Raw genomic sequence first — 72,089 nt, 5'->3', positions numbered from 1 at the left:
AGATACAGGAGGAGTGAGGGCCCTGATCACCAGATACAGGAGGAATGAGGGCCCTGCTCACCAGATACAGGAGGAGTGAGGGCCCCGACCACCAGATACAGGAGGAGTGAGGGCCCCGATCACCAGATACAGGAGGAATGAGGGCCCCGATCACCAGATACAGGAGGAGCGAGGGCCCCGATCACCAGATACAGGAGGAGTGAGGGCCCCGATCACCAGATACAGGAGGAATGAGGGCCCCGATCACCAGATACAGGAGGAGTGAGGGCCCCGATCACCAGATACAGGAGGAGCGAGGGCCCCGATCACTAGATACAGGAGGAGTGAGGGCCCCGATCACCAGATACAGGAGGAGCGAGGGCCCCGATCACCAGATACAGGAGGAGTGAGGGCCCCGATCACCAGATACAGGAGGAATGAGGGCCCCGATCACCAGATACAGGAGGAGTGAGGGCCCCGATCACCAGATACAGGAGGAGCGAGGGCCCCGATCACTAGATACAGGAGGAGTGAGGACCCCGATCACCAGATACAGGAGGAATGAGGGCCCCGATCACCAGATACAGGAGGAGTGAGGGTCCCGATCACCAGATACAGGAGGAGTGAGGGCCCCGATCACCAGATACAGGAGGAATGAGGGCCCCGATCACCAGATACAGGAGGAGTGAGGGCCCCGATCACCAGATACAGGAGGAGCGAGGGCCCCGATCACCAGATACAGGAGGAGTGAGGGCCCCGATCACCAGATACAGGAGGAGTGAGGGCCCCGATCACCAGATACAGGAGGAATGAGGGCCCCGATCACCAGATACAGGAGGAATGAGGGCCCCGATCACCAGATACAGGAGGAGTGAGGGCCCCGATCACCAGATACAGGAGGAGCGAGGGCCCCGATCACCAGATACAGGAGGAGTGAGGGCCCCGATCACCAGATACAGGAGGAGTGAGGGCCCCGATCACCAGATACAGGAGGAATGAGGGCCCCGATCACCAGATACAGGAGGAATGAGGGCCCCGATCACCAGATACAGGAGGAATGAGGGCCCCGATCACCAGATACAGGAGGAGTGAGGGCCCCGATCACCAGATACAGGAGGAGCGAGGGCCCCGATCACCAGATACAGGAGGAGTGAGGGCCCCGATCACCAGATACAGGAGGAGTGAGGGCCCCGATCACCAGATACAGGAGGAATGAGGGCCCCGATCACCAGATACAGGAGGAATGAGGGCCCCGATCACCAGATACAGGAGGAGTGAGGGCCCCGATCACCAGATACAGGAGGAGCGAGGGCCCCGATCACCAGATACAGGAGGAGTGAGGGCCCCGATCACCAGATACAGGAGGAGTGAGGGCCCCGATCACCAGATACAGGAGGAATGAGGGCCCCGATCACCAGATACAGGAGGAATGAGGGCCCCGATCACCAGATACAGGAGGAGCGAGGGCCCCGATCACCAGATACAGGAGGAGTGAGGGCCCCGATCACCAGATACAGGAGGAATGAGGGCCCCGATCACCAGATACAGGAGGAGTGAGGGCCCCGATCACCAGATACAGGAGGAGCGAGGGCCCCGATCACTAGATACAGGAGGAGTGAGGGCCCCGATCACCAGATACAGGAGGAGTGAGGACCCCGATCACCAGATACAGGAGGAATGAGGGCCCCGATCACCAGATACAGGAGGAGTGAGGGTCCCGATCACCAGATACAGGAGGAGTGAGGGCCCCGATCACCAGATACAGGAGGAATGAGGGCCCCGATCACCAGATACAGGAGGAGTGAGGGCCCCGATCACCAGATACAAGAGGAGTGAGGACCCCGATCACCAGATACAGGAGGAGTGAGGACCCCGATCACCAGATACAGGAGGAGTGAGGGCCCCGATCACCAGATACAGGAGGAGCGAGGGCCCCGATCACCAGATACAGGAGGAGTGAGGGCCCCGATCACCAGATACAGGAGGAGTGAGGGCCCCGATCACCAGATACAGGAGGAGTGAGGGCCCCGATCACCAGATACAGGAGGAGTGAGGGCCCCGATCACCAGATACAGGAGGAGTGAGGGCCCTGCTCACCAGATACAGGAGGAGTGAGGGCCCCGATCACCAGATACAGGAGGAGTGAGGGCCCCGATCACCAGATACAGGAGGAGTGAGGGCCCCGATCACCAGATACAGGAGGAGTGAGGGCCCTGCTCACCAGATACAGGAGGAGTGAGGGCCCCGATCACCAGATACAGGAGGAGTGAGGACCCCGATCACCAGATACAGGAGGAGTGAGGGCCCCGATCACCAGATACAGGAGGAATGAGGGCCCTGCTCACCAGATACAGGAGGAGTGAGGGCCCCGATCACCAGATACAGGAGGAGTGAGGACCCCGATCACCAGATACAAGAGGAGTGAGGGCCCCGACCACCAGATACAGGAGGAGTGAGGACCCCGATCACCAGATACAGGAGGAGTGAGGGCCCCGATCACCAGATACAGGAGGAATGAGGGCCCCGATCACCAGATACAGGAGGACTGAGGGCCCCGATCACCAGATACAGGAGGAGTGAGGGCCCCGATCACCAGATACAGGAGGAGTGAGGGCCCCGCTCACCAGATACAGGAGGAGTGAGGGCCCTGATCACCAGATACAGGAGGAGTGAGGACCCCGATCACCAGATACAAGAGGAGTGAGGGCCCCGACCACCAGATACAGGAGGAGTGAGGACCCCGATCACCAGATACAAGAGGAGTGAGGGCCCCGACCACCAGATACAGGAGGAGTGAGGACCCCGATCACCAGATACAGGAGGAGTGAGGGCCCCGATCACCAGATACAGGAGGAATGAGGGCCCCGATCACCAGATACAGGAGGACTGAGGGCCCCGATCACCAGATACAGGAGGAGTGAGGGCCCTGCTCACCAGATACAGGAGGAGTGAGGGCCCCGACCACCAGATACAGGAGGAGTGAGGGCCCCGATCACCAGATACAGGAGGAATGAGGGCCCCGATCACCAGATACAGGAGGAGCGAGGGCCCCGACCACCAGATACAGGAGGAGTGAGGGCCCCGATCACCAGATACAGGAGGAATGAGGGCCCCGATCACCAGATACAGGAGGAGTGAGGACCCCGATCACCAGATACAGGAGGAGCGAGGGCCCCGACCACCAGATACAGGAGGAGTGAGGGCCCTGATCACCAGATACAGGAGGAATGAGGGCCCTGCTCACCAGATACAGGAGGAGTGAGGACCCCGATCACCAGATACAGGAGGAGTGAGGGCCCCGATCACCAGATACAGGAGGAATGAGGGCCCCGATCACCAGATACAGGAGGAGTGAGGGCCCCGATCACCAGATACAGGAGGAGTGAGGGCCCCGATCACCAGATACAGGAGGAGTGAGGGCCCCGACCACCAGATACAGGAGGAGTGAGGACCCCGATCACCAGATACAGGAGGAGCGAGGGCCCCGATCACCAGATACAGGAGGAATGAGGGCCCCGATCACCAGATACAGGAGCAGTGAGGACCCCGATCACCAGATACAGGAGGAATGAGGGCCCCGATCACCAGATACAGGAGCAGTGAGGGCCCTGATCACCAGATACAGGAGGAGCGAGGACCCCGATCACCAGATACAGGAGGAGCGAGGACCCCGATCACCAGATACAGGAGGAATGAGGGCCCTGCTCACCAGATACAGGAGGAGTGAGGGCCTCGATCACCAGATACAGGAGGAGTGAGGGCCTCGATCACCAGATACAGGAGGAGTGAGGGCCTCGATCACCAGATACAGGAGGAGTGAGGGCCCCGATCACCAGATACAGGAGGAGTGAGGGCCCTGATCACCAGATACAGGAGGAATGAGGGCCCCGATCACCAGATACAGGAGGAGTGAGGACCCCGATCACCAGATACAGGAGGAATGAGGGCCCCGATCACCAGATACAGGAGGAATGAGGGCCCCGCTCACCAGATACAGGAGGAGTGAGGGCCCCGATCACCAGATACAGGAGGAGTGAGGGCCCCGATCACCAGATACAGGAGGAATGAGGGCCCCGCTCACCAGATACAGGAGGAGTGAGGGCCCCGACCACCAGATACAAGAGGAGTGAGGGCCCCGATCACCAGATACAGGAGGAGTGAGGGCCCCGATCACCAGATACAGGAGGAATGAGGGCCCCGATCACCAGATACAGGAGGAGCGAGAGCCCCGATCACCAGATACAGGAGGAGCGAGAGCCCCGATCACCAGATACAGGAGGAGTGAGGGCCCCGACCACCAGATACAAGAGGAGTGAGGGCCCCGATCACCAGATACAGGAGGAATGAGGGCCCCGATCACCAGATACAGGAGGAGTGAGGGCCCCGATCACCAGATACAGGAGGAATGAGGGCCCCGATCACCAGATACAGGAGGAGTGAGGGCCCCGATCACCAGATACAGGAGGAGTGAGGGCCCCGATCACCAGATACCAGGAGGAGTGAGGGCCCCGATCACCAGATACCAAGAGGAATGAGGGCCCCGATCACCAGATACAGGAGGAGTGAGGGCCCCGATCACCAGATACAAGAGGAGTGAGGGCCCCGATCACCAGATACAAGAGGAGTGAGGGCCCCGATCACCAGATACAGGAGGAGTGAGGGCCCCGATCACCAGATACAGGAGGAGTGAGGGCCCCGATCACCAGATACAGGAGGAGTGAGGACCCCGATCACCAGAAACAAGAGGAGTGAGGGCCCCGACCACCAGATACAGGAGGAGTGAGGACCCCGATCACCAGATACAGGAGGAGTGAGGGCCCCGATCACCAGATACAGGAGGAATGAGGGCCCCGATCACCAGATACAAGAGGAATGAGGGCCCCGATCACCAGATACAGGAGGAGTGAGGGCCCCGATCACCAGATACAGGAGGAGTGAGGGCCCCGATCACCAGATACAGGAGGAGTGAGGGCCCCGATCACCAGATACAGGAGGAGCGAGGGCCCCGATCACCAGATACAGGAGGAGTGAGGGCCCCGATCACCAGATACAGGAGGAGTGAGGGCCCCGATCACCAGATACAGGAGGAGCGAGGGCCCCGATCACCAGATACAGGAGGAGTGAGGGCCCCGATCACCAGATACAGGAGGAGCGAAGGCCCCGATCACCAGATACAGGAGGAGTGAGGGCCCTGCTCACCAGATACAGGAGGAGCGAGGGCCCCGATCACCAGATACAAGAGGAATGAGGGCCCCGATCACCAGATACAGGAGGAGTGAGGACCCCGATCACCAGATACAGGAGGAGTGAGGGCCCCGATCACCAGATACCAAGAGGAATGAGGGCTCCGATCACCAGATACAGGCGGAATGAGGGTCCCGATCACCAGATACAGGAGGAGTGAGGGCCCCGATCACCAGATACAGGAGGAGTGAGGACCCCGATCACCAGATACAGGAGGAATGAGGGCCCCGATCACCAGATACAGGAGGAATGAGGGCCCCGCTCACCAGATACAGGAGGAATGAGGGCCCCGCTCACCAGATACAGGAGGAATGAGGGCCCTGCTCACCAGATACAAGAGGAGTGAGGGCCCTGATCACCAGATACCAGGAGGAGTGAGGGCCCCGATCACCAGATACCAAGAGGAATGAGGGCCCCGATCACCAGATACAGGAGGAGTGAGGGCCCCGATCACCAGATACAGGAGGAGTGAGGACCCCGATCACCAGAAACAAGAGGAGTGAGGGCCCCGACCACCAGATACAGGAGGAGTGAGGACCCCGATCACCAGATACAGGAGGAGTGAGGGCCCCGATCACCAGATACAGGAGGAATGAGGGCCCCGATCACCAGATACAAGAGGAATGAGGGCCCCGATCACCAGATACAGGAGGAGTGAGGGCCCCGATCACCAGATACAGGAGGAGTGAGGGCCCCGATCACCAGATACAGGAGGAGTGAGGGCCCCGATCACCAGATACAGGAGGAGCGAGGGCCCCGATCACCAGATACAGGAGGAGTGAGGGCCCCGATCACCAGATACAGGAGGAGTGAGGGCCCCGATCACCAGATACAGGAGGAGCGAGGGCCCCGATCACCAGATACAGGAGGAGTGAGGGCCCCGATCACCAGATACAGGAGGAGCGAAGGCCCCGATCACCAGATACAGGAGGAGTGAGGGCCCTGCTCACCAGATACAGGAGGAGCGAGGGCCCCGATCACCAGATACAGGAGGAATGAGGGCCCCGATCACCAGATACAGGAGGAGTGAGGGCCCCGATCACCAGATACAGGAGGAGTGAGGACCCCGATCACCAGATACAGGAGGAGCGAGGGCCCCGATCACCAGATACAGGAGGAATGAGGGCCCCGATCACCAGATACAAGAGGAATGAGGGCCCCGATCACCAGATACAGGAGGAGTGAGGACCCCGATCACCAGATACAGGAGGAGCGAGGGCCCCGATCACCAGATACAGGAGGAGTGAGGGCCCCGATCACCAGATACAAGAGGAATGAGGGCCCCGATCACCAGATACAGGAGGAGTGAGGACCCCGATCACCAGATACAGGAGGAGTGAGGGCCCCGATCACCAGATACAGGAGGAGTGAGGGCCCTGATCACCAGATACAGGAGGAGTGAGGGCCCCGATCACCAGATACAGGAGGAATGAGGGCCCCGATCACCAGATACAAGAGGAGTGAGGGCCCCGATCACCAGATACAGGAGGAGTGAGGGCCCTGATCACCAGATACAGGAGGAGTGAGGGCCCCGATCACCAGATACAGGAGGAGTGAGGGCCCCGATCACCAGATACAGGAGGACTGAGGGCCCCGATCACCAGATACAGGAGGAGTGAGGGCCCCGATCACCAGATACAGGAGGAGTGAGGGCCCCGATCACCAGATACAGGAGGAGTGAGGGCCCCGATCACCAGATACAGGAGGAGTGAGGGCCCCGATCATCAGATACAGGAGGAGTGAGGGCCCTGATCACCAGATACAGGAGGAATGAGGGCCCCGATCACCAGATACAGGAGGAATGAGGGCCCCGATCACCAGATACAGGAGGAATGAGGGCCCCGATCACCAGATACAAGAGGAGTGAGGGCCCCGATCACCAGATACAGGAGGAGTGAGGGCCCCGATCACCAGATACAGGAGGAGTGAGGGCCCCGATCACCAGATACAGGAGGAGTGAGGGCCCCGATCACCAGATACAGGAGGAGTGAGGGCCCCGATCACCAGATACAGGAGGAATGAGGGCCCCGATCACCAGATACAGGAGGAATGAGGACCCCGATCACCAGATACAGGAGGAGTGAGGGCCCCGATCACCAGATACAGGAGGAATGAGGACCCCGATCACCAGATACAGGAGGAGTGAGGGCCCCGATCACCAGATACAGGAGGAGTGAGGACCCCGATCACCAGATACAGGAGGAGCGAGGGCCCCGATCACCAGATACAGGAGGAGTGAGGGCCCCAATCACCAGATACAGGAGGAATGAGGACCCCGATCACCAGATACAGGAGGAGTGAGGGCCCCGATCACCAGATACAGGAGGAGTGAGGGCCCCGACCACCAGATACAAGAGGAATGAGGGCCCCGATCACCAGATACAGGAGGAGTGAGGGCCCCGATCACCAGATACAGGAGGAGTGAGGGCCCCGATCACCAGATACAGGAGGAGTGAGGACCCCGATCACCAGATACAGGAGGAGTGAGGGCCCCGATCACCAGATACAGGAGGAGTGGGGGCCCCGATCACCAGATACAGGAGGAGTGGGGGCCCCGATCACCAGATACAGGAGGAGCGAGGGCCCCGATCACCAGATACAGGAGGAATGAGGGCCCCGATCACCAGATACCAAGAGGAGTGAGGGCCCCGATCACCAGATACAGGAGGAATGAGGGCCCCGATCACCAGATACAGGAGGAGTGAGGGCTCCGACCACCAGATACAGGAGGAATGAGGACCCCGATCACCAGATACAGGAGGAGTGAGGGCCCCGATCACCAGATACAGGAGGAATGAGGACCCCGATCACCAGATACAGGAGGAGTGAGGGCTCCGACCACCAGATACAGGAGGAATGAGGACCCCGATCACCAGATACAGGAGGAGTGAGGGCCCCGATCACCAGATACAGGAGGAGTGAGGGCCCCGATCACCAGATACAGGAGGAGTGAGGGCTCCGACCACCAGATACAGGAGGAGTGAGGGCTCCGACCACCAGATACAGGAGGAATGAGGACCCCGATCACCAGATACAGGAGGAATGAGGACCCCGATCACCAGATACAGGAGGAGTGAGGGCCCCGATCACCAGATACAGGAGGAATGAGGACCCCGATCACCAGATACAGGAGGAGTGAGGGCCCCGATCACCAGATACAGGAGGAGTGAGGGCCCCGATCACCAGATACAGGAGGAATGAGGGCCCTGCTCACCAGATACAGGAGGAATGAGGGCCCCGATCACCAGATACAGGAGGAGTGAGGGCCCCGATCACCAGATACAGGAGGAGTGAGGGCCCCGATCACCAGATACAGGAGGAGTGAGGGCCCCGCTCACCAGGTACAGGAGGAGTGAGGGCCCCGATCACCAGATACAGGAGGAGTGAGGGCCCCGATCACCAGATACAGGAGGAGTGAGGACCCCGATCACCAGATACAGGAGGAGTGAGGGCCCCGATCACCAGATACAGGAGGAGTGAGGACCCCGATCACCAGATACAGGAGGAGTGAGGGCCCCGATCACCAGATACAGGAGGAGTGAGGGCCCCGATCACCAGATACAAGAGGAGCGAGGGCCCCGATCACCAGATAAAGGAGGAATGAGGGCCCCGATCACCAGATACAGGAGGAATGAGGGCCCCGATCACCAGATACAGGAGGAATGAGGGCCCCGATCACCAGATACAGGAGGAGTGAGGGCCCCGGTCACCAGATACCAAGAGGAATGAGGGCTCCGATCACCAGATACAGGCGGAATGAGGGTCCCGATCACCAGATACAGGAGGAGTGAGGGCCCCGATCACCAGATACAGGAGGAGTGAGGACCCCGATCACCAGATACAGGAGGAATGAGGGCCCCGATCACCAGATACAGGAGGAATGAGGGCCCCGCTCACCAGATACAGGAGGAATGAGGGCCCCGCTCACCATATACAAGAGGAGTGAGGGCCCCGATCACCAGATACAGGAGGAGTGAGGGCCCCGATCACCAGATACAGGAGGAGTGAGGGCCCCGATCACCAGATACAGGAGGAGTGAGGGCCCCGATCACCAGATACAGGAGGAGTGAGGACCCCGATCACCAGATACAGGAGGAGTGAGGGCCCCGATCACCAGATACAAGAGGAATGAGGGCCCCGATCACCAGATACAGGAGGAGTGAGGGCCCCGATCACCAGATACAGGAGGAGTGAGGGCCCCGATCACCAGATACAGGAGGAGTGAGGGCCCCGATCACCAGATACAGGAGGAGTGAGAGCCCTGCTCACCAGATACAGGAGGAGTGAGGACCCGATCACCAGATACAGGAGGAGTGATGGCCCCGATCACCAGATACAGGAGGAGTGAGGGCCCCGATCACCAGATACAGGAGGAGTGAGGGCCCCGATCACCAGATACAGGAGGAGTGAGGGCCCCGATCACCAGATACAGGAGGAGTGAGGGCCCCGATCACCAGATACAGGAGGAGTGAGGGCCCCGATCACCAGATACAGGAGGAGTGAGGGCCCCGATCACCAGATACAGGAGGAGTGAGGGCCCCGATCACCAGATACAGGAGGAGTGAGGGCCCCGATCACCAGATACAGGAGGAGTGAGGGCCCCGATCACCAGATACAGGAGGAGTGAGGGCCCCGATCACAAGATACAGGAGGAGTGAGGGCCCCGATCACCAGATACAGGAGGAGTGAGGGCCCCGATCACCAGATACAGGAGGAGTGAGGGCCCCGATCACCAGATACAGGAGGAGTGAGGGCCCCGATCACCAGATACAGGAGGAGTGAGGGCCCCGATCACCAGATACAGGAGGAGTGAGGGCCCCGATCACCAGATACAGGAGGAGTGAGGGCCCCGATCACAAGATACAGGAGGAGTGAGGGCCCCGATCACCAGATACAGGAGGAGTGAGGGCCCCGATCACCAGATACAGGAGGAGTGAGGGCCCCGATCACAAGATACAGGAGGAGTGAGGGCCCCGATCACCAGATACAGGAGGAGTGAGGGCCCCGATCACCAGATACAGGAGGAGTGAGGACCCCGATCACCAGATACAGGAGGAGTGAGGGCCCCGATCACCAGATACAGGAGGAGTGAGGGCCCCGATCACCAGATACAGGAGGAGTGAGGGCCCCGATCACCAGATACAGGAGGAGTGAGGGCCCCGATCACCAGATACAGGAGGAGTGAGGGCCCCGATCACAAGATACAGGAGGAGTGAGGGCCCCGATCACCAGATACAGGAGGAGTGAGGGCCCCGATCACCAGATACAGGAGGAGTGAGGACCCCGATCACCAGATACCAAGAGGAATGAGGGCTCCGATCACCAGATACAGGCGGAATGAGGGTCCCGATCACCAGATACAGGAGGAGTGAGGGCCCCGATCACCAGATACAGGAGGAGTGAGGACCCCGATCACCAGATACAGGAGGAATGAGGGCCCCGATCACCAGATACAGGAGGAATGAGGGCCCCGCTCACCAGATACAGGAGGAATGAGGGCCCCGCTCACCAGATACAGGAGGAATGAGGGCCCTGCTCACCAGATACAAGAGGAGTGAGGGCCCCGATCACCAGATACAGGAGGAGTGAGGACCCCGATCACCAGATACAGGAGGAGTGAGGGCCCCGATCACCAGATACAGGAGGAGTGAGGGCCCCGATCACAAGATACAGGAGGAGTGAGGGCCCCGATCACCAGATACAGGAGGAGCGAGGGCCCCGATCACCAGATACAGGAGGAGTGAGGGCCCCGATCACCAGATACAGGAGGAGTGAGGGCCCCGATCACCAGATACAGGAGGAGTGAGGGCCCCGATCACCAGATACAGGAGGAGTGAGGACCCCGATCACCAGATACAGGAGGAGTGAGGGCCCCGATCACCAGATACAAGAGGAATGAGGGCCCCGATCACCAGATACAGGAGGAGTGAGGGCCCTGCTGCTCGAAAGCTTACAAACTATGAGGAAAAGGGGAGACACGAGAGGCGGATGGTAACAATTGCTTTAGTTATTCGGACCAGCTATAGTGTAAGGCTCGGGTGTTCATGTAAGGCTGCATGAACCAGTATGTAGCAGTACAGACACAGAGGGCTATTAGCTGCATAAAGTGAATGAGAACATTCTTTTTTTTTTTTTTTATATAAATAGGCCACACAGGGATCGTTAGGTTAATGCATTGAGGCGGTAGCCAGTCTGAACAAATGAGTTTTTAGGGTACGCTTAAAACTGTGGGGATTGGGGATTAACCGTATTAACCTGGGTAGTGCATTCCAAAGAATCGGCGCAGCACGTGTAAAGTCTTGGAGACGGGAGTGGGAGGTTCTGATTATTGAGGATGCTAACCTGAGGTCATTAGCGGAGCGGAGGGCACGGGTAGGGTGGTAGACTGATACCAGGGAGGAGATGTAGGGTGGTGCTGAGCCATGGAGTGCTTTGTGGATGAGGGTAGTAGTTTTGTACTGGATTCTGGAGTGGATGGGTAACCAGTGTAATGACTGGCACAGGGTAGAGGCATCGGTGTAACGGTTGGTGAGGAATATGATCCTGGCTGCAGCATTTAGGACAGATTGGAGCGGGGAAAGTTTGGTAAGAGGGAGGCCGATTAGTAGAGAGTTTCAATAGTCCAGACGAGAATGAATAAGTGAAACAGTAAAGAGTTTTTGCAGAGTCGAAAGTAAGAAAAGGGCGAATTCTAGAAATGTTTTTGAGATGCAGGTAAGAAGAGCGAGCCAGTGATCGGATGTGGGGGGTGAATGAAAGGTCAGAATCAAGGATGACCCCAAGGCAGCGGGCATGTTGCTTTGGAGTAATGGTGGAGCCGCACACGGAGATGGCAATGTCAGGCAAAGGTAGGTTAGTAGAGGGAGAGAACACGAGGAGTTCAGTTTTTGACAGGTTTAGTTTCAGATAGAGGGAGGACATGATGTTAGAGACAGCGGTAAGACAATCACTGGTGTTTTCTAAAAAGGTCGGCGTGATATCAGGAGAAGAAGTGTATAATTGGGTGTCATCAGCATAGAGATGGTACTGGAACCCAAATCTACTGATTGTTTGTCCAATAGGGGCAGTATACAGGGAGAAGAGGAGGGGGCCTAGGACTGATCCTTGAGGAACCCCAACAGTAAGGGGAAGGTGAGAGGAGGAGGAACCAGCAAAAGACACAGTGAAGGATCGGTCAGAGAGATAGGAGGAGAACCAGGAGAGAACGGTGTCCTTGAGGCCGATGGAGCGGAGCATAGTGAGGAGGAGCTGATGATCCACAGTGTCGAATGCTGCAGAGAGATCCAAGAGAATTAGCATGGAGTAGTGACCATTAGATTTAGATTAGATAAACACTACAGATGGATGAATCTGCCATTCGGGATAAAGGTACCTTCACACTAAACAACTTCACAACGATATTGCTAGCGATCCGTGACGTTGCAGCGTGCTGGATAGCAATATCATTGTGTTTCACACGCAGCAGCGATCTGGATCCTGCTGGGAGATCGCTGGTCGGAGCTAGAAGGCCAGAACTTTATTTCGTCGCTGGATCTCCCGCAGACATTGTTGAATCGGCGTGTGTGACGCCAATTCAGCGATGTCTTCACTGGTAACCAGGGTAAACATAAGGTTACTAAGCGCAGGGCCGCGCTTAGTAACCCGATGTTTACCCTGGTTACCAGCGTAAACATAAAAAAAACCCAAACACTACATACTTACATTCCGTGTCTGTCCCCCGGCGCTGTGCTTCTCTGCACTGTCAGCGCCGGCCAGCCGGAAAGCAGAGTGGTGACGTCACCGCTTTGCTTTACGGCTAGCCGGCGCTCACACAGTGCAGGAAAGCACAGCGCCGGGGGACAGACACGGAATGTAAGTATGTAGTGTTTTTTTTTTTTTAATGTTTACGCTGGTAACCAGGATAAACATCGGGTTACTAAGCCCATTAGGTCTTAAACCAGCTTTATACAACATGTCCGGAGTTCTATAAGCCCTATGAATGACTAACAGCTGTGACAGCCTCCCAGGCTCACTCATCGAGATCCTGGGCACGTATTCCAATATTGAGTCCCACTGATCGCCGTCAATCACCCCCAGGTCTGCCTCCCACTTTGCTCTAGCTCTGATAGGGTGCCCCTCTAAAAAGGAAAATAGAAGAAATTCATATATTCCTGAGATCACCCCCTTCGTGCCTTCCCCTATGAGGATAAAATCTAGCATTAGATCCACCTGGATCTCCATAGGCCCCTTCTTACATTGTGCCCGATATGCATGAGAGATGCGGTTGTATTGGTACAATTCAGAGCTTGGCAGCTGAAATTCCTCCTGTAGTGTTTCAAAATTCTTAATTCTACCCTGGTGCAAAACTTGGCTTATCCGAGAAATTCCCGCTCCCTTCCAAACATGGAATCCCTCCATCTGTCTAAACTCCTGCAAGAGACAATTATTCCATATGGGCGAAAACCTAGTAAGTGCCCTCACACCCCTAATTCCTTTAACTTTGTCCCAAACCTTATGGATGAGCCTAACAGTGCAAAATTTAGTCCCCTTCTCTCGGAAATGCCCACCCTCCAAACCCTCAACTAGTACCCTTGACCCAATCAGTTTCCTCAGACTACAGGGTGTCCGCTCCCAACCCGATTCCACACCCCATCCCCTAAAATGCTGACATTGTGAAGCCAAAAAATATAACCATGGGTTGGGCAGTGCCACTCCCCCCTCCGTCTTTGGTCTTTGTAGGATTTCCTGTTTAAATCTAGGACTTTTCCCTCCCCAAATCAGCTCGCCAAATAGAGATCTAATCCTCCGAAATCTATTCTGCGATATCCATATAGGGGAGTTGTGCAGCACGTAGAGAAGTTGCGGCATCACAATCATCTTTATTAGATTTATTCTACCAATGACCGATAAGTGTAACTTTTTCCACGCCTGAACCTTAATACGTATCTTCCGCAATAGTGGCGCCAAATTTAGTTCCTCAAAACTCGTCAGAGGCAACGCAATCTGAATCCCCAAATATTTAAATTTATCCACCAACCTCAACTTTGCATGAGATTCCCTCATAGCACTATTCTCATAATCCCCATCCACTAACATCATATTGGACTTTTCCCAATTGATTCTCAGGCCAGAGTAGCTCCCAAATTCTTCAATAATGGCCTCCGCCCCTGTCAGGGACTCCCCTGAATCCTCCAAGAAGAGCAAAATATCATCTGCGTATAGCGCTACCTTCTCTTCCGAATCTCCGTACATAAATCCCCTCACCTCCTGGGAACCTCTAATTTTTGCAGCAAGGGGTTCCACCGCCAAGGCAAAAAGCAGTGGGGACAAAGGACAGCCCTGTCTAGTCCCCCTAGACAAAGAGAAAGTCTCAGAGAGGACGCCATTCACCCTTACCTTTGCCACCGGGGAAGAATACAGCAGCCGCACCCATGAGATGAACCTAGGTCCAAACCCCAAACGTTCCAACACTGTCATTGACATGTACTGTTCATATTTACATATTGCCAAGGATTCGCTCATGTGATTTTATTCTAATTTCTGTCTGTTAAAGGCCACAATGTGAATGTGCACCTACACATTTCACTTATACCAGCAGATGTGATTGCCCATTTATTCAGTATTGATAAGTGTAGATGCTGGAGAGTATAAAGAGTGGAAACCAGACGGTAAAGGGTCAAGAAGAGAGTTAACTGAGAGATGGCGGATTAGATGGGAGTGACCGCCCTGGTGCTGGGATGTTTTTTTCTGCAATAAATGTATGACAATAGCGGGTGAAGTTTCCTGCTGAAAGTGATCCTCTTCATTGATGATCAGCATCTGGAGTACCGGTTGAGGAAACATGTTTAAAGCTTGTCCATGAGTAGCCGTTGTTTGTGCCTGGTCTCATTATGATGTTTCCAAGCTGAGTTGGGAGTCATGAGAGGGAGGAGATTAAGGTCATTGATGACTGCAAATTCTTCATAAGCTGCTGGCCATTGATGAAGAAAGATGGGGGTGTCCTGAAAGAGGTGGGAAATTTGGACAAAGAAGGAAAGAAGGTTGAGATCAGAGAGTGGGAGAGGGGCGTTGGAAAGTCATGCACTAAGCAGAGCTGGGTGAAGATCAGGTCCAGCGTATTCACGTCTTCATGTACAGGAGAGTTAGTAGCTGTGAAAGCCCAAGATAGGAGGTTAGAGAAGGAAGATAATTGGCAGATGGGGAGAGCAGATCTTCCATGGTGATGTAAAAGCCCCCAATGATGAGTGTTGGAATATCATAGGATAGAAAATGAGGACGTCAGCAGGTGGCAAAGTGATCCAAGACACGGTGGGTGTTAGGTCTCGAGTTCCCGCCGCTGCACAGGGGGAATATCGAACCTCCTCCTATTCTTCTCCAGCCACAATGGAGCCTGCTCAGTGGAGACGTCGGTCCCAGCACCTGGCTCAGGCAGATACTGTGCGCTTGGTTACTGCTGCCCTTCCAGGCTCAGCCAATGTAGCCAGTACTGGTCAGCGGCGAGCAGATGCTTCTTTGACTAAGTCCTGCTTTTCTCCTTCTGAGCATGCCCAAGGGAAGACCTCTCATTGGAGGTCGGGGGTTACATTCTCAGGTCCTGTAGCAGCTCCTATTGGTCCACTGGGAAGGTACTGAAGAAGCTACAGCTATAAAAGGTTTGCATGGCCGCACGGCCATGCTCTAGTTTCAATTGTGTTTGGCTGTTGCCAGTGGATACTCTACCACTCAGTCATATGTGGAGACTCTGTTTAGCTCTGGGGCTGTACACTCAGGCAGGCAGCTAGTGTCAGTGGGGGCAATTAGCCTTGGCTTAGCATCTGGTTCCTTCATGTGTGCGGTTAGCACAGAAGAGCTCCAGAGCAAGCAACGGAGGTCGCTTACATTTCACATGGGGTGAAGCTTAACCCACGTGTGAGCTCAGAGGTTATCCGCCGTTACTTTGCAGCAGGGATCTCTGCACAGTGGCTCCCGGCTGCAAATGCACCTCCTATCTATCTCTCATTACTCGGTGTGTTCCGCTAGCCCTAACAGTATACTAGCGCCAGGGTCTGGCTAGTAATAGCGGACGAACAGCAACCCTTGCAGTACATCCAGCAGCTGGAGGGCAGGTTGGCGGCTCTCGAGCGCACAACCTCAGCTGTGGATGTTACCGCAGTAGCTGTTCAGGCTACTAGCGTGGCTGCAGCAACTTTGTCCACTGCCACCCCTGTTCCGACCTTATCTCGCCTCCCGCTGCCAGAAAAATTTTCTGGTGATAGTAAATCTTGTAGGGGATTCGTGAGTCAGTGCTCTATTCACCTCGAGCTCCTGGCTGCACGTTTTCCCACAGAGCGGGCTAAGGTGGGATTTATTGTGTCTCTCTTGTCGGACAGGGCGTTGGAGTGGGCTTCGCCGCTGTAGGAGCGTGGCGATCATGTGGTGCAGAGTGCTCCGCTGTTTCTGAGCGCTCTGAAACAGGTCTTTTTAGGACCTCGAGTCACCCATGATACGGCGCTCCAACTGTTGGCATTGACTCAGGGCTCATCCTTGGTCAGCCATTTTTCCGTTCACTTCCGCACCTTAGCATCTGAGCTGGAGTGGTCGGATAAAGCCCTCATCCCTGTATTTTGGAGGGGGCTGGCTGACCATGTGAATGACGCTTTGGCCACTAGGGAGATTCCCGCCACACTGGAGGAGCTAATAGCAGTATCAACTCACATAGACCTGTCCTATTGACCTCTTGCCTGGTGCTGAGCCTCCTCGGGGTCGAGTCTATCCGTTATCTCTCCAGGAGATAAAGGCAATGTCTCAGTACATCTAGGAGAATCTGGCAAGATGATTCATTAGGAAGTCAGTGTCACCTGCAGGGGCTGGGTTTTTTTTTTCGTGCAGAAGAAGAACGGAGAATTACGTCCATGCATAGATTACAGGGGTCTTAACGCCATCACCGTTAAGAACAAGTACCCACTACCCCTGATTTCTGAGCTCTTTGATAGGCTACAGGGAGCAAGGGTATTTACTAAACAGGATCTTTGGGGTGCTTACAACCTGATTCGCATCCGTGAGGGGGACGAATGGAAGGCGGCATTTAACACCAGGGATGGGCACCATGAATACCTGGTGATGCCCTTCGGACTCTGTAATGCGCCTGTCTTTTTCCTAGACTTTGTGAATGATATCTTCCCGGATATGCTCTCCACCTCGGTATATACACAGACTGCCCAGCACCTAAATTCTCGCCAGGCCAGATAGTCCCTGTTCTACTCCCGGTTCCATTTCACCCTCCATTTTCTCTCCGGGAAGAAGAACATTTATGCTGATGCTCTCTCCCGCTCCGTAGTGTCATCAGTGGAGGAGGAACCTCGGCTTATTGTCCTTTCTGAGACCCTGAGGACTGTGGCTCCGGTTTCGCCAGAATCTGTGCCCCCAGGCAAGACTTTTGCGCCATCAAATTTGTGACTGGAGGTTCTCTCTCGGGTTCACTCGTCCAGGTTAGGTGGACACTTTGGGACCAAAAGGACATCTGAGCTTCTGGCTAGGATGTAGTGGTGGCCGCATATGGCCCGTGATGTCGGAGACCATATTTGATTGTGTGTCTCCTGCGCCAAGAATAAGTCTTCTCGACAACTGCCAGCTGGGATATTTTATCCCCTGCCGGTGGCAGACAGGCCCTGGGAAATGGTCGGGATGTACTTTGTGGTGGGCTTACCCAAGTCCCATGGCTGCTCCATCATTTGGGTAATCACTGACCATTTTTCTAAAATGGTGCACTTGGTGCCACTTCCTCGGCTACCTTCTGCACGGGCAATGGCAGCGTTGTTTATAAAGCACATTTTCTGCCTACATGGTATGCCGGACAAAATTGTCAGTGCCCGGGGTCCCCAGTGTTAGGGCTAACGGAACGCACCAAATTATAAGAGAGATGGTATAAGGTGCGTTCGCAGCCTGGGGTCCACCGTGCAGAGATGGAACCTGCTGCTGAGTAATGACGGACTATATGGCGGTACAATGTGGATACACACATGGGTTAACTTCACCCTGTGTGAAGAAAGCAAACCCTGTTGCGTCACAGGGTCGCGGTACCGCACCAAGAGCGCAAGCAAGGAGTCTCAGGACTCTATCCCAAGACACAGGGTTAGAGTACGTTCAGACCACTTGCGCTCGACACCGCAACTGGGGTGTCAAAGTAACAAAAAATATAACTTAAAGCACAAGAGTGCATGCTGTACCGCATAGTTGGACGCCACTAACCACCCAGACTTGGGATAGGAAAGCGCTCTATAAGCGCACTGGCGGTTACAGCAATAGACGCTGTATCGTGTGTCTTTATGTTGACAACTTAGTCGGGTCCCAGACAGCAAGCATCCACCTTTTGCGAACAGTCATACACAAGGGAGGGGATTTTAAATTACGACTTGCACTCATCAACACACACACACTATTCCAAAAGTACACTAGGGCATGGCCGTGCGGCCATGTGAACCTTTTATAGCTACAGCAAGAACAGGACCTTCCCAGAAGGACCAATGGGAGTCAGCCACAGAAGAAGAACACCTTCAGGACCTTCCTAAAGGACCAATGGGATTTGCTGCAGTATCTAAGCATGTGACCCTTGATCTCCAATGAGAGATCTTGCCCTGGGCATGCTCAGAAAGAGAAGAGCAGGACTTAGTCCCAAACACGTCTGCTCGCCGCTGCCCAGTACTGGCTACAATGGCAGAAGCTGCAAAGGCAGCAGTAGTGAGTCATCCAGTATCTGCCTGAGCTAGATGCTGGGACCGATGTCTCCGCTGAGCAGACTCCACTGCGGCTGGAGAAGAATGGGAGACCGCAGCGGAGATGGTTCCCATGTGCAGAGGCGGGATCTCGACACCTAACACCCAGTTTGCATTGCGGTTCTGGAGAGAGCTTTGCATCTATTCGGCATCGAGTTGAATCTCTCTTCAGCATACCATCCCGAGACGAATGGCTTGGTAGAGAGGGCCAACCAGACCTTGGTCACATATCTGCGACATTTTGTTTCAGCAAGGAAGGATGAATGGTCATCCTTGCTACCGTGGGTGGAGTTTGCCCTGAACAGTGCCATAGCCGACTCCACAGGGCAGACCCCCTTCCTCCTTAACTATGTTCAGCATCCCCGGGTTCCTGTGCCTATGCCCGTGTCTTCTGCTGTCTCCAGGGTGGCAGACAGGGCTGTGGAGGCACGGGACATTTGGGACCGCACTCAGGATGCCATCCGGGCCTCCAAGGAGAGAATGAGGTCCTCCGCTGATGCACATTGGTGCCCCGCTCCGACCTTTGCTCCTGGCGATTTAGTGTGGCTCTCCGCCCGTAACATCAGGCTGCGAGTTGAGTCCACTAAGTTTGTACGTCGCTACTTGGGTCCCTTCAAGGTCCTCGAACAGGTTAACCCTGTGGCCTACCGTCTGGCCCTTCCTCCACGCCTGGGTATCACAGACACCTTTCATGTGTCCCTCTTGAAGCCTGTACACATGTCCTGTTTTCTGAGTCATCTGCCGGGACATCGGTTTCGTCTACAGACGATTACTAGGTAAATGCTATCTTGGTGTGTAAGATGGTATGTGGCAAAAAATTTTGTTTGGTGGATTGAAAGGGTTATGGCCCAGAGGAAATGTCCTGGGAGCCTGCTGAGCACATTCGAGCTCCGCAGCTCATTGCTGCCTTCGAGCGTAGCGAGGTCCAAGGGGGGGCCCTAGGAGGGGGGTAATGTTAGGTCTCGATTTCTCACTGCTGCACAGGAGGAATCTCGAACCACCTCCGCTGCGGTCTCCCATTCTTCTCCAGCCGCAGTGAAGCCTGCTCAGCGGAAACGTTGGTGCCAGCGTCTGGCTCAGGCAGATACTGTGCGCCTGGTGACTGCTGCCCTTCCAGGCTCAGCCATTGTAGCCAGTACTGGTCAGCGGCGAGCAGACGCTTCTGGGACTAAGTCCTGCTTTTCTCCTTCTGAGCATGCCCAAGGGAAGACCTCTTATTGGAGGTCGGGGGTCACATACTCAGGTCCTGTAGTAGCTCCTATTGGTCCACTAGGAAGGTCCAAAGAGGCTACAACTATAAAAAGTTTGCATGGCCGCACGGCCATGCGCTAGTATCAATTGTGTTTGGCTGTTGCCAGTGGATACTCTACCACTCAGTCATATGTGGAGAGTCTGTTTAGCTCTGGGACTGTACACTCAGGCAGGCAGCTAGCATCAGTGGGGGCAATTAGCCTTGGCTTAGCATCTGGTTCCTTCATGTGTGCGGTTAGCACAGAAGAGTTCCAGAGCAAGCGCCACCCTAGTTAGGGTCTTAGTTTTCTGTGTACGGCGCGACTCTGTGAAGCAACAGAGGTTGCTTACATTTCACACGGGGTGAAGCTTAACCCACGGGTGAGCTCAGTGTCCATCCACCATTACTTAGCAGCAGGTATCTCTGCACGGTGGACCCCGGGCTGCGAACGCACCTCGTATCTATCTCCCATTGCTCGGTGCATTCCGCTAGCCCTAACAGTGGGATTGTCCTGGAGGGCAGCCTCATGTTGTCAACCAAAGACTGGAGTTCATTGAGATTATGTCATAAATATCTTACATAGGAAATCAACATCTGCTTCTTTGCGCCGTTATTTGCCATAACGGAGCCTTGATCTTTGCAATTAAAGACTTTACGAGCTTATCTTTTCTTAGAATACCTGTCACCAGGTCAAAAGTTGAGTGTTTTTCCACTTATTTTATTCCTGCTGCTACCCTAAGAATTGCATTTTTTAGTTCTATACATGGTTCCAGAGAGATGGGCCTTTATATTTATTGCTAATTTTTATGGTCTTCACCAATGTAATTATGTAGTATATTAACATTATTCTATAGGCCAATACCGTAAAGACAAAAAACACATTTCTATAAATTCAGGTCTTATATTTTATTATTTATGCACAAACACTTGTCAAAAAATCCTTACTATTTCATAGAAAAGCAGAGTGAGAGTTGTAGTTTTGAACATACATTCAGTAGGGAACATTTCGGATTTTAAAATAATTTTTCCAGCTGGTGTTATAAAGTATTCTAATTTACTGAGATAATAACTTTTGGGTTTTCATTGGCTGTAAGCCATAATCATCAACATTAACAGAAATAAACACTCTGTGTAATGACTCTATATACGATATGAAAGACTTTATTGATCCTGAGGGAAATTATGATATTACAGCAGCGTTTCAAACATTACAACATTACATTACATAAACTAATTACCAGACACAGATCTTGCACATGACTAACACATTACATAACAAACAAATGTGGGTGAATGCAGGTACTTAAATCTCCGATCATTGCCATTAGTGCACCGGCCATAGGTCATTGTCGTTTTTCACCTTTAGGAAATGATTATACGTCCCCATAGCAGTAGGTACAAGCGATTTCCTGAATTTCTCCTTGCACCTTACTAGTATCATGCGGCTGCTGAATGTGCTCTTCTGCTCCTATAGTGGTTGTGTATTATTGATCATTATAGTCCTACACTTCTTCTGAATCCTATCCTCCAATATCTCCTCAGAAGAGGCCAGATGGAGCCAACAGCCGCGCTGCCTTCTTGATAAGTCTGTTGAGCTTATTAGCGTCAGCTACTCGCACACTACTGCCCCAGCATATGATAGCAAAAAAGATGACGCTTGCCACAACGGACTGGTAGAACATTTCCAGCATTGAACGACCTGAGCTTCTGAAGAAAGTACCGTCTGCTCATTCCCTTCTTGTAAACCTTCTCCGTATGACACCTCCAACCGAGTTTACGGTCAAGGTGAACCCCCAAATATTTGTAGCTCTCAACCATCTCCACCTCTTGGCCAGCAATAGTGATCGGTAAATAATCCTCCTTTTTATTTCTATAACTCACCACCAACTCCTTGGTTTTCTTTACATTTCGTTCTAGACAGTTTGTCCGGCACCAATCCACAAAGTCAGAACGCACCCTTCTATATTCCTCTTCCCCCCGGCCCCCCACAATGCCCCCTACAATCACGGAGTCATCTGAGAATGTTTGGAGGCGACAGATCTGATTTATTCTGAAAGTCAGCTGTGTACAATGTGAAGAGGAAGGGCGACAGCTCTGTACCCTGAGGGGCTCCAACACTGCTCCGTACGCTGCCAGACACCACCTCCCCCATCCTTACACACTGCGGCCTGTCCGTCAGGAAGTCGTTTATCCAGGTCACCATCCCTCATCTACCGCCATATCAGTCAGCTTATTATATAGTAAGGGCGGCTGTAAGGTATTGGAAGCACTTGAGAAGTCAAAAAACATGGCGCGGACTACAGATCCATCATTGTCCAAGAATGAATGTACTGTATGTCGCCAAGACACCACCGCATCATCCACCCCCAATCTCTGCTTGTATGCCAACTGTAGGGGGTCAGTAAAAGCCCTCACCCTCGGACACAAGTAGGCGAGTATTATCCTCACCAAGGACTTCATAGCAGCTGATGTTAAGGCCACTGGACGATAGTCGTGTAGGGAAGTCGGAAAAGTGATCTTGGGACCCATCACCAGGCAGGTGGTCTTCCACAGCATTGGTACTCTCTGTAATTGTAGGCTCATGTTAAACAGGAGCTGGAAGACAGTTGGTTTGCGCACGCTCTGAGGACACGTGGGCTGAGGCCATCGAGCCCAGCTGCTTTGCCAATGACTAATGTACTAAACTGTTTCCTCACATCGCTTGTCGAGACAGTGAAAGGAAGCAGCTTATCCCCCAATGTCAATGCTGCCGATCGTTCCCCTGCTCCACCCATGATGACGCTGCGCATGTGTTGGTGAATCTGTTGAAAAACTCGTTCCATTCATTAGCCAAGGGCAGATCCACTTCCCCACGCTCCGGCTTTGCCTTCAACCCAGTTATCTGCTTCATGCCCGACCTCACCTCCATGGAATTGTTGTGTGACAATTTATTTTCTATAAGATGTGAGATTCACTTTTTGTATTGAGGAACTGAACTAAATTCACTTTTTGATGATATTCTAATTTTGTGAGAAGCTCCTGAGCGTTAAATGTGATATTCTTGTTTCTCTTGCTCTAATGTGAGTTAAAATTGAAAATCCCATATTTGATGATTGAGTTATACAAAATATGTGAAGTTTGTGCTTGTTTTTATTCAACTTTTTAAAAGAGAAATAACAGAAGCTAAGTCACGTAGCAGAGTGTAATGTGCGGCACATATTGTACTAAATCAATGTTTAATAATGTGTTGAATAGTGTTGAGCGATACCTTCCGATATTTGAAAGTATCGGTATCAGATTGTTTCGGCCGATATCCAAAAAATATCGGATATCGCCGATACCGATACCCGATACCAATGCAAGTCAATGGGACACAAATATCGGAATGTATCCTGGATGGAAACTCTCCTTCAGGCCCTGGGATCCATATTCATGTAAAAAATAAAGAATAAAAATAAAAAATATGGATATACTCACCCTCGGACGAACCCTGGCTGTCACCGCTGCAAGCGTCCGCCTCCGTTCCTGAGAATGCAGAGAGTGAAGGACCTTCGATGACGTCGCGGTCAGGTGACCACTCACGTGACCGCGACGTCATCGAAGGTCCTTCACTCTCTGCATTCTTAGGAACGGAGGCAGACGCTCGCAGCGGTGACAGCCAGGGTTCGTCCGAGGGTGAGTATATCCATATTTTTTATTTTTATTCTTTATTTTTTACATGAATATGGATCCCAGGGCCTGAAAGAGAGTCTCCGCTCCTCCAGACCCTGGGAACCATACGCACCGCACACGACGAAGATGACTGGGAACTTATTGGAGCTTCCGATTCCGATTTCCGATATCGCAAAAATATCAGAACTCGGTATCGGAATTCCGATACAGCAAATATCGGTCGATACCCGATACTTGCAGTATCGGAATGCTCAACACTAGTGTTGAAATATTCCAGTTTTACACTAATCACTAGAGCAGACCCTAGACTGACTCTTCCTTGTATTGAATTTCTTACATCTACACCTTTCTGTAAAACCACAGGATCTTTGCCATGATTTGCCTCTTTAGCTTCGGGTTAGCAAAAATAATAACAAGAGACTCTGCTGTTGGAAAAGACATAAATATCAACCAGTTGACATTGGTAAAAGGGTTCTTAGGGTTGGGATTTAGTGACAAAAACAAAATTTCACTTATGCAGAATATGATGGAAATTGTAAGGAACAACCACATGGTTCTTATGGCATTAACGTGAGCCTGGTATTTGGTTTGGGATAATCCAGATTCCTTTTGCCTCATTTTTCGTAGGTGTCTTATGAGAGAAGAATTGATCACCATGATAGAGACCAAGATCAGTAGAAATGGCACACAGCACCCTATAGTTAAAGTGGTTTGTGCATAAATGGGCTGAAGATGGAAAGTCCAATTAATAAATATGGGGTCAATGGTGCTATTCTCAGGGTATTGTAGAGTGATGTGCAGATTTGTAGCCCAGATGGAGGGAAGACTAATGAAGAAACAGATCACAGCTGACAGAAGAAGAAGACGTGGTAGATACATTGAGATGTTCCTCTTGGACCAGAGAAAGAATGGATGACTGAAGGTAGAGATGGTGACACAGTAATACATGCAGAGCCAGGCAGTGAGCCAGAAGGTGAAGTATACGAGAGTCAGCGTGCCCACCATGATCGGGATAATGATCTCCCTAACAAACACTAAAGATATGAAGAACATGCATAATAGACCCTGGATGCTGAACAGAGACGGGAGAGCGATGTTCACCATTCCGATGACAAGGTGGAGAAGATCAGGAGGATTCAGCTTCTGTCCAGTCTTCAGGCTCTTGACACCAGACACCATGATGCACACGTTCAGAATATATCCCACCCCACTCTGCAAGATGCCGAAAATTATCACAGGGATCCATCCCGTAAACTGCATCTTTAGCCTCCTGTGGATGTCTGTGTTCCAACAAGTAATGATTTTGGTTGGACTTTAAAAAATACCTTATGTTTGATGTACAAGTTATGCAAAGTGTCTTCTTGAGTTTGATTTTTTTTTCAGATTTGCAAATCAGATGTTTATACTTCGGTTACAACCAAATGATGTTGCAGAGTGTAACAAGGAGGCGCAGTGTGAGGGTTCCGTCTCGTCCAGATATCATTAGACCAGATATTGTTTCTCTTGACAATTCTGTGTTCTCGAGGTTTTTCTTTTTCTACGTTCTGGAGTATATAAATGTACGTCATCCTGGTAGTACACCGCAGTCACGCAGAACAGGTTTTGATTTTTCAAGGATAAAGCGGGGGGGCTGCAATGTGCACAGCTAAATGAAAGCCCCCCCATGACTGTGGTGCCAAGGGGAGTGGGAACATTTAAAGGCAGTGCAGTGGGATTGGTTCAAAGGGGACAAAGGAGGGGGCGGGTGATTAGGCTGAGGAGGATGTGGGTATAAAGAAAAATGTGTGGTTAGGGACAGTACATGTGGCGTTAGCAGGGAAAGAAGAAAGAAAGCACACGTGCTTACCATGGCCTCTGTAGATTCCATGCTGTTGCTGCTGCGGGACATGGCCCGGTCGAGAAGGGGTGGCTGACTGGAGGACCAGCTGGCGACGCTTCTTGGAGCACAAGGAACCCAGGGCACCAGGACAAGGAGGACCCGGCCACCGGAACGTCTATCGCCTGAGGCGTGTACGCGCAGTAGACGCCGGCCTCAGAGCCCTTCAATCTAGAAAAGGGGAAGAAGGATGATAGCAGAAAAGAGGAGGAGGAAAAGCATAGGTGGCGTTTGATTCCACAGACATTCGTTAATTGGCAGCAGGCGTTTGCTATTTTGGCGAGTGTTATTGGTGAAAAGTTTCCGGAAAATTGTTTGGGTCTTTTTTGTTACTTGGATGCTATTGGTGAAGCATTTAGGGCGTAGGGTGGCCTGGCGTGGCTGCGGTATGATGAGCAATTTAGGCAAAGGAAGGCAGTTAGGCCTGAGATAAAATGGGACCAGAAAGATATAGGGTTGTGGTTGAAAGTTATGGCACCAACACGGTTTGGGCAGTCCTTTCACGGGGGTGGAGGGAGTGTTGGGCAGCATCCGGGACAGGGAGGTGGGGGTCAAGGGACTCAGGGCATGAAAGACAAAACAGGGATGTGTTGGCAGTTTAATGACGGCCAATGCAAGTACGGTAGCACTTGTAAATTCAAGCATGTAGGTTCCCACTGCAATGGGGCCTCACATGGAGCGGCCAAATGTTTTAGAAACGCGAGGGGTAGACCTGCAGTGGGTTTTGGTCAAGGGGGTGACACCAGTGAATGTACAAAAGATGGCCCCTTATCTAAATAGGTATCCAGATCGGTTAAAGGCAAAGTTACTTTTCGAAGGTTTTTCTGAGGGTTTTCGGATTCCTCATCCCACTCATGAAGTCCCTTTTTCAAAAAAGAATCTGAGGTTGGCTGATTTACATGCAGACGTAGTTACGGCAAAATTGGCGAAGGAGGTGGATTTGGGGCGAATGGCAGGGCCGTTTAGTTGTTTACCTTGGGAGGGAGTGATTGTTTCGCCCTTGGGAGTTGTTCCAAAGAAGGAACCTAACAATTTTCGTTTGATTCAACATTTGTCATACCCTAAAGGGCTATCTGTTAATGATGGCATTGCTGAGGAGCTATGCTCCGTGGTATACACATCTTTTGATGCAGCCGTGCAATGGGTACGTAGGTATGGCGCTGGTGCGTTGATGGCTAAGACAGATGTTGAATCGGCTTTCTGATTGCTTCCGGTTCACCCCGATAGCATTCCTCTTTGGGGTGGCTTTTGGAATGGGGTTTTTTATTTGGATAGGTGTTTACCCATGGGCTGTTCGATTTCTTGCTCACTATTTGAGTCTTTTAGTACTTTTTTAGAGTGGGTTGTGCGCGATGTTTCACAGGTTCCTTCAGTCATCCACTACCTGGATGATTTTTTGTTTGTTGGACCGCCAGATTCATTAGTGTGTAGGAATTTGTTGGCTGCCATGCAATGGGTGTCGGGACACTTTGGTGTTCCATTAGCACAGGAAAAGACAGAGGGCCCTTGCACTGTGTTGAGATTTTTGGGAATTCTTATCGATTCTGAGAGAATGGAGTGCAGGTTGCCCGAAGATAAGTTGTTATCTCTCCAGCAGGAGGTGCTAAGAGTTGAAAAATTGCGCAAGGTTACATTGAAGGAGTTACAGTCGCTGTTAGGTTGTTTGAATTTTGCATGTCGTATTATGCCTATGGGTAGATTTTTTTCCAGGAGTTTATCCAGAGCGACTTCTGGAGTGCGGTCGGCGCATCATTTCATTCGGTTGAATAAAGAGCATAGAGAGGATTTAATTGTGTGGAGGTGTTTTTTAGAAAAATATTATGGAAGGTCTATAATTCTACAGGAGGAACTTAATGATTTTGATTGTGAGATTTTTACGGATGCGGCGGGCAGTGTTGGTTACGGCGCCTTTTGTGTAGGTAAATGGAGCGTTGGCGTTTGGCCTGATTGGTGGTGTAAAAATGGATTTACAAAAAATTTGGTGTTGCTGGAATTGTTTCCAATCATTGTATCTGTGTTTATCTAGGGCAACATGTTTAAAGATAAGCGGGTGCGTTTCCATTGCGATAATGCGAGTGTGGTGGCGGTGATTAATAGCCTTTCTTCTTCCTCTTCCCCGGTGATTAGATTGGTGCAGGAGTTGGTGTTGCGGTGCCTGAAGTTGAATACATGGATTTCAGCTGTTCATGTACCCGGCGTTCAAAATTCTATTGCGGATGCTTTGTCTCATTTGCAGTGGGAGCGTTTCCGGGAGTTGGCACCATACGCAGAGGAGGCAGGAACAGGATGCCCTTCACATTTGTGGCAGATTGTTGCGGAAGAGGCGGTCGTTTGATATAGGCTTCGGTGTCGGGACGGACTTGGTCAGGTTACGAATCGTCGTGGCATACATGGGAGCAGTGGTTAGATCAGTTGGGTACGGTTGTGTCTGACAGTGATAAGATAATGGCGCTTTTGTTATTGATAGGGTCAGCGGAGAAATGGGGTTGGTCAGTGTAAAAGTTGAACAAATTTATAGCTGGTGTGGCTTTTGGTCTCACGCTTCAGGGTTCTATGGATGTTACGAAAAACTTTTTGATACGACAGGCATTAAGAGTTTTTCGTAAAGGATCCTCGATTTGCGTAGGCCCATAACTTTTGGGATGTTGGAACGTTTGGGGGGCTTTGGGGGAGATTTGTAGTTCTCATTTTGAGGCCGTTCTGTTTCACTTGGCTTTATCTTTGGCCTTTTTTGGGGCATTGAGACTTGGGGAGCTGGTGTCCCCTACAAAGGATTTGGCCGGGGGCTTGTTAGCCGAGGATGTAGATTTTTGGGCAGGGGGTATTACCTTTTGGATTAAACGTTCAAAGACTGATCAGCTGGGGAAGGGAAAACGGGTGGTGTTAGAGAAGGTGGTGGGTGGTTTGATGTGTGCACATCGTTGTTTGGAGGATTATTGGGGATTGTGGTATGGTAGGTCCGGTCCACTGTTGAGGCACCGTCAAGGGGAGTTTTTGTCGCGGTTTCAATTTACGGCGGTGTTAAAAAAAAAGTCTTAGTGTTGTTAGGTCTTGATCCCTTTTTCTTCAGCTCACACTCATTTAGAATTGGGGCAGCGTCGGAGGCGGATGGCTTGGGTTTGGGTGCGGATGTAATAAGGCGTATAGGAAGATGGACATCTAATCGATATTTGTCTTACGTTCGGCGTTGAAGGGAGTATCTTGATCGAGGATGGACATTTGTTATTTTGGTATTAATTGTTGTTATATCTTGCAGGTCGGACTCATCTGTTGGCTTGGATACTTGGACATTCCTTCGTTCATTGGGGAACGATTCGGGCTGATGTTAGGCAAAATGGGAGGCAACTGGGTTTTTGCAGAGATACAGTGGTTGTTTGTTGGTTGGGATTTCGGGGCATGTTGTGGTGCAGATTGTTGTCTGAATTTTCCCGCGCTGCTCGGTTGGATCGCTCGCCGGATATAGTGGTGGTACATTTGGGAGGGAACGACTTGGGGTCTAAGCCGGTGAGGGAGTTGATTCGGGATATCCGCTTTGACTTTCTGAGATTGTGGGTATCTTTTCCTGGGATGGTGACGGTTTGGTCTGATATCGTGCCGAGGAAGACTTGGAGGGCGGCATGTTCTCATAAGGGTATTAATAGGGCCCGGGTCAAGCTGAACAGGGCTGTAGGAAGTTTTGTTTCCCGGAATGGGGGTGTGGCAGTTCGGCATTTGGAATTGGAAGATGGGGTGGAGAACTTTTGGAGGAATGATGGTGTTCATTTAAACATTCATTTAAATATAGGTTTGGACTTGTGGGCGCTAGCCATACAGGAAGGAGTTGAGAGAGCAGTGGCGGTGGTGGGGCACTCGTGAGCCTGAGGTTGTCAGGGCTGCTCGTGGTTGGCGGGAGGTTTGGTTCTTGGAGTTGATGTTTTATGGGGTTGAACTGGCTTCGGTTTACGGGCTCTGGATGGGGCATTTACCTCAGGAGCTTTTGGAGTTGGTTTGCCCGGAAACGGGTTACATGGTGCCCTCGAGCTGGTGGTTACGGCTGAGGGTAAAGAAGGCTAGGTTACAAAAGTTTGTGGGGGGGCTTTTACCCATGGTGTGCCATGTTTGTTATCTCCAAGAACCCTCCCCTCAAGTTTTTTACACAATTGTATAAATAGTGTTATTATGTTTGTTTTGTTAATAAACGGCCGCTGTGGCCAATTTATCCCCCCCAAAAATGGTCATGTGTTAATTTGTTCAGTAATAAGTTTTGGTTTTATGGAGAATTTGGTATGGTGGGATTATGATGTCATGAGAGAGAAGGACCAATCTTGGCGATACGCAGTCATGCAGACAACTTCAAATTCATCAAATGCAAATCTTGTATTTTAGTGAGTGATCACAATACGAGCAGCACGGGTTCCATTGGGTTTTGGAAATCTCGGTGTCTAGAGGTGAGCGGATTTGGCAAGTTTCAAATTTGGCAAATCATGCTAATTTTTCAGTGAATTTAAATTTGCATCAAATTAATCTGAGGATCATTGAATGTTCCTTATTTTATTGTGAGCTCTCTCAAAACTCCATAGTGTAATAAACATAGGATTTAAAAAGAATAATAATGATACTGTCCTCATTGCTCATCTATAATCTGGACACATCTTTTTTCATCTGCTTCACTTTGGACTGTGGCTACCAGCATACAAGGCCTGATGACCCTGGGCAACATGACGTTCCGGCACACGTCGCGACTTCACACCATTATGAGAAGCATCACCTTAGGGCTGTCAGAGCCTTGGTGACTCATTGTGATGTCACAATATAGGTCTTGATAGCACAGAAGGATTTTAGTGGCCTATAGGTCAGAGTCCATGACCGACCAATGGGAAGCAAGAGGAAGATGTGCATAATGGAGAAAGAGGGGTGGCAGACAGTTGGCTGTGGGGATGGCATGTTAGTATTGTTTTCAACCTTTCGCCAGCCCTTTGAAGTTCAGCAAACATGTGGCCGGCTGGACGCTATTTTGATGGATTCATGAAGGGTCAAATGAAAAAAAAAAAAATTCCAAACAACACAAGTTATGAGAATTCAGTTTCACGTAAAGAAATTTGTTCATTTCTAATGTTGACTCCGGTGACAGAGAGGTTCCCTGCTCCTTACCTTACTCATAGGATGGCAACAAGCTTTATAATTACAGGATGTTTCATAGGGAAATGTGTTTGGTGGCTACAGAAACTCACCTGAGGAAAAACCATGATATCAACATGGAGGAGAAGAAAGCTATAGAGAAGGGTTAGATAGAGCCTTGGATGTAAGATATTACTCTGTATATTGAATGTAGCAGGAACGTTCCTTGGACATCCGAGGATTGATGGATGCCATTCCTGGAAGGTTCAGAGCTCCAAAGCCAAATTATCAGAAGATGTATGACCAGTGAGAAATATCTGATAAAAGAAAGATGTAGAACAGGTTAGATGGGACGGTCCTCTTCAGCCAATTTAAGTCGTGAAGAACCTGGCTGGTCATAATGGCGCAGCAGTAGACACAGAACAAGGCCATCAGCCAAGAACTATACATGACTATCAACAAGTTACTACATATAAAAAAAGAGAAAACCTTTATTTCTAAAAACTAAAAAGGGTCAACAATATATTACGTTTTTAAAACTCATCAGATCTTAGAAATAACTAGGAGAGGCCATTTTTCAGGTTTCTCATATAAACAAGCATGACGCTCATGTTTAAGGTTCTTCCGACCGTAGGTTCATGGCCCGAAGCTTTGAGACTGACATAAATATAGACTTGAACTCTCTGTTTGGACCTTTTTTTATCCAGAGTATGCAGGTTATGGATTCATAATGGCTCTCTCCGTTTTTGTAGCCACACTCAATATTCTCGTCTTCAGATGGGGATTTGCTTAAGAACCAGGATCATAGTTGTGCGATGGTAAGATTCATAGAAAGGCAAATGTAGTCTGTTGCATCTGACACTGGACTTGTGTGAAATTCCATCACAAATCGATTGTGTTGTTTCTCCACCATATACCAGGCGTAGATCAGGTAGGTGGAATCACGCGGAAAATTTCCTCAAATTGTGATTTCTGTGTGAGTGTGATGACTAGTATTGTCTGAAACATGGAAGAAGGGTTTATCTCACTCTCTAAGATCAACCACTGCCGACGGATGAATTTGTGGATTTGTTCTGAAAATGGATTACGGTATACGTATGTAAAAACTGAATCTTGTCTTGTGAATTGTTAGTTCCCCTACGTGGTGACGATTCCTTCCTTCCCTGAGCACTTTCTCTGGGTTTCCTCTCATAGGAAACTTTTCTATCATCGATTATAAATGTGTTTTTCTAATTTCATCATCTGATACAATTCTGATGACTGAAGTGTGAGATCGGGGTAGACTATTTAGCTGGTGATAGGCGGCAGCTGGTGAAGAGTAATGGGTTCTTGTTTACATGAAGATCAATGGAGATGCCTTCTCTACGGTCTGAAATGATTACTAAAGATTGAGGATACAAGTGGCGATAGATCTAAGAGAATGGTAATTGTAGGGTTAATTAAACACATAAAAGAATGAGAATGGTTCGTGTATTGAGTCTTAGTTACCCCATTTATATATCTTTATTATACAATCAAAAACGCCACGTGACTGAGATAATAAGGACTGATATGATCATTCACAGGTCAATGCTATATTTCTGATAAATCCGCTACAAGTGTAGGAAGTTAAAAAAGGATAAAAATATTTCTTATCAGAAATCTGTAACGTTAACACCAGAGATATTTATTTCAAGGCAATAAATGACCAGGAAATAACACAGCATCTAATGCAGCATTGTATTATTGATATATACTTTTTTGTTTTGTTTTTTACATATTTTTCATTTTTTCGTTTCTATGAGCAGCTTGAGTAGAGTATTAATGAAGTAAGTTGCGCTGCCAGGAAATTTATGATGATGGAAGGTGCATAAAATGTTTATTCTAGAACAATGCATTTGGAGAATGGAATGTTCTCTTTACATGTCAAAGAGACCGGCTGCTATTCGCGCCCAGACAACTATACCCATAGAAATGTATAAATGTCAACTGCATTACTGCCATGTAGACTCTTCTTATACAGCTGGGGCTCTTCGGGCACAAATTAGTCAATTCCTGTAAGCCCGACAACCAAGACAAGGTGACTTTTCTTTGATGGGACCATAACTTTTATTTTTGAGATACAACTCTGCAAATATAAAGAGCAGGTAGGATCCAGCTCTAGTGATATACAGCCTCTGACTGATGGAAAGAACTCGGCCAACTATGGAGGCAGTCACTACATAGAAATGTATATAAAGTATGTTATTTTTGTCCCTTCCAAGATGAAGAAGAAATAATGTTCTCTAAATGCATTAACCTGAAACCAACATTGTATGCGTGGTCCTTCATCTGGATGTTCCTGACTCTGTTGGTTCTCCATTTGGACGTTCCTGACTCTGTTGGTTCTCCATTTGGACGTTCCTGACTCTGTTGGTTCTCCATTTGGACGTTCCTGACTCTGTTGGTTCTCCATCTGGACGTTCCTGATTCTGTTGGTTCTCCATCTGGACGTTCCTGACTCTGTTAGTTCTCCATCTGGACGTTCGTGACTCTATTAGTTCTCCATCTGGACGTTCCTGATTCTATTAGTTCTCCATCTGGACGTTCCTGACTCTGTTAGTTCTCCATTTGGACGTTCCTGACTCTGTTGGTTCTCCATTTGTTTTACACTGATCACCAGAGTAGACCCAAGACTGACTCTTCCCAGTGTTACAACTATAACTTTTGGTAAAACCACAGGATCTTTGCCATGATTTGCCTCCTTAGCTTGGGATTGGCAAAGATAATGACGAGAGACTCTGCTGCGGGAAAAGACATAAATACCAAAAAGCTGACAATTATGCGATAATCGTCAGGGTTGGGGTTTAGTGAAAAAAGCAAAATTTCACTTATACAGAATATGATGGAGATTGTAAGGAACAACCACATGGTTCTTACGGCATTAATGTGAGCCTGGTATTTGGTTTGGGATAATCCAGATTCCTTCTGCTTGATCCTCCACAGATGTCTTATCAGTGAAGAGTTGGTCACTATGATAGAGGCCAAGATTAGTAGAAATGGCACGTAGCATCCTAGAAATGAAGCACTTTGTATGTATAAAGGCTGAACATGGACAGAGCAGTTGATAAATTTGGGGTCATGGCTGCTGTTCACAGAAGATTGTGGAGTGTCTTGTGAATTTGTGGTCCAGATGGAGGGAAGACTAATCAGGAGACATCCGGCTGCTGACAGGAGAAGAAGATGTGGTAGATACATTGAGAAATTCCTCTTTGTCCAGGCGAAGACTTCATGACTGAAGGTAGAAATGGTGACACAGTAATTGATGCAGAGCCAGGCAGTGAGCCAGAAGGTGAAGTACGTAAAAGTCAGCATGCCCACAGTGATCGGGCCGTAGAACTCACTAATACACACAAAATAGAAATAGACCTTAGATAGTAGACCCTGTAAGGTGAGCAAACACTGGAACGCAACATTCACAACCCCTATGACAAGGTGGATTACATTGGGAGGATTCAACTTCTGTCCAGTCCTCAGGCTGTTGACACCAGCCACCAAGATGAATAAACTCAGAATGTATCCCAAGACAGTTTCTAAGGTGACAAAGATAATCATAAGGATCCATCCTGCACTCAGCATCATGAACCTCCCGTGGACGAGTCTTTGTTTGAACCGGTAATGTATTGAGTGAAGTTAATATTTGATGTACGAGTTATGCAAAAAGTGTTTACACTGAGGTAATTTTCACCCAGTGTTTTGCAAATCAGGTGTTTGCATCTTGTTTTCATCCACATGATGTTGCAGGGTGTAACACAGTGTAATGGTTACATTTAAATCAGTCTGAATGCAATGTCTCTTTTCTTGTTTTTGTTTAATAGGCCTTACAGATATTATTTACTCTTTGTACGTTTTCTACTTTCTGGTTGTGCACGGCCCCTGAGGAAGCCCATGCGAAACGCGCGTCGGGGCTGTCAGTCTGGTGTCTTACTAAGATCCACATGGGTAAGAATCAATCCTTTAAGTTTTAGGTTGTTCAGCTGTCATTTTGAGGTTCAGTTAAGCCTTTTACTACATATTTATAGCTGCACTGAGTCTGACACTCGTCCAGGTATAGTGACTCTCTGACCATTTAATGGCTCTTGTGCCTATCTGTAACTATAGGTACAAATGTTATGTTTCTTGTTCAGAACGCGATTCCCCCGATTCATATGCTACAAAGTATTGACTCCAGACTTCTTTACCCTAGTTCTTTATGATTTATCTTACTTTTTATGTCATTAATGTTTTTACTGCTTTCTGTCAAAAATATTGTTATATGATAATATAATAACAAGACTTTTGTACGGTACTTAGACAAACTCTTCTGACTCCATTTTCTCAGTATTCAAGTGGGGGTAAAACAGCTCTTGATGCTTCAAACAAATCCAGGTAATTTAGAATGCATTCAATGCAATGAGCGTGCACTAACGAGTGATGCCAATGTATGTAAAGTGGTTCTGTCACCTGGTGGAAACCATGGTGACTCCTTTTTAAAAAGTATGTGGTAACTGCTTTTCTAAGAGGGCAGTCACGCAAAGTCTGGTGACAGCGATGTCCACTGCTCTTAATTTTTAGTCACTGGATGGCAACAAGCTTTGTAATGACATGAGGCAACGTGCTTGTTGGTTACAAAATCTTACAATAGGCAACAAGCTTGACTGGAAATAGTTGGCTGGTATGACAATAACTATGAAAAATCATGACACTTTACTTGTTCTTGAAACCTTTGGCTGGCGCTCTCTTGAGCAGGACTTTCTTCACTCTGACCCTATCGTTGTGTAGTAAAACATCTGACGGTGGGGTTCTAGCACAGCTCAGCTATGCTATAGATCCTACTGGTACCAGCTGCATTTGCACTGAATGACCCTGTGTAATAAAACATCTGATGATAGGGGTTTTAGCACAGCTCAGCTATGCTATAGATCCCACTGATACTGGCGGCATATGAGCCGAATGACCCTGTGTAATAAAACATCTGATGATAGGGGTTCTAGCACAGCTCAGCTATGCTATAGATCCTACCAGCTGCATTTTCACCGAATGACTCTGTGTAATAAAACATCTGAAGATAGGGGTTTTAGCACAGCTCAGCTATGCTATAGATCCCACTGATACTGGCTGCATATGAGCCGAGTGACCCTGTGTAATAAAACATCTGATGATGGGGTTTTAGCACAGCTCAGTTATGCTATGCCAAAGTTCCCACTGATTCAAGCTGCATTTGCACCTAATGACCCGGTGCTATTCATGAAAACAGGTGCACCTTTTTGTAATAAAATATTCACTTTCTCACAGTATCCTCATTACACCGACAGCCGTGTTTTAGGATAGCTCAGGTATTCTACGTAAAGCTCATGCACACGTTGAGATCAATCTACCTGTATCAGGAAGAACATTGAAGAGCAGAGGGAGGGCCCTGCAGCAATGAGGAGAAGCAGGGTGCTGCTGCGAGATGTAGTTTTAGGAAATAAGAACAGCTCTGTGAAGCTGGATGCACAGAGGGACAGGAAGAGGTGAAAAAAATTACATAGGTACAAGAACAAATCTTTTATGTTGGGATTGTACTGTCTATTAATAATAACCATGCAGATACTGTGCTTTGTAATAAAAATATTGCCATTGTGCGAATAACTTTTACACAAACAGAAGTTTTCAGAGAAGAGAAAAGCTGTACAGTTCTTTAGAAAGTCACTCACAATAAGGTGCAGCTCGCAGTCAGTACAGGGCCACAGATCCTTCTCATGGTCACCTCTCATGGCAACAGTGAGCTATCGTAATTCTGGGTAATAATAGGTGTAAGCCTCAGCAAAGACTTTGTGGATACACCTATTATTACCCAATTCAACTCTAGCTCCCCTATCCTTAAAAAAAATTGTAAAATGTTTTTGGGACATATTAAAGGATGATAAAACTATAGGCAATAAATTACCATTATACCCAAAGTTCATATATAAAAAGCATGGTTCTTGTGGAATCTCATTGCTCCGTCCATTCAGGAAAACCACATAAAGAAACCTCACCCATCAATCTTTCTAAATAACTTAGAGGGATTTTTTCTATGTAAAAAAAATGCAAAATGTGTTGAATCTTACATACAAAAAAACAGACAACTGTTAATAAATGGGACAGAAAATATAAAATCCCAAGATTTCATTACCTGTACCACCACAGGAGTAATATATGTTATTAAATGCCCGGCAGCATGAAAAGACCTATGAATATACGGATTAATGAACATCTCCATAATTTAAAGAAAAAATATGAAGGTCCCCTTTGTCAAAACATAGAAAATCATGGGGGTTCGACACAAAACTCGATGGTAATGGGCATACAAATTGTCCATAAACCCATGTGACCACCTATGTCCCAAAGGTTCTGCATCACGTGACAGCCCGCATCACAAAGGTCCTGCATCACGTGGCCACCTATGTCACGACGGTCCTGCATCACTTGACTGCCCGCATCACAAAGGTCCTGCATCACGTGGCCACCTATGTCACGAAGGTCCTGCATCACGTGACTGCCCGCATCACAAAGGTCCTGCATCACGTGACCACCTGTGTCATGAAGGTCCTGCATCACGTGATTGCCGCATCACAAAGGTCCTGCATCACGTGGCCACCTATGTCATGAAGGTCCTGCACCACATGAACGCCTGCATCACGAAGGTCCTGCATCACGTGACCACCTATGCTACGAAGGTCCTGCACCACGTGACCACCTGCGTCACAAAGGTCCTGCATCACGTGACCACCTATGTTACGAAGGTCCTGCACCATGTGACCACCTGCGTCATGAAGGTCCTGCATCATGTGACCACTCACGTCATAAAGGTCCAACATCAAGTGACCGCCTACATCACGAAGGTCTTTCATCACGTGACCACCAACGTAACAAAGGTCCTGCCTGAATCAAGTGACTACCTGCATCATGTAGGTCCTGCATCATGTGACCACTCACGCCATCAAGGTCCTGCATCAAGTGACTGCCCGCATCACTAAGGTCCTGCATCACGTGACCACCTGCGTCATGAAGGTCCTGCATCATGTGACGACCACCCATGTCATGAAGGTAATGCTAGGGCGTGGATGCCATTGGTATGCAGGCAGGGTCTACAGTGCTCCCATGCACACATCTACCTAGGACCGGAGGAGCTACACAGAGCATGTGTCCCCGGCCAGGACAACACTCCGACAACACTGTTCAGCCTCAATCATTCCTTTCTTCTACCAACAAAAAGGAGAACACATGGAAACATGTACTACAGCACAGCATCACGTCTATAGCTGTATAAGAGGTAACCCTTTGCACATTTTTTAATATCTCGTGGGACATTATACTCCTATCATTCTGACTGCAACAAATACCACGATTGGGATTCTGTGCCACATCATGTTATATCATCTAAGTGGTTGATATATAGTATTGTATTAACACTACGTCTTCTGCACCACGTTCTGTTCCTCCTTGTCTGTCTGTGGACCATAGCGCAAATAAGCCTACTGACATATACTTTCTATGGGAGATTACGGTGGTTGGGGTCCAAATTTGCCGCTGGTCCTTTCCTCTTATACCAGCGCCACTGCTAGCAAATATTTCAGGCGATAAATTACTCACATCTTTAATCTCTGAGACGTCCCCACTTCTCCTCTTATTAATTGCATCAATTTCCTCTGGAGTTTTTGAATATTTCTCCATTTTGTAGCGACATTGTCTTTAATCGTAACTAATCTACTAATAGGATTTGGCGATAGTAGTGTAGGCACCGCAGCCTTATTAGTAGACATTGTCCCATTATTAGCCCCTCGACATTATCCCCTCACACCCTTCCCTGCTTCTAAAGAAAGCATAAAAACTATAGCTTGTCATGGAAAAAATAAGACTTTTTTATTTCAGAATATGGAGACACAATTTTATTTTTTTCCCAATTTGTTTATTGCACAAAAATAATAAAACATAAAAAAGTACATGAATCTGGTTTTGGGTTTCGTTGTAATAGCACCGACCTATAGAATAAAGTTAATGTTCTATTTGTGCAGATAATTAAAATTTGAAATGCAAAAAAAACAGTTGATTTGTTTTTTCTATTTCTCCTCATAAAGAAATAAAAACTTCTTCACTGACAAGTAGAAAAGAGTATTGACTTCAAGTCAATTTACCCGAAATTCGCAAGTCCCTAAAAATGACCAAAGAAGCCGATTTCTCGGGAAGTGTATGGAAAACAGACAACATAGATTAATCGGGGAAAAGCAGGAATAAAATCAGAGCAAAATCGGGACTTTTCACCTTATTAAAGATGGAACTACCAATAAGTCTTTAATTTAAAAAAGCAAAAGTCAATGATGGCAAATGACAGCGCCATTAAGAATATGAAATTTTCCTACATAAGTCCCTTAAGGCTTAATCTCAAGGAAATCCACAAATTAGGTGCAGAAATGAGACCGGTGGGGATAGCAGCAATCAAGACAAGGTTAAAAAGAGGCAGATGGAACATCTGAGTGACAACTTGGTTTTTTTTTTATTGTAAACTGTCTATGGTCCATGAATGTCTCAGATGAGGAACTCCACGTGAGGTAGGAGACATCTTCACCAGAAGCTGAGATATCAGGAATGAGGAAGCGTCATCACGATCCGAGCAGCTGCTGTTCGGCGTGAATGCTCTGATTTGGGTTGAGGGAACATTGCGTAAAAAGATGAATAATTGTCATCAATGTATTAGTCATGATGAGCTGAATCCATTGTGCGGTGACATGCTCAGATTGATATAAAATTGTAAGAAATGGGTGAGGTCTGGAGAAGTTATTGCAAAGAACTGGAACAAAGTCAAAAAGATAAGAGCAAGAAATGTCTCAGAAATGAACGCGGTCAAGGATAACTCGAGGTGATCACTTCTGAACACGTCAATGGTTTAGGAACAAGCATGGATTAAGGGGCCACCGACAAGCCAACCACCACATCAATTGGCCCTTTCATGCATTCTCTATTTCCACCCCTAAAACGGAGACTTCCATCACAGCTTTCAGGTCACTTTGTTTAGGCTTCAGCCATAACAGACTTATTATCGCCATGATACAGTAGCATTCAACATTATTAACCCTTGATTTAAGTTTGTTTACACGTTTTCTGCTAGAATGATAAAAAGTTCATCTCTTGTTGGTGTCAAGCACTGATATGTATGTTAGAGAACCGGACGTTCTACCTAAGGCACCTATTCAGGGCTGTGGAAGGGACCATATGGGGAGAAAAAATCGCAAAAAGGACTGAATACAAAAAATAGTAATCTTCATTAATATACAAATATAAAAGTTACAGGGTGGGGGGTACTGATAGGTGAATAGTGGCTAGAAGCCAAGAAATGGGGCACCATGGGTTGGCAGGTATATCATAAAATATGCAAAAATACTACTTAGTTTATTCGCATTGAACCATGGTAAAAATATCCACTTAATGCAAGTACAGGCGTTAATTACACAATAAAGTGCTACGTGCAAAACATATAAATATCAAAGTATCAGCAGTCATTGGACAACATGGTTCAGCTACAAACAGTACAATTATAGGAAACAAAGCTAAACTAGCCAAGCGATGGTGCTACTTCCTCTACGCGCGTTTCTATGGGCGTACTTTCTTCCTGGGGAGTCTCCGCAGGAGCGCCCGCTGAAGGTAAGCCCGCCAAAACACGCGTAGAGGAAGTTGCACAGTCGCTTGGCTCGGGTACAGTCTCTAGTTTCGTTTTTTTACCATTTTTACCACATTTCAATGTGAATAAACAAAATAGTATTTATGTATATTTTATTTACTCTCCAACCCATGGGGCCCCATTTATTGGCTTCTAGCCACTATTCACCTATTGCTACCACCCTATAACTTATATTTTGAATGTTAATAAAGATTACTATTTTTTATTCAGTTCTTTCTACTTTTTTTCTCCTCATATAATCACACTCGTTCTGTTGTTTGCAGTAAATCAATGAAACATGAACAATGTACATAGCTGAACACAACTAATATAACGAGAGGTTTCTCCAAGATCAGCATAAAATGTCTGCAGTCTTTAGCATTTAGTAGAGTCCCTCTGGCTGTTGTAACCTGCAGCAGATGTGATTTGTCTCCAGACATTAGGTTCTGCCTATAACATATGGACAATTGCCTACAGATCACTGATATTTTGAGCTTTGGATGCAGCAGTGTTTTTCTTAACAACCCACCAATGATTTTCTACTTTTCAAGAAATCTATTCAGGATTTTTTTCTGTAACCGAGCCTTGGTGGACTTTGGGGTATTCTTGTAAACGCACCCTGAGTCTTGCCCACCTGTTGGACATGCCGTAGGGAAGAAGTCACAATCCTACTCACCTACCACTATCTGATCGGACTGTTCGATTTTTCTTCCACCTCTCTCAGATTACATATGACAGACACAGAAAATCTGCGTGGAGCAGATCAGAGGGAGGTGTTGGTTACAGAATGGAGAAGTAGCAGATGTGTGAAAAGAGGGTGACCATGGAAGATTGAACCTTCGTTTCCACTCATTGTACCAGAGATCTCCAAGAATCTGTTCAAGAATTCTACAAAAATTGCATCCATGTCATCAGTGCCCACAATAGCTACTCTTTTTCATCTGAAGATAGGACAAGTCACAACACGGTAGAGCTTGCAATATGATATCGATGCCAGACGTAGAAATCCAATCAAGCAGACTTAGGTAGAAACCTTTTCACCAGACTTTAATATTAACATGAACAATCCATAAATTTAGGACACGTTCCAGGAATCCGGCAGTCATACTTACTGATAGCTTTACTTCTAAGAGAAAAAGAGTATCCATGATGTCCATTCTCCAGGGCTCTCCACGTGCTATGGCTTGTAACATCAGGCAAAGTCATCACTTGAGTGTAGATACAAATAATTTGATTTGGTTTTCCATTGAATCATCTGCTTTGCATCCAACTTTTACTGGAAGGAGGAATAACTTGTAGCTTGTCCATGATGAATTATTCCATCTACCATGAGATCCCCTCAATAACTGACCTTTCATAAAGATGTGTGAGGAACATTATCAAAAATCTATCTGGTGACCTCACGGGGTGATCTGGTGAGCAGGACAAACAGCATGAGGAAACCATTATACATGTACCAGGTAACACCAAACTGATCTAGAGACCATTTCATGTGAAGGGTTTCCAATGGTTTTCACTCATATTCTGATGTCTGCTTCTCATTTTTTTTCTAATTGGTTGGTGTTCTTTTCAATTTTTCTCTTGGCTGTCTACAGTCAGAGGTCTAAGCCTTGCAGTGAATGTCCAGTCGATAACTTTTGAAGATGCACAGTATTTGATCTAGTTACTGTTGTATCAACAACCAGAATATACAGTAAATGCTTAATGTAATAATATGAAGAGAGAAGGAAGCTGTAACCTAAAATTACCCATTTTGCATTTTAATTTTAAATTTCTAATATAAATTCCATTCTGAAAACTTCCACTTATCCCTTAATCAATCATTACATCCCCTTTACATTTAGGTCTCATCCTCCTTGTTCCCTCTTTTCTTATCAAAGAGCTTAGCAAGAAGAGTCTTCCTAAACTTGACGCTGCTTTGGATGATGATGATGGCTTCTGGTATCGGGTAGGATATGACAATAAACCATAAGATCAATGCTATGTAGTCAGGGACACTCGATGGGATGCTAAAGAAAACAATTTGAACTACACTGGAAATAACCGAAATGAGGAGGAACAGGACCATGGTTCTGGTAGCATTAATCTGGGTTTGGAATTTAGAACGAGTTAATCCCCAATTGTTCTGATACATTCTCCGCATGTGATTGATAAGAGACCATGAGGTCAACATGGTGGAGACAAGAGCTATAAGCAAAGGTAAGAACAAGCCCAGGATGGCAGACATTATTCTGTATGCTACATCGTGAATGAATGTCCACCGCATGATTGAGATTTGATGTGTGCTGTTCCCGGAAGACTCTACGAAGCAAAACCAAAATACCGGACAGCTTATGGTAACCGAGCCAAGTGCAGACACAAGAAGGGCGTGGAGCAGGTAAGACGAGAGGATCCTCTTTAGCAAAGCTAAGACACGGTGACTCCACGTGGTGATATTGGTGCAGTAGTAGACACAGAGCAAAGCCGTCAGCCAAAAACTGTAAATGATTAAAGACATGAAAATCATAATAATGAAAAGAAGAAACTCCTGCTTGGAAAACAAATGAGGCCAAAAAAAACCTAGTATATTTTGTCCATTCATTGACACATGCAGAGAGACATGGACCAGAGCCTTGGTGAAGAGGATCTTATCAGTTGGGCCCAGAGAGAGGCCATTCTTCAGGTTTCCTATATAAACAAGCAGGACGTACATGTTTAAGGCTATGCCCACAACAAATTCAATGGTTACAGCTGTCAGGCCGACCAGTTCTGAGGAAGCCATGATGCCAAGAGGTCTTTATCTCACACAAGCGAGGAGTCAATTATTAGACTGGACAGATGCAAATATCCATCGACCTTCAGTTACACATTTACATAATTACATCATACACTCAAACAAACCGAGAGGACAACGAACCATACAGTCATTCACGGGTCAGTATTGTAATTGTGGCAAATCACTTGGACGTACAGAAAGTTATTGATAAAAACTTATAAAACCTTTTCGTATCAGAGATCATTAATGTTAACCCCTTTACCCCCGAGGGTGGTTTGCACCTTTATGCCAATCTTTACCATTCTGACCTTGGTAAATTTATGAGGTAATAACTCTGGAACGCTTCAATGGATCCCGGTGATTCTGAGATCGTTTTTTCGTAACATATTGGACTTCATGATCGTGGTAAAATTTCTTGAATATGACTTGCATTTATTTGTGAAAAAAATGGAAATTTGGTTAAAATTTTGCAATTTTCAAACTTTTTATTTTTATTCTCTTAAATCACAGAGATATGCCACACAAACTAGTTAATAAGTAACATTTCCCACATGTCTACTAGCACAATTTTGAAACCAATTTTTTTAATTTGGTTAGGAATTTATAAGGGTTAAAAATGACCATCGATTTATAATTTTTCCAAGAAAATTATTTTTTTTTTAGAGACCGCATCACATTTGAAATAACTTTGAGGGGTGTTTATGACAGGAAATGCCCAAAGGTGACACCATTCTAAAAACTGCACCCCTCAAGGTGCTCAAAAACCACATTCAACAAGTTTATTAACCCTTCAGGTGCTTCAGAGGAATTTTTGGAATGTGGGAAAAAAAAGAACATTTGTTAGGAGTCGAGTTTCCTCTGCTGCACAGGGGGAATCTCGATCCGTCTCCGCTGCGGTCTCCCATTCTCCTCCAGCCGCAGTGGAGCCTGCTCAGCAGGGACGTCGATCCCAGCGTCTCGCTCAGTCTGACTCTGTGAGAAGAGTTACTGCTGCTTCTCCAGCTTCTGCCTTTAAAGCCTATACTGGTCAGCAGTGAGTGGACTTCTCTGGGACTAAGTCCTTGTCTGCGCACACTGAGCATGCCCAGGCCAAGATCTCCCGTTGGAGATCGAGGGTCATGTGCTCAGACTCTGCAGCGCATTCTATTGGTCCTCTTGGCAGGTCTTGGAAGGGCAAAGTTTCTGTGGCCGCTTCCTGTCCTGCAGCTATATAAACTGCGCATGACTGCACGGCCATGCGCTAGTGTACTACTTTATACGTGTGTTTGTTGTGAGTGCAAGTCGTCCTTTAAATACCCCTACCCTACTGTATGATTGTTCGCGTATGGTGTATGGCTGTGTATGGTGTATGACTCAACGTGTCACACACGTGTCAGCGTCCTCTGCTGTGACCGCCAGTGCGGCGCCACGCGCCAGTGTGCGCTTCCTGACCCATGTCTGGGTACTTAGTGGTGTCTGCCAGCACGGCACAGTTTGCACTTCGGTGCCTCTATTGTATATACTTTTCACACCCAGTTGTGGTGTAGTGCCAGCAAGGGTCTAATCGGACTACTATCCCTGTTGGGGTCTAGTTCGCTGACCACTTGCTCGCGCTCTATGTGCGGTACCGCGATCCTGTGACGCAACAGGATCGCTTTCTTCACGCTGGGTGAGGTTTAACCCACGCGTGTATACTTATGAGTACCGCCATATCGTCTGTCATGTCCTAGCAGCAGGTTTCACCTGCACGGTGGACCCCGGACTGCGAACGCATCCATTACATCTCTCTTGGTGCGTTCCGCCAGTCCTAACATTACACTAGCGCCAGGGTCTGGCTAGTGATGACAGACATACAGCAATCTCTGCGGCATATCCAGCAGCTGGAGGGTAGGTTGGCGGCTCTCGAGAGCGCGACCTCAGCTGTGGATGTTACTGCAGTAGCTGTACAGGCTGCCAGCGTGGCTGCAGCTACTATGTCCATTGCCACCCCTGTTCCGACATTATCTCACCTCCCGCTGCCAGAAAAATTTTCTGGTGATAGCAAGTTTTGTAGGGGATTTGTGAGTCAGTGCTCTATTCATCTCGAGCTCCTGGCTGCACGTTTTCCCACAGAGCGGGCTAAGGTGGGATTTATTTTGTCTCTATTGTCGGACAGGGCGTTGGAATGGGCTACGCCGCTGTGGGATCGTGGTGATCATGTGGTGCAGAGTGCTCCGCTGTTTCTGAGCGCTCTGAAACAGGTCTTTTTAGGACCTCAAGTCACCCATGATACTGCGCTCCAATTGCTGGCATTAACTCAGGGTGAGTCCTTGGTCAGTCATTTTGCCGTCCAATTCCGCACCTTAGCATCTGAGCTGGATTGGTCGGATAAAGCTCTTATCCCCATATTTTGGAGGGGCTTGGCTGACCACGTAAAGGACGCTCTGGCCACTAGGGAGATTCCTGCCACACTGGAGGAGTTAATAACTGTCTCCACTCGAATTGACCTCCGTTTTAACGAGCGGAGGTTAGAGCGAGCCCAGTGTAGGCAGAGGTTTCGGCTGGCTCCTACTTTTGCCAAACCTCTTGAATTTCCAGTCCTGGTTCCTGAGTCACATGAGGCCAGGGAGGTGTCACAAGCAGGATCTAAGTCCCGGACCGCTTGTGCACTCAGGGTCTGTCATGTTTGCCAGCAGTCAGGACATCTAGCCACCAGATGTCCTCAGCGGTCGAGGAAACGTCAGCGTCTAGTGGTAGTTGGTGGAGGAACACTAGACACGGCGACGTTTGCCTCTAAGTTGTCCTTTAAGGGGACAATTACTATTGGCTCATTTTCCCACTCGGTAGAGCTCTGCGTGGATTCTGGGGCGGAGGGCAACTTTATGTCTTCTGCCTTCGCCCAACGTCACGCAATACCCTTGGTTATGCTTGCTCAACCAGTAACGGTGCGAGTGGTGAATGGGTCGACATTGCCCTCACAAATAACACACCAGACCATCCCTTTTACTCTGTCCATGTCGCCATCTCATCAGGAGATAATTTCTCTGCTCGTCATTCCGGAAGGAATTGATGAGATCCTGTTGGGAATACCTTGGCTACGGTACCACTCTCCTCATATCGAGTGGTCCTCAGGCAGAATTCTGGGTTGGGGTGAATCTTGTGGGGGTAGGTGTCAGAGGGAGTGCGTTCAGGTTGCTACTACTGAGGTATCCGCAGATCTATCCTCTCTCCCCAAGCAGTATTGGTCATATGCAGACGTATTCTCCAAAAAGGCGGCGGAGACCCTTCCGCCCCATCGCCCCTATGACTGTCCTATTGACCTCTTGCCTGGTGCTGAGCCTCCCCGGGGTCGAGTCTATCCGCTATCTCTCCCGGAGACGGAAGCAATGTCACAGTACATACAGGAAAATCTGGCAAGAGGGTTCATCAGGAAGTCAGTGTCACCTGCGGGGGCAGGATTCTTCTTCGTGCAGAAGAAGAGTGGGGAATTGCGTCCATGCATAGACTACAGGGGTCTTAACGCCATCACCGTTAAGAATAAATACCCTTTGCCTTTGATATCTGAACTGTTCGATAGGCTTCGGGGAGCAAGGGTATTTACTAAATTAGATCTGCGGGGTGCTTACAACCTGATTCGCATCCGTGAGGGGGACGAATGGAAGACGGCTTTTAACACCAGGGATGGGCACTATGAATATCTGGTGATGCCCTTTGGGCTCTGTAATGCCCCAGCCGTTTTCCAAGACTTTGTGAACGATATCTTCCGGGATATGCTTTCCACCTCGGTCGTAGTCTATCTGGATGATATTCTCATCTACTCTCCAGATATTGACTCCCACCGGAGAGATGTTTGCAAAGTCTTCGACCTCCTACGGGCAAACTCCCTCTATGCCAAGTTGGAGAAGTGCATGTTTGAGCAGGAGTCCTTACCTTTCCTAGGCTACATCATCTCAGCCCAGGGATTGGCTATGGATCCTGCCAAACTACAGGCTGTGATGGACTGGCAGGAACCTCATTCTCTTAAAGCGGTGCAGCGCTTTATGGGGTTCATCAATTATTATCACCAGTTCATCCCGCATTTCTCAACTTTGGTAGCTCCCTTGGTTACCCTCACCAAGAAGGGGGCAAATCCTAAATTGTGGTCTGAGGAGGTCTCCAAGGCCTTTATCTCTATAAAGTCACACTTCGCTAGCGCTCCCATACTTCATCGCCCCGATGTTGATAAGCCATTTATCATGGAGGTGGATGCCTCTTCTGTTGGTGCTGGAGCAGTCCTCTTCCAAAAGGATGCTCAAGGTCGGAAGCATCCTTGCTTCTTTTTCTCCAAGACCTTCGCACCAGCAGAGAGGAATTATTCCATCGGGGACAGGGAGTTGCTAGCCATGAAGTTGGCTTTCTCGGAGTGGAGACATCTCTTGGAGGGAGCACGTTTTCCCTTCCAAGTCTTCACAGATCACAAAAATTTGGTGTATCTGCAGACAGCTCAGCGGTTGAATTCTCGCCAGGCCAGATGGTCCTTGTTCTTCTCCCGGTTTCATTTCACCCTCCATTTCCTTTCTGGGGAGAAGAACATTCGGGCCGATGCTCTCTCTCGCTCCGTTGTGTCATCTGCGGAGGAGGAGGAGAAGCCTCGGCTTATTGTCCCCACCGAGAGTTTGAGAACCGTGGCCCCGGTTTCACTGGAGTTTGTGCCCCCGGGCAAGACTTTTGTTCCATCTAGTTTGCGGCCGGAGGTTCTCTCTTGGGCGCACTCGTCCAGGGTGGGTGGACATTTTGGTACTAAAAGGACATCTGAGTTACTGGCGAGGACATACTGGTGGCCGCATATGGCTCGTGATGTCGCGGAGTACGTTCGGGCGTGTGTCTCTTGCGCCAGGAACAAGACTCCTCGGCAACGGCCAGCTGGTTTGCTTTACCCTGTGCCCGTGGCTGACAGGCCCTGGGAGATGGTCGGGATGGACTTTGTGGTGGGCTTACCTAAGTCTCGTAATTGCACCATTATCTGGGTGATCACCGACCATTTCTCCAAAATGGTGCATTTGGTGCCTCTTCCACGGCTACCATCTGCACGGGCGTTGGCTGTCTTGTTTATCAAGCATATCTTTCGCTTACACGGTATGCCAGACAAAATTGTTAGTGACCGGGGTCCCCAGTTTGCGTCTCGATTCTGGAGGGAGCTATGTCGTTTACTCAGTATTGAGTTAAATCTCTCTTCGGCATATCATCCCGAGACGAATGGGTTGGTAGAAAGGGCCAACCAGACCTTGGTCACATATCTGCGACATTTTGTTTCTGCCAGACAGGATGACTGGGCATCCTTGCTACCGTGGGCAGAGTTTGCACTTAACAATGCCGTAGCCGACTCCACCGGTCAGACTCCATTCCTCTTAAATTACGGCCAGCATCCGCGTGTTCCAGTGCCCATGCCTGTGTCTTCCGCTGATCCCAGGGTGGCAGACTGGGCTGTGGAGGCACGGGACATTTGGGATCGCACGCAGGATGCCATTCGGGTCTCCAAGGAGAGAATGAGGTCCTCCGCCGATGTTCATCGGCGCCCTGCTCCGACTTTTGTCCCTGGCGACTTGGTGTGGCTCTCCGCCCGTAACATCAGGCTGCGAGTTGAGTCCACTAAGTTTGCTCCTTGCTACTTGGGTCCCTTCAAGGTTCTCGAACAGGTTAATCCTGTGGTCTACCGCCTGGCTCTTCCTCCACGCTTGGGTATCACCGACACCTTTCATGTGTCCCTCTTGAAACCCGTATACATGTCCCGGTTTTCCGAGTCATCTGCCGGGACATCGGGTTCGTCTACGGACGATTACGAGGTGAACGCTATTTTGGGGTGTAAGGTGGTACGCGGCAAAAAGTTCTATCTGGTGGATTGGAAGGGTTATGGTCCAGAGAACAGGTCATGGGAGCCTGCTGAAAACATTCGGGCCCCACAGCTCATTGCTGCCTTTGAACGTAGCGAGGCCCAAGGAGGGGGGGGCCCTAGGAGGGGGGGGGCCCTAGGGGGGGGGGTAATGTTAGGAGTCGAGTTTCCTCTGCTGCACAGGGGGAATCGCGATCCGTCTCCGCTGCGGTCTCCCATTCTCCTCCAGCCGCAGTGGAGCCTGCTCAGCAGGGACGTCGAGCCCAGCGTCTCGCTCAGTCTGACTCTGTGAGAAGAGTTACTGCTGCTTCTCCAGCTTCTGCCTTTAAAGCCAATACTGGTCAGCAGCGAGTGGACTTCTCTGGGACTAAGTCCTTGTCTGCGCACACTGAGCATGCCCAGGGCAAGATCTCCCGTTGGAGATCGAGGGTCATGTGCTCAGACTCTGCAGCGCATTCTATTGGTCCTCTTGGCAGGTCTTGGAAGGGCAAAGTTTCTGTGGCCGCTTCCTGTCCTGCAGCTATATAAACTGCGCATGACCGCACGGCCATGCGCTAGTGTACTACTTTATACGTGTGTTTGTTGTGAGTGCAAGTCGTCCTTTAAATACCCCTACCCTACTGTATGATTGTTCGCGTATGGTGTATGGCTGCTATCTAGCGCCCGACTTAACACTCAACGTGTCACACACGTGTCAGCGTCCTCTGCTGTGACCGCCAGTGCGGCGCCACGCGCCTGTGTGCGCTTCCTGACCCATGTCTGGGTACTTAGTGGTGCCTGCCAGCACGGCACAGTTTGCACTTCGGTGCCTCTATTGTATATACTTTTCACACCCAGTTGTGGTGTAGTGCCAGCAAGGGTCTAATCGGACTACTATCCCTGTTGGGGTCTAGTTCGCTGACCACTTGCTCGCGCTCTATGTGCGGTACCGCGATCCTGTGACGCAACAGGATCGCTTTCTTCACGCTGGGTGAGGTTTAACCCACGCGTGTATACTTATGAGTACCGCCATATCGTCTGTCATGTCCTAGCAGCAGGTTTCACCTGCACGGTGGACCCCGGACTGCGAACGCATCCATTACATCTCTCTTGGTGCGTTCCGCCAGTCCTAACAACATTTAACTTTTCTCACAAATTTTTTTTCTTCAGATTTATTTTTTTTTATATATTTTGAGAAAGACTAAAGGAAAAAATGGACCTCGAAATTTGTTGTGCAATTTCTCCTGAGTACGCCGTTTCTCCACATGAGGGAGAAAACTACTGTTATGGCGCATGGCAGAGCTTTTGAGGAGGTATTACAGGATGAGATTCAGAAGATGCGTAGGACTATCATGATCAATAATACTTGATGAATGAGTTATACATAATGTGCTTGGTTTGTGTCTGTTTTTGCTCAACTTTGCGTATTGGAAATAACAGAAAAATAATTCATGCAGAAGAGTGTATTGTTTAGCAATATTGTACTAGAACAAGATTTTTTAAAAATTTAAATATTCCAGTTTTGACACTAATCACTAGAGCAGACACAACTATATGTCATCTATACCTTTCTGTAAAAGCACAGGATCTTCGCCACGATTTGCCTCCTTAGCTTGGGGTTGGCAAAGATTATGACAAGAGACTTTGCTGTTGGAAAAGACATAAATATCAACCAGTTGACAACTGTTAAGGGATTTTCAATATTGGGGCTTATTGAAAAAAACAAGACTTCACTTATGCAGAATATGATGGAGATTGTAAGGAACAACCACATGGTATTAATAGCATTAATGTGAGCCTGGTCTTTGGTTTGGGACAATCCAGAATCCTTCTGCTTCATCTTCCGTAGATGTCTTAAAAGTGAAGAGTTTGTCACTATGATAGAGACCAATATCAAGAGAAATGGCACATAGCATCCTAGAAAAGATGCGGTGTGTATGTAAAAAGGCTGAAGATGGAAAGTCCAACTAGTAAATATGGGGTCAATGGTGCTATTCGCAGCAGATTGTAGAGTGACTTCCAAAGTTGCCGTGTAGATGGTGGGAAGACTAATGAAGAAACATCCGGCTGCTGACAGAAGAAGAAGACGTGGCAGATACATTGAGATGTTCCTCTTTGACCAAGTAATGAAGGGATGACTAAAATTAGAGATGGTGACGCAGTAATAGATACAGAGCCAGGCAGTGAGCCAGTAGGTTAGATACAAGAGCGTCAGCGTGCCCACAGTAAATGGGACATAGACATTCCACGTGAAGAGGAAAGAAAAGAAAAAAATGCATAACAGACCCTGGAAGCAGAACAAACTTTGAAGAGTGATGTTCACCAGTCCAATAACAAAGTGGATTAAATCAGGAGGATTTAGCCTCTGTCCAGTCCTCAGGTTCTGGGCACTGGCCACCAAGATGCACACATTCAGAATATATCCCACCCCACTGTCCAAAATCGTCCCAAGGATCCATCCTGTAATCAGCATCATGAACCTTCTGTGGATGCGTCTGTGTTCAAATCAGTATTGTATTGGGAGAAGTCAAGAAAAATATGTGTGTGAGTTATGCAAAAAGTGTTTAGCATGAGTTGTGTTTTCGAACTACCTTTGCAAATCAGATGTTTACATCTTGGTTCCAACCAAATGATGAAGCAAAGTGTAAACCGGCACCGCAGGGAAATTGGTTAAGTCTAGAGATATGCGAACCTTTCAAAGTTCGGTTTGGTTTGATTCACCGAACGTTTAGACAAGCAAACATAAACTCCTTTTGATTCATTTGGGAGGCTTAACAAAACGTATACACAACACCATAAGGATTGACAAAAATCTTCCCAAACAGATAAATTTAGGGGCAGAAACCAGGAAAACTGGCATCAATTGATGACGCAGCAGCATTCAGCCATGGGCCATGCATGAGGTATCAGGGTCTGGTCCAGCATTTAAAGCTTTGAATTGAAGTTTCAGTGAGGACCGGGTAGTTAAGGGAGTAATGTAAGCCTTCTTAGCTGGAAGAACTGATACCTCATGCAACACCTCCAATTTTTTTTTCCAGCAACACCAAGATGGCACAGACATCAATTTCATACAGTACTATTGGTAGAAAAATGTTAGGAAAATAACAGAGGTAGTTGACTGAAAGTAAGTGAAGGCATGAATGTCTGAAAGCCCTACTTACACAGGCAACCCACCAGATGGAGACCCAACATTGAGTCTCCACATTTCAAAAAATTGTTTGTAACATCAGAAGCAAAAGAAGGCACAGAAGCAACTATAAAGAAGTCGCAGATTGCAATAACGCGAGATCAATGCATGACACTTTAAATTTGTTGAACGTTAGGCAGTCTACCCTGTCAGGGGATAGCTGGAATAGCTTATCAGTCAAGACACAACCAGCAGCGCTGAAGACACAACCGTATCAACTAAATACCCTGTTTTTTTTTCCATTTTTTGACTAGCACTTGCTTATTACTGTGATTTTTTTACAAGAAAGTATTTTTGGCCTCACTGTGCTCTTTTGTGTCTACAAGTCAATGACCTGCAGGGTGCAGTCAGGGGAAGTGAGCAGCGCATCAAGGCCGACATAGTGGCTGATAAATTGCTGTACCTATAGGCTGAGGATATGAGCCATCCAAGGTACTTGCGTATGGTTGCCCCGGCGTAGGGCCACCATCAGGTTTTCACCGTTATTGCACACGGCTTTCCCCGGCTCCAGGTTCACTGGAGATAGCCATTGCTCTAACCCGGTTTGAATAGCTGTCCACAACTCTTGAGCTGTGTGACTGCTATCTCCAAGACAAATTAATTTGAACACTTCTTGAATGAGCCATGGCTGCGCAGTAAGGAGGTAGGGGGATTCTATCTGATCTGCACTGTTGGAACACATGTCTGATTAAGGGAGAGGTTGAGGGCACAGGTGGAGGCACTAGAGGAGATGGAGGAGCCAGAAACAGTGGAGGAAATGTTATTTACAGAGGTTTGTCCTGCAAACCTTGGGGATTTAAAGACTTGTGGAGCAGGCCCTTGACCACCTGTCCCCACAGCCACCAGAGTCACCCAGTGCCCAATTAGTGAGATGCAATGCCCCTGCCCATTTTTGCTTGTCCAGGTGTCAGTGGTAAAATGCACCCTGACAGACATAGATTTTTTCAGGGAACGGGTGATGTCCTCTGTGACACGCTGGTGTAGTGCAATCCCAGCTTTCTTAGAGAAGCAATGGTGACTGGGCAACTGGTACTGGGGGACTGCGATGGCCATCAACTTTCTGAAACTATCTGTATCTAACTATCTGAGTTCAAGCTCTTAGCTTTGGCATGTGTAGGAGGAAGCATTCTTTTATGTGACCACAGGGCTAGCTGCTGTTCTGAGAAAGGGTGGAGTACGGAGAACATGACAAAGTGCTGGACTGTTTGTAAGGCGAAGGAGGAAATGTTATGGTGGATTGAGAAAGATGTGTTGTTCTAGGTGACACAAAAACAGCAGTCATGTCCACTTCGGTAACAGCTGATGGGCTCGCACTCACCCTGACTGTTGGGGGTAAACAAGTTGAGTTTCTGTGGCCAGAGGCCTGTGTGAGAACACTTGGTGAAGGCGTGGTGACAGATGAGGAAGAAGTAGCAGATGTAGTTGATGAGATGGCCGGTGGTTGGCAAGGCTGGCTACTCAGTATTTTGGTGCAGATTCCCAGACTAATGCATGTAGTTCACGCATATGCCGGTTCATGCATGTAGTTGTCAAATTATTGCAGCTTTTGGCTCTACTAAATTTTTTTTTGCAAATTTGTCAGATAACATGAGTTGGGTTATCCTTTGAGGTCTCAAAAAAAGCCTAGGCTAGGCAACCCTTGCTGCCACTGCAAGCAAACTGCAGACTTGTGACCGGTGCTGGTCAGAGCCAGAGTTGTGGATGAGGATGCAGTGCTTGTCATGGTTGCATCACTCCGTGTCTGTGTGGGAAGCCACAACGTAACCTCCTCATCTTCCTCCTCTTCTACATCCTCCTCTACCTCCTCTGCTGAGCTTCTCAGCTGCATACCTCTGGGTTCTACAGCCTTGTCATCATCCTGTCTGTTTTCATACTCTTCACCCTGAGAGTCACCCTCCTCCCTTTCCTGTCTGGACACCACAATGATCAACTCTGGTATCTGAGTCTCATCAGGATCACCTCCATCCCCGGTAATTAACTTCTGGTGACTAGTGTCTGGATTATGTTTCGTCCAGCCCTGGATCAAACATGAAATGATTTTGGACATCAATACAGATGATTTGCTCCTCTGGATTCTGTGAGTCTTTGGAGCATACATCTGATTCTCATGGAATAGAATGTGTGAACAGCTCTTCAGAATGGCCCATCTCAGGTTCCCCACGGTCAGAGTGGCAGTTGGAAATTTGGGATGCGTGGGGAAACAAGGGTGATTGGGTTGCCACCTCTGAGGCTTGTACTGTGTGTGATGTTAGGGTGGAGGAAGAGGAAGAGAGGCTACTTGATGCAAGGCTTGCCATCTACTGGAGCACATGCTGTTTCTGAGACAATCATTCTTCCCCTTTTGTACCCTGTTGTTTCACAACCTTAGGCCCACAGCTGTCAGTCACCTGTCAGTAAATGAACAATCACTATTTATTTTCTTAGACAATGGGCCTGAACAACACTCTTACACATATTGATATTTAAGAGGAAATGTGTCCTCCTGATTCCTCACTGCAACACAGTTTTATATCAAACTATTTTGGTTAGCAAATACGGCCTCCTGGCTGAACCCCTATATTAGGCCTATGACTTTTAAGTGGAGATCTGCCCTTCTGATTTTCCACTGAAACACAGTTTTATCACAAACAATTTGGAGTAGCAAACGTTGCCTCCTGAGACTGTCTCACAGTTTTTGTACATTCTACTTCGATGCTGGAAGATCCATTTCACGCAGGACAGGATCCTATCTAGTATAGCCTACAAGTTCACTTTCAGCAGCAGCAGGAGCGGCCTCTCTGCCCTGTGACACTGAGACAATGGCGCCAGCAAAGCAAGATGTCCGCTTTTTACAAGGACAGACTTTGGCAGCCAATCACAGAAGACCATGAGTCATGACGCTGTGGATGCTTTCTGTGTCCTGGTTGTCTGCCGGAATGTACACACATTAAATTATTAAAGACACAAAAAGAAAAAAATGACCCCCTGCAGCTATTCTGACCTCTCCACACCCCGTCTCCTCATCAAACACGGCCCTCCAATTTGAGAGTGACGAACGTTTTCAGAACAAGTTCGCTCATCTCTAGTGGTGATATTGGAGCAGTAGTAGACACAGAGCAAAGTCGTCAGCCGAAAATGTAAATGATTAAAGACATGAAAATCATAATAATGAAAAGAAGAAACTCCTGCTTGAGAAACAAACGAGGCCAAAAAAAAAGCCTATTATGTTTTGTCCATTCATTGACACATGCAGAGAGACATGGACCAGAGCCTTGGTGAAGAGGATCTTATCAGATGGGCCCAGAGGGAGGCCATTCTTCAGGTTTCCTATATAAACAAGCAGGACGTACATGTTTAAAGGCCCCTTCACATTTAGCGACGCTGCAGCGATACCGACAACGATCCGAATCGCTGCAGCGTCGCTGTTTGGTCGCTGGAGAGCTGTCACACAGACCGCTCTCCAGCGACCAACGATGCCGGTAACCAGGGTAAACATCGGGTAACTAAGCGCAGGGCCGCGCTTAGTAACCCGATGTTTACCCTGGTTACCATGCTAAAAGTAAAAAAAAAAAAAACACTAGATACTTACCTACCGCTGTCTGTCCTCCAGCGCTGCGCTCTGCTTCTCTGCTCTCCTCCTGTACTGTCTGTGAGCCGGAAAGCAGAGCGGTGACGTCACCGCTCTGCTTTCCGGCTCACAGCCAGTACAGGAGGAGTGCAGAGCGCAGCGCTGGAGGACAGACAGCGGTAGGTAAGTATGTAGTGTTTGTTTTTTTTACTTTTAGCATGGTAACCAGGGTAAACATCGGGTTACTAAGCGCGGCCCTGCGCTTAGTTACCCGATGTTTACCCTGGTTACCAGTGAAGACATCGCTGGATCGGTGTCACACACGCCGATCCAGCGATGTCTCCAGGGAGTCCAGCGACGAAATAAAGTTCTGGACTTTCTTCAGCGACCAACGATCTCCCAGCAGGGGCCTGATCGTTGGTCGCTGTCACACATAACGATTTCATTAACGATATTGTTGCTACGTCACAAATAGCAACGATATCGTTAACAATATCGTTATGTGTGAAGGTACCTTAAGGCTATGCCCACCACAAATTCAATGGTTACAGCTGTCAGGCCGACCAGTTCTGAGGAAGCCATGATGCCAAGAGGTCTTTGTCTCACGCAAGCGAGGAGTCAATTAATAGACTGGACAGATGCAAATATCCATCGACCTTCAGTTACACATTTACATAATTACATCATACACTCAATCAAGCAGACTGAGAGGACAACGACCCGTACGGTCATTCACGGGTCAGTATTGTAGTTCTGGTAAATCACTTGGACGTACAGAAAGCTATTGATAAAAACTGATAAAACCTTTTTGCATCGGAGATCATTTATATTAATACTTCAAAGTTCTTTTTTAAAAGGGAATTTATAATCATAAAATGATGCAGTATCTAATTCAGCACTGAGGAGGGGTAACATCCCGAAACATGTGTCTGCAAAAGAGATTCTAGATTGGCTTTTATCCTAAGTCATGTGGCAAGGTTCGATAAAGGGTCGATATTGACTTTTAGAATTGCTACATCCAATAGAGGGCACCAAAGTTCTCATCCTCTTCCTTCCTGAACAGGCAATTTACATATTTATTTTCTCAGAGGAGCATTGTATTGCCTATAAGTCTCCTTACACTGACATGTTAGGCATGTTACTCTCCACAAGGGAAGACACTACCCTTTAGACCCCGGTCAGATGCCTCTCATACAGCCAAGTACAATCTCTTTCTTTTCACCTCTGAACATGTGTCTGAAAATTCAGAAAATTCAGATTCTGGTTTTAGCTTTTATCCAAAGTAATTTGACGAGGTTCATTAAAGGGTCAAAATTGCACTTGAGTTCAAGAGCTCTACTCCTCTGAAGAGACAATTTGAACATTATGAAAATAAAAAAGTATTATTACATTTTCCATTTTTTTATTTTTTAAGTTGCGTATTTTTTTAGTGAAGAATAAAATGAAACAAAAATGAGTAAGCTGCCATAGCTAGGAATGTTCAGAACAAGGAAGGTACGTAAGATATTTATTCTAGGACAGCACATTTCAAGCATGGCACTGTATGTTATTTTTTACCAAGTGTGAAGCAGCACAACATATATACTAACACATATAAGAACAGTACAATTAATCTACTTATAAAGCTGAGGCTCGTGATGCACAAATTGGCCAATTTGCGTGTGACCACCATCCATGACAAGACATAACTTTCATTGATGGAGCCCTGAACCTTTTTCTCCAGATTTCTCCAGATTTACCTTTCCTGGGCAAAAGATTATAAATGTAAAAGACATGTAAGATCCAACATTAAAAACAGTCTTACACTAATGGAAGGAGCTCCGCCAACTATGGAAGCAGTTACTACCTCCAAATGAACAGTGAATGCAATAAGTATGTTCTTTCCACTTCTGGATTATGGCCTCAATACTACTCACTGGAACTTTCAGTAGTTTAGAAATTCTTCTGTAACCAATGCCAACAGTAAGTTTTGCAATAATAAGGATTCAATGGTCTTGAGACAGCTCACTCATTTTACCCATTATATGATGTTTCTTGTATGGCCCCTTGGTATTATCATTATTATTTATTTATATAGCACCATTAATTCCATGGTGCTGTACATGAGATTATAGATATCATTTACAGTAAACAAATTTATAATGACAGACTAGTATGGAGGGGAGAGGACCCTGTCCTTGCACACTTACATTCTATGGGATAATGGGGAAGAGAGAGAAGGTCGGGTGTGCAGCAGCACTGGTGGTGGTGAAGCGGCAGAATGGTTATTGTAGGCTGTATGCTTTCATGAAGAGATGGGTTTTCAGGTTCCGTCTGAAGGATCCGAGGGTGGTGGATAATCGGACGTGTTGAGGCATGGAATTTCAGAGGATTGGGGATATTCGGGAGAATTCTTGGAGGCGGTTGACTGACTGAGCGCCGGCCGTAAAGCACAGCGGTGACATCACCACTGTGCTTTGCTTTACGGCCGGCCGGCGCTCACCAGTGAGTGCGGGAAGCTGAAGGCGAGGGACATGACCAGACACCGGGAAGGTAAGTATGTAGTGTTTGTTTTTTTACATTTACAATGGTAACCAGCATAAACATTGGGTTACTAAGCGCGGCCCTGCACTTCGTAACCCGATATTTACCCTGGTTACCAGTGAAGACATCGCTGGATCGGTGTCACACACGCCGATCCAGCGATGTCTGCAGGGAGATCCAGCGACAAAATAAAGTTCTGGACTTTCCCCAGCGACGAACGATCTCCCAGCAGGGGCCTGATCGTTGGTCGCTGTCACACATAACGATTTTGTTAACGATATCGTTGCTACGTCACAAAAAGCAACGATATCGTTATGTGTGACGGTACCTTTAGAAACATGTTTACTTTGAAAATTGGTGACGTTTTCATGACTTATTTCACCCGCTGTGTCTATGTTCTCTTAATCAGATCCAAGATGAAGACAACATTGTGTTTTCATTAAGTATCGGGGAATATACATTTGCTGTGATGTTATTCATCCGACCTTTCCTGACCGGACTGGGAGCACATCTTACTCTTTTATGTTGTGTTTTTTTTTACCTCGTCTACTAATAATTTGTGATTTTGGATTCTCTTCCAAACAAATCCTAAGCAAGCCTCAGTTGTGTGAATTTTTTACTAGGCAGCCACCCATTATTATTATTATTTATTGTTATAGCGCCATTTATTCCATGGCGCTTTACATGTGAGAAGGGGTATACATAATAAAAACAAGTACAATAATCTTAAACAATACAAGTCATAACTGGTACAGGAGGAGAGAGGACCCTGCCCGCGAAGGCTCACAATCTACAAGGGATGGGTGAGGATACAGGAGGAGAGAGGACCCTGCCCGCGAGGGCTCACAATCTACAAGGGATGGGTGAGGATACAGGAGGAGAGAGGACCCTGCCTACGAGGGCTCACAATCTACAAGGGATGGGTGAGGATACAGGAGGAGAGAGGACCCTGCCGCGAGGGCTCACAATCTACAAGGGATGGGTGAGGATACAGGAGGAGAGAGGACCCTGCCCGCGAGGGCTCACAATCTACAAGGGATGGGTGAGGATACAGGAGGAGAGAGGACCCTGCCCGTGAGGGCTCACAATCTACAAGGGATGGGTAAGGATACAGGAGGAGAGAGGACCCTGCCCTCGAGGGCTCACAATCTACAAAGGATGGGTGAGGATACAGGAGGAGAGAGGACCCTGCCCGCGAGGGCTCACAGTCTACAAGGGATGGGTGAGGATACAGGAGGAGAGAGGACCCTGCCCACGAGGGCTCACAATCTACAAGGGATGGGTGAGGATACAGGAGGATAGAGGACCCTACCCGCGAGGGCTCACAATCTACAAGGGATGGGTGAGAATACAGTAGGTGAGGATAGAGCTGGTCATGCAGCGGTTTGGTCGATCGGTGGTTACTGCAGGTTGTAGGCTTGTCGGAAGAGGTGGGTCTTCAGGTTCTTTTTGAAGGTTTCGATGGTAGGCGAGAGTCTGATGTGTTGTGGTAGAGAGTTCCAGAGTAGAGGTGATACGCGAGAGAAATCTTGTATGCGACTGTGGGAAGAGGAGATAAGAGGGGAGTAGAGAAGGAGATCTTGTGAGGATCGGAGGTTGCGTGTAGGAAAGTACCGGGAGACGAGGTCACAGATGTATGGAGGAGACAGGTTGTGGATGGCTTTGTATGTCATGGTTAGGGTTTTGTACTGGAGTCTCTGGGCAATGGGGAGCCAGTGAAGGGATTGAATTAGTCCATGAATCCATGAATTGGTCGGTGTGTGAGTGCTTCCATCAATATTTTGCACCTGTGTGGCCCCCGCCTTTATCTTGGGGGTCTGCTGCATCCTGCTGGTACATTGGTAATCTGACTCGGTGTTGGTATGGCTGTTTCTTTTTCCTTTATGTATAAGTGTAATGTACTACACTACTGTACTAGAACAATATCTTTAAAAAAAAAATCAAAATATTGCATTTTTTACCCTAATCACTAGAGTAGACACAAGATTGACTCTTCCTAATGTTTAATTTCTCACAATTTTCTGTAAAAGCTCAGGATCTTCGCCACGATTTGCCTCCTTAGCTTCGGGTTGGCAAAGGCAATAACGAGAGACTCTGCCGTTGGAAAAGACATAAATATCAACCAGTTGACAGTTGTAAAAGGACCTTCAGGGTTGGGGGTCATTAAAAAAAACAACATTTCATTTATACAGAATATGATGGAGATTGTAAGGAACAACCACATGGTTCTTATGGCATTAATGTGAGCCGGGTGTTTGGTTTGCGACAATCCAGAGTCCTTCTGCTTGATCTTCCGTAGATGTCTTATAAGTGAAGCGTTCGTCACAATGATAGAGACCAATATCAAGAGAAATGGAATGCAGCATCCTAGAAAAGATGCGGTGTGTATGTAAAAAGGCTGAAGATGGAAAGTCCAACTAATAAATATGGGGTCAAGGGTGCTATTCGCAGCAGATTGTAGAGTGGCTTCCATATTTGCCGTGAAGATGATGGGAATATTAATGACGAAACAGCCGACTGCTGAGAGAAGGAGAAGACTTGGCAGATACATTGAGATGTTCCTCTTTGACCAAACAATGAGCGGATGATTGAAGGTAGAGATGGTGACGCAGTAATAGATACAGAGCCAGGCAGTGAGCCAGTAGATTAGATACAAGAGCGTCAGCGTGCCCACAATGGTTGGGACATAGACGTTCCATGTAAGCAGTAAAGAAATGAAAAAAGCAAATAACAGACCCTGGAAGCAGAATAAACTCTGGAGAGTGATGTTCACCAGTCCCATAGTGAAGTGGATTACGTCAGGAGGATTCATTCTCTGTCCGGTCCTCAGGTTTTGGGCACTGGCCACCAAGATGCAGACATTCAGAAGATATCCAACCCCACTCTCCAGAATGAAAAAAACTGTTATAAGGATCAATTCTGTAATCGACATCATGAACCTTCTGTGGTTGTGTCTATGTTCGAATCAGTGTTGTATTGGGTGAAGGCAAGAAAAAAATTCTGTTTTATGTATGAGTTATGCAAAAAGTGTTTAGCATGAGTTGTGTTTTCCACCTAACTTTGCAAATCAGATGTTTACATCTTGGTTCCAACCAAATGATGAAGCAAAGTGTAACCAGGCACCCTATGGATATTGCTCATGTCTAGTTCAGTTTTTAAGCAAAGTTCCATTGTTTCATTGTTTCCGATTGTTTGTTAGATCATACAGATACTCACCTCAATATTGAAATTGTAACACCAAGAAGGAAAAATCAGATTAGTATGGAAATCACACAAGGAATGATGAAAGAAATGGAAACAAAGTGTTAAAAATATCTAGATTTATTTATTTAGAATTGAGAGTCCTCAGTGGTTGATACCTTTTAATGGCTAACTGAAAAGATGGTAACAAATTGCAGCTCTCCAGACTACTCAGGTCTCAAGATATATTTCTTTCCTGTATCTAGATTTATTTAGCATCAAATATGAGCAATGTGCAGAAATAATTGACTGAAGTATGTTCTGCAACACTAAATGCGCTGCGGAATAACATAGCGCTATGTAAACAAGCATAATAAATAAATGCACATTTGGGATACAAATCATCAAGATCCACTGCTGCCAGCTCCTTTTCAAGTGACAATATGAATGAGCGAGCACAAAATTTTTCGGGTGCTCGTTGCTCAAACCAAGCAATTCCTAATACTCCCATGTAGAGATAAGCAAACTTCCCCAATCTCAAATTCGGCTTCAAAGTAGCACATTTGGATTCGTGTTCATTTTAATGAGCATTTTCATTCTAAGTCGTCAAAATTCGGGCACAGTTCACATTTCCACTAATGCTTTTGTTATGATTTTGGCTCAGAGAGTGGTGCTGTATGATGAGCAGGGATGATGAGCAGGGAGGACGGGGGGGACATATTTGATGAGGGGAGGGGGTGTGAAGAGGTTAGAAGAGCAAATGTAGAGATTACAGGAGCATCTTACCCTTTTTTCCAGGCCCAACTAGCTAATTTGATAAAAATGTGTGTCAGTGACAAATCAAAAGGCCAGATTTGCACTAAAAAATCATTAGGTTTAACAGTGTTGTTCAGGTACACTAGCTAAGAAAATAAATAATGATTTTTCATTTAGTGACAGGTGACTGACAGCTGTGGATCTAAGGTTGTGAAACAGCAGGGTACAACAGGGAAAGGCTACAAGGAACATGAGTGGGAAAAAGTGAGGTCGTAGTGGAAGGGGGAATAGGCTTGGTGTTTGACGTGTACATGGGTTAGGTGTTAATGTTAATGAAAGCTCAACTGAACAAACACTGTCTGGTCCTATTCAAAGTCCAGTGACAACCTCTATTACTAGGAGGGCTACTCCACTCCTTTTCTATGGCAGCCTCACAGTGATACACCTTGTAGGTAAGGGCCAAACAGAGCATGTGCTCCAGTGGATGACAAGTGCTGCATCAAGTGGTCTCTTCTACTCTTACGCCATGTTAATATCACACACAGTACAATCCTCAGAGGTGGCACCCCAATCACCCTTGTTTCCCCCGGCATCACAAATTTACAAACTCCCAACTGACTGTGGGGAACAATGTTGGATCCGGGACTGGATGAAGTTGGATCCAAGCAGAAATCAGACCCTAGTCACCAGATGCTAACCACTGAGGGTGGCAGTGATACTGATGATACTCACATACCAGAGGCGCATGCCAACTGTACTGTGGTGCTGGGGCAGGAAGAGAAGGAGGGTGACTCTCAGGGTATGGAGTGTGAGAATAGAGAGGATGACTATTATGTTGCAGATCCCACTTTTTGTTAACCCAAAGCTCAGCAGAGAAGGTTGAGGAGGAGGAAGATGAGGAGGTTACATTGTGGCTTCCAAAACTGAAGCAAAGTGATGCAACCATGACAAGCACTGCATCCTCAGCCCAAACTCTGGCTGTGGCCAGCACCAGTTGTGAGTGTGCATTTCACAGGGGTGGCAACGGTTGCCTATCCTGAACATTTGTTGAGACTGCAAAGGATGACCCAACTCAGGTAAAAAATGCAATAATTTGACAACTACATGCATAACCGGCACATGCACGATCAACATGCCTTTGTGTAGAAATCTCACTGCGCTAAAATGCAGACTAGTGGGCCTCACCAACCACTATTCATCCAATCAATCACATCTGCTGTTTCTTCCTCCGTCGTCACCATACCAAGTCTCCTCATTAAGATCTCCAGCTGTAGAAACTCCAATTACTTACCCCCTACAGTTGGGTTGAGGAGAGCCCGTAAGCTGTTACAAAAGTGGACATGACTGCTGCTTTTGTGTCACCTAGCACAACAGATCTCTCTCAATCCACCAAAACATCTCTGCCTGCACCTCACTTACATTCCAGCAATTTTCCTGTTCTCAGTACTACACCCTGTCCCAGAACAGCAGCCAGCCCTCGGTCCTGCAGTTGTGGTCACGTAAAAGAATGCTTCCTCCTACACATGCCAAAGCTAAGAGATTGAACTCTGTCATCTCTAATCTGTTTGCCACAGAAAACCTGCCTTTCTGCCTGGTGGATACAGATGGTTTCAGGTATTTGACGGCCGTCGCAGTCCCCCATTGCCAGTTGCCCAGTCGCCATTACTTCTCTAAGAAAGATGTGCCTGCACTACACCAGCATGTATCAAGTAACATCATCGGTTCCCTGAAAAATCTACGTCTGCCTGGGTGCATTTTACCACTGACACCTCGACATGCAAACATTGGCAGGGGCGTTAAATCTCACTGACTGGGCCCTGCGAGACTCTAGTGGCTGTGGGGACAGGAGGTCAAGGGGCTGCTCCACAAGTCTTTAAATCCCCAAGGCTTGCGGAACAAACCTCTGTATCTAACATTTCCTCCACTGCTTCTGGCTCCACCGCCTCTTCTAGGGCCTCCACCTGTGCCCTTAACCTCTTCCTTAATCTGACATGTGTTCCAACAGTGTAGATAGAATCCCCCCCAACTCTGTACTGCGCAGCCAGGGCTCACAGCAATCAGGCAGTGTTAAAATTAATGTGCCTTAGAGAAGTCAAAGTCACGCAGGTCAAGATTTGTGGACAACTATACAGGCCTAGAAAGAGAAATTGCTGTCTGCACTGAACCTGGAGCTAGGATAGACCATGTGTGATAATGGTGCAAACCTAGTGGCGGCTCTACACTGAGGTAACCTGACACACACGTGCCTTGCATGGCTCATGTCCTCAGCCTGGTGGTACAGCAATTTCTTCACCACTCTCCCTGCCTGGATGCACTGCTGCAGAAAGCATGGTTGCTGTGTGCTCCCTGCCACCGATTGCTCCCCACAGGTCATCAACCTGCATCGGTATAGAGGTCTTTTGGCCTACCGATCAACTGATTGATTTGCAGTGTTCCTGCACAATGGAATTCCGATTTGCACATGTTGCAGCAACTGTTGCAGCAGCGAAAGCCCTGGTACAGTATGTCCTTTTGCATATTCTGGGCCAATGCAGTCCAGATGTGGTGCAAATCATGCTTACGGAGTGAGCGCATATGAAGGACCTCTGCACCCTTCTGCACAGTTTTGAAATGGCTACTAAGATGGATAGCTGTTGTGAGTTCTGTTTTTGGGCTCCCTCTGGTGGTTACTGATGGTACTGGGTGACTTGTCTTTCCTGGTCTCTGGGTTCCACCTGTTCCATCAGGATATGGGAGTTTCCTATTTAACCTGGCTTTGCTGGCATTTCCTCGCCGGTTATCAATGTATCCAGTGTGTCTTGTTACCTCTGCTCCCTGCTCCTAGAAACTTCTGGTCAAGCTAAGTTTGGATTTTCCTGTTTTGGTGTTTTGCTTAATTTGGTTTTTAGTCCAGCCTGCAGATATGTGATTCTTTGCTGCTGGTTGCTCTAGTGGGCTGAAATTGCTCCTCATGTACCATGAGTTGGCACATGAGTTCAAGTAATTTCAGGATGGTTTTTTGAAGGGTTTTTCGCTGACCGCGCAGTTCACTTTTGTATCCTCTGCTATCTAGCTTTAGCGGGCCTCATTTTGCTGAAACTGTTTTCATACTGCGTATGTGCTTTCCTCTCATTTCACCGTCATTATATGTGGGGGGCTGCTATTTCTGTGGGGTATTTCTCTGGAGGCAAGAGAGGTCTGTGTTTCTTCTAATAGGGGAAGTTAGATCTTCGGCTGGAGCGAGACGTCTAGGATCATCGTAGGCACGTTCCCCGGCTACTTTTATTTGTGTGTTAGGTTCAGGGTCGCGGTCAGCTCAGGTTCCATCGCCCTAGAGCTTCTTTGTATCTGTGCTTGTCCTTTAGTGATCCCCTGCCATTGGGATCATGACAGATAGCGCTGATGATGCTGTCATCAGCACCACTATTCCAGTCATCAACATGCTGGGGCATTCTTGGAATAGTCTGCATGAGGAGGTGGTGGTCCCAGACGAAAAATGGAAGCAGAGGAGGATGCAGAAGGGATAACAATATCTCAAATTTCTGGACTGTCATCGCACAGGCGGGTACCATGGGATGGTGGCTTACAGAGATTGAGGGGGGCTCATGGTACCAGACAAGCTGTTAGATGAAGAGGACAATGATAATCTCTCAGTTGTCCATGGTTGGTGAGAGGGGATGGAGGAAGCAACCTTAAGTGTTACCCCATCACCAGCACTCCATTCATTTGGACCTCATGGAAGTGCCCAACAAATTAGCACCTTCTTGCTGCACTATCTGAAACATGATGCCCATATTGTAAGAATCAGAAATAGTGATGACTACTGGTTGCCACTTTAGACCATGGTACAAGAGAAAATTTAGCCAGATGCTTTTCGCCCTGTAAAAAACAATGCACGCATGCTGGAGTATTGAAAGGGGTAGGGTTTCTCATTGTGGAGAGTTACATACCAGGTCCTGCTTGTCAAGGTAAGGAGGCTTATTCGCTGTGCAATGCTCCTCTGGGAGTTTTTTATGCTAATTGCCTCTTTAGAGAGAAAGAGGACTTGAACTCTATAGCGCCATCTGTTGGAAGTAGCGATCCTACTAGTGATGAGCGAGTATACTCGTTACTTGAGATTTCCCAAGCATGCTCAGCTGATCTCCGAGTATTTGGATGTGCTCGGATATTTAGTTTCTGTCGCCGTAGCTGCATGATTTGCGGCTGCTAGCCAGCCTGAGTACATGTGGGGGTTGCCTGTTTGATAGGAAATCCCCACATGTATTCAGGCTGTCTGTATACCCTTAAGTCATAATTAAGGGAGCTTAGTCTCCAGAAAGGCGTTGAGATTCTTACCCATATGGTTCGTGCTGAAGTCTGTATCCTCTATGTGTAAAGTTTGTGAATAAAGAAAACTCTTTTTTACGGATTCGGTGAAGCTGGGCATTCTCTTCTTTTTTGGACAATCTGTATATACTTTGTATATTAATGGCAAAGAAATTGATTGTTTTGGGATGGGTTGATGCATGTTTTCAGATAACTATACATAGTGAGACAGTGACTGAATGCAATGCATGAGGAAATTTGTAGTTGGGTTAGTGCATAGTCTGTAAGTAATGGAGGTCAGAGCCTGGAAATGATGAGATATTAGTGACTTGAGAGCAACGTCTACTAGAACTTTGTGCAGAGTAGGCCTAGGTGATGGTGGACCAGAGACATTTACAATCTCCTTCAGTCTGGACAATTCTTATTGGGCAGATTCTTACTGGTGAAGCCTCATACTGCCATTTCCGCATCTCCTGCCGCGGGTATATCGCATGCGGAATTGGCATGCTTATTCCCGCTAAACACTAGCGTTTTGCAAGCGTAATTAGCTTGCAGAATGCTAGCGTTTTCCAAGCGATCTGTAGCATTGCTTGGAAAACTGACTGACAGGTTGGTCACACTTGTGAAGCACAGTGTTTGACAAGTGTGACCAACTTTTTACTATTGATGCTGCCTATGCAGCAATCTAAGAGAAGCCATTACTGTTGCCCACCAATCTGGGAAGAGTTCCAAGGTCATTTAGAAACAATGCCAAAACTTCTGCTCTTATAGAAATGGTCACACTTGAAAATAAACAATTAATGAAGGGAATTCGATTAGCAGCACATTTATCTGGGTAATGGTAGACCTAAACTACAGAGACTCCAAGACCATGCAGGGTATTTTTTATCCAACATGTATCTTTATTATTCCGCAGGCCAGCTACAATATCCAAGCTCTTGGATTCTGGAGAAAGATAAACCCATTTTAGATGACAATGCTTCGGTTGAGCTGCTCCTTTCGTTTGACCGAATGCAAACCCAATTTTATATCCATGTTCAATTTTTTATGGGAACCTGCAATTAAGACAAGTAGTCATGAGTCAATTCCTTCATCTAAATGAAAAGGTATCAGTATACTTTCTGATTTTGGTGTGCAAAACCCTATGCGTATGGTGTCAGCTCTTTACATGCACGTAGTGTTCACATCTCCTTGACTCAATTGCCTGCCAAAGGGAAATTGTAAAGCCTATTGACTGCAGAAACTGACCAGCTTTGGTGGAAAGCACTTGATAATAAATTAATTATACTGTAAATTTTACCTAAGAATTATTTGACTCCTTTTACACTGGGGCAGACTGCCACATGATTGCGGCTAGTGTTTCGAGTTTCGATGGTTCTGGTCGAAAGTGGTCAACATTGTATCAGCTGTAGTGGAAGTCCCTATGGATTATCCAGCTGAGATGTTTTTCGGAAATCCTATATGAGGAATTTTGCTCTCATTATGACAGGATTCTTCTCAGACAAGCATTATTTATAGCAAGAAAAGAGTCACATGAGCAATAAGTGTAATTCTGTACATTTTTTCATGTTACTTTACACTTTAATAAAAATGTGTTATGTTGAGTCATAGTAACCTATGTATCTGTTTACATGCCCGGCATGTAGCTTTTATATATAATAGTTACCTAGTTGGCACAGCCTTGTATTATCCAGCCTACCATCCTCATCCAACTCCTCCTCAGGTCTTGGTTATCAAGAATATGCAGAACAGATTGTGTTGGTGTGATGAAGAACATCAGCATCAGGTTTATATAGTAACCTGGACTATGAGGCTCAAAAGCTGAGAAATAATAGAGAAGGGTCACCAGTAGGGTTGAGCGACTTTTACTTTTATAGGATCGGGTTTCACAAAACCCGACTTTCTCAAAAGTCGGTTCGAGTGAAATCGGCCGATCCTATAGAAAAGTCGGGGTCGGGGTCGGCGGAAACATGAAACCCAATGCAGTGCAATGGGTTTCTAATGGTTCCCAGGGTCTGAAGGAGAGGAAACTCTCCTTCAGGCCCTGGGATCCATATTTAAGTGTAAAATAAAGAATTAAAATCAAAAATATTGCTATACTTACCCTCTGACGCGCCCTGGTACTAACCGGCAGCCTTCCTTCCTTAGAATCAGAAGCAGGGCGCGTCCGAGGGTGAGTATATACCTAATGCTTCTTTCCGGCAGCCTTCCTTCCTAAGAATCAGCGCTTGAAGGACCTTCGGTGACGTCGCTGCTTGTGATTGGTCGCGTGAGCGGTCACATGGGCGGTCGCGCGACCAATCACAAGCCGCGACGTCATCTAAGGTCTTTCACGCGCTGATTCTAAAGAAGGAAGGCTGCCGGTTAGTACCAGGGCGCGTCAGAGCGTGAGTATAGCAATATTTTTTATTTTAATTCTTTATTTTACACTTAAATATGGATTCTGATACCGATTTCCGATATTGCAAACATATCGGAACTCGGTATCGGAATTCCGATACCAGATTCAGAAGATCGCCGACCTCATGGCCAACCCCACACAGGGGTCGGGTCGGGTTTCATGAAACCCGACTTTGCCAAAAGTCGGCGACTTCTGAAAATGGCCGACCCGTTTCGCTCAACCCTAGTCACCAGATAAAATACAAAGTATAGCAGTAAGAAACGCATCATCCTGTAGATGAGACTATTATACATCGTCAGGCTGGCTTCTCCAGAAGTCTGCGTGTTCTTGATCTTACGACTATGAAGCTTCAGGAAGCCGACAGTTAGGAGGGCGCTTAGTGCTGTACAGAAGAGTGGTAAAAAGTCATAAACGAGAGGATTTTTGCAATGTTATAATTATATTCTACGTAAGTCTGCTCTAAGGTCTCAGAGGAGGACAAGGTCAGAGAGTTGTTCATAGAAGGCAACAAACCAATCAGACTATTGGCAAAGGAAAACATCTTCACCAGCGTGATCTGCCAGGGGACAATACAGCTTATCTTCTGCTTGACCCAACCGAGGTAGCCTCGTTGGACATTGACAACCTTAATGAAATAGTAGAAGCAGAGGACGGCTGTGAGTAATGAGCTGGAGCACATGCAGTATATGAAGAGTAAGGTGAAGATGACATGGTGGTAAAACGATCGGGAGAAATCAGGCATCTGGATGTTGCAGAAAACATTGAAGGAGGACACAACCACGAAGAAGACGCTGGAAATATTCAGAGCTGCGAGGATTTTCTGGATAGGTGTTAAGCTTCTCTTTAAGTGGTAATCACGCAGAATGACAAACTCAATGAAAACATTGATGAATATTGAAACCAATGCTTCTAATGAAAGCAGTAGCATACACAGTACAGTGACCGGGCTGCCGGTGGCAACACTCATGATGATGGATGTCCTGGTAATGCTTCGATTGATCAACCTTCAGAGCAGAAGATGCTGCATAGATGTATTTAGGTTCCATCTGAATGGAGAAGAAGCTGAGATCCTGCTGTGCCGTGTTCCTTAAGGTACCGTCACACTCAGCGACGCTGCAGCGATATAGACAATGAGCCGATCGCTGCAGCGTCGCTGTTTAGACGTCAAACACAGCAGCTCCAGAACGATGCAGGAGCGATCCAGTGATGTAACGGCGACTCACTTATCGTTCTCGCTGGTTGTTGGCTTTATGTTAAAACATTGCTGGCGTAGTTGCTTTTGCTGTCAAACACAACGATACACGCCGACCTGACGACCAAATAAAGTTCTGGACTTCTAGCTCCGACCAGCGATGACACAGCGGGATCTAGATTGCTGCTGCGTGTCAAACACAACGAGATCGCTATCCAGGACGCTGCAACGTCACGGATCGTTGTCGTTCTCATTGTAAAGTTGCTGAGTGTGACGGTACCTTTAGATTCTGCCATTAAGGGAATAAGCCTGGGCTTTGAATATATGCAAACCTCAATGCGGGGAAAGAACATTCTCAATTATTTGTTTTAATGTAAATGAGTGTTAGGGGTCGAGTTCCCGCTTCTGCACGGGGGGAATCTCGAGCCACCTCCGCTGCGGTCTCCCATTCTTGTCCAGCCGCAGTGGAGTCTGCTCAGCAAAGACGTCGGTCCCAGCGTCTTGCTCATTCTCACTCTGTTCTGAGAGTTACTGCTGCTTCTCCAGTCTCTGCCATTAAAGTCAGTGCTGGTCAGCAGCGAGCGGACTTCTCTGGGACTAAGTCCTTGTCTGCACACACTGAGCATGCCCAGGGTAAGATCTCCCGTTGGAGATCGAGGGTCATGTGCTCAGGCTCTGCAGCACATTCCATTGGTCCTCTTGGCAGGTCTTGGAAGGGCAAAAGTGCTGTAACCACTTCCTGTGCTGCAACTATATAAACTGCGCATTACCGCACGGCCATGTGCTAGTATTGTCTAACAATTGCTAATGTGTGTATGTTGTGAGTGCAAGTCGTCCTTGGATACCCCTACCCTATTGAATGTCTGTTCGCGGAAGGTGTATGGTTGCTATCTAGCGCCCGACTTAGCCTACAGCACGAATCACACATTACAGCGTCCAGTTGCTGTGACCGCCAGTACGGCGCCGTGCACTTCCTCTGTGCTTTCCTTACCCAAGCCTGGGTGGTTAGTGGCGTTCGTCAGTGCGGCACTGCATGCACTCTTGTGCCTTAATATTGTTATTCAGTTTCCTTACACACCCAGTTGCGGTGTTGTGCCAGCAAGGGTCTAATCGGACTTCAATCCTAGTTGGGGTTGAGTTCGCTGACTACTTGCTCGCGCTTTAGGTGCGGTACCGCGGTCCTGTGACTTAACAGGATTGCTTCTTTCATGCTGGGTGAGGTTTAACCTACGCGGGTATACTTTTGTGTACCGCCATATAGTCTGCAAATTGCTAGCAGCAGGTTTTCACCTGCACGGTGGACCCTGGACTGCGAATGCATCTATATCATCTGTCTTGGTGCGTTCCGCCAGTCCTAACAGAATACTAGCGCCAGGGTCTGGCTAGTAAAATGGCGGACGACCAGCGTTTACAGAGGTACATCCAGCAGCTGGAGGGAAGGTTGGCGGCTCTTGAGCGTACAACCTCAGCTGTGGATGTCACTGCTGTAGCTGTGCAGGCTGCAAGTGTAGCCGCAGCCAGTTTGTCCGCTGCCACCCCTGCTCCGACTTTATCCCGTCTCCCGCTTCCTGACAAGTTTGCTGGCGACAGTAAACAAACATTGTCGCGGATTCGTGAGCCAGTGCTCTATACATCTTGAGCTCCTGGCGTCACGTTTTCCTACGGAGTGGGCGAGAGTGGGATTTATCCTCTCTCTCTTGTCGGGCAGGGCGTTGGAGTGGGCAACGCCACTCTGGGAGCGAGATGATCGTGTGGTACAGAGTGCTCCTCTCTTCTTGGACACTCTGAAGCAGGTCTTTTTAGGGCCTCGGGTTACCCACGACACCGCACTCCAATTGTTGTCTATTACGCAGGGTACGTCCGTGGTCAGCCAGTTTGCCATCCAGTTCCGGACTCTAGCTTCAGAGTTAGAGTGGCCAGACAAAGTTCTTATTCCGGTGTTCTGGAGGGGACTGGCAGACCATGTGAAGGACG

At 47.7% G+C, this 72,089-nt stretch overlaps 2 protein-coding genes across 2 annotated transcripts; both read right to left on the bottom strand.

The window, feature by feature from the left end:
• Window positions 1-33,484: 33,484 nt before the first annotated feature.
• On the bottom strand, window positions 33,485-34,405 carry LOC138646228 (taste receptor type 2 member 143-like). Its single transcript, XM_069735693.1, has one exon. It carries the CDS (start codon window positions 34,403-34,405, stop codon window positions 33,485-33,487), a length of 921 nt encoding a protein of 306 aa, XP_069591794.1.
• A 25,908-nt stretch (window positions 34,406-60,313) lies between these two features.
• Window positions 60,314-61,234, bottom strand: LOC138646227 (taste receptor type 2 member 143-like). The gene has a single exon (XM_069735692.1). The coding sequence runs from the start codon at window positions 61,232-61,234 to the stop codon at window positions 60,314-60,316; it is 921 nt and encodes a 306-aa protein (XP_069591793.1).
• Between the last annotated feature and the right edge of the window lie 10,855 nt (window positions 61,235-72,089).

This window comes from Ranitomeya imitator, chromosome 7 (genome assembly GCF_032444005.1).
Source record: "Ranitomeya imitator isolate aRanImi1 chromosome 7, aRanImi1.pri, whole genome shotgun sequence".
Classification (NCBI taxonomy): Eukaryota; Metazoa; Chordata; class Amphibia; order Anura; family Dendrobatidae; genus Ranitomeya; species Ranitomeya imitator.
The sequence above is the reverse complement of the archived record's forward strand: the minus strand, read 5'-3'. Positions and strand labels throughout refer to the sequence as shown.

Bases quoted from the DNA above. Each gene is read 5' to 3' on its own strand.
- LOC138646228 (XM_069735693.1), bottom strand. From the start codon at position 34,405: ATGCTGAGTGCAGGATGGATCCTTATGATTATCTTTGTCACCTTAGAA.
- LOC138646227 (XM_069735692.1), bottom strand. From the start codon at position 61,234: ATGTCGATTACAGAATTGATCCTTATAACAGTTTTTTTCATTCTGGAG.